A 52,838-nucleotide genomic window follows, 5' to 3' on the forward strand; every position below is an offset into this window, starting at 1 on the left:
AGCGAGAGGCCTATTATTTAGCTGCTGTAACGCCTCAAAAAGACATTCTTTCCACTTTTCAAGTCATTGTTACTCAATTTCTTCAATCTTTCTTTCAATAATCCATTCATTCTTTCTATTAGACCTGCTGCTTGTGGATAGTAAGGGATATGATAGATCCATTCTATGTTATGACATTTACAATAAGCATCAATCTCAGCCCCCTTAAAATAGGTTCCATTGTCACTTTGAATTTGCACTGGCACCCCATAATATAATGAAATTATATCCAATGTTTTACACGTATTTTTCTGTGTTGCTCTTTTGTAAGGGCAAGCTATTAATACACCAGAATATGTGTCCACACAAATGCAAGCGTATTGGCATCCTTGGCTCATTGGCATTGGTCCAATATAATCAATTTTGCCAAATTTGAGCAGACAACACTCCTTGAGCTATTTCTTCTTGAATTTTTTGAGGAATTGGCCTTTCTTTGTATTGCTGACAAATAACACAGGCATCATTAATATCTCTGAACATAGATATTGGTAAATTGATTCCTCGTGATAATGCCCACCTATGAGTAGCAGAAAGTCCCAAGTGACCTACAGTTGTATGGACCCATTTTCCTAAGGCATACTCATTGCCTGCATCCTCTTGTATTTTACTGGTGTTAATCTTGATTAACTCATCCACATAAGAATTGTACTCATATTCTGTAGAATCATTCTTCATATGAGCAGCTACATGAAAAACTGAAACATTAGTATGTTGGCACCATTCCCAAATGTCCTGCCATAATTCCTTTCCCCAAACTTCCTTTTGTCTGATTTTCCAATGATTTTCCTTCCATATTGGCATCCACACAGTTAAACCATTGGCAACAGCCCAAGAATCAGTAAATGTATGGCACTGTCTTCCTGATACATAGCTACTAATTCTGCCCACTGACTGCTTTTACCCTTACCTGTAGTTTCTAGTATCATTTTTGTTATAGGATTGTATGAAATAGCTTTTCAATATCTTTCCTGGCATAGGTATTTAGCAGAACCATCAGTAAACCATGTATGTTGTTTTTGAATTTCAGTTAATGAATCATACCCATTGTTCCATTTAACAGGGGACTGTTGTTTTGAGGGTATCAAAGATACAGTAGTCAATTCAGTATCTAACATAGTTGGTAATTCCATTACTTTTTCATGTAGCTAGAGATTCCATGTTTCCCTGTCTTAGCCCTATTCTGTATGAACCATTTCCATTTAATGATGGGTGCTCCTGAGCATGACCTATTTTATGTGATGCTGGGGTACCCATCACCCAGCTCATGATAGGAATTCCTGGCCTTAATATGACTCCATGATATATTGTTAGGTGCGCAGTTTCTACTAAGGCCCAATATACTACGGATAGTTGCTGTTCAAAAGGAGTATATTTTTTACCTGCCTCAGGTAACTTCCTAGATCAAAATCCCAATGGAACATTTTTACTGTCTTGTTTTTGCCATAGACACTATTCAGCGTATTGTTGTTGTACTGTTACCTATAATTCTATTGGACCTTCCTTTATTGGCCACTAATCCATTGCTGTTTGTATAGCAATTTTTGCTTCATTGAAGGCTGCTTGTTCTTTCTCTCTCCATTCAAATTCATATTTCTTATGAGTCACTTTGTATAATGGCTGTAAAATTTGTCCTAAATGGGGTATATGATTTCTCCAAAATCCAAATAATCCAATACATTTTTGTGCCTCCTTCTTTGTTCGAGGAGAAGTGAAGTGTAATATTTTTTGTTTGGCTTTGGGAACAATTTCCTTGTGTCCTTTATTCCAAATAATCCCTAAAATTTTTACTGACTGGGCTAGTCCTTGTATTTTATCTGGGTTAATTTCCCATCCTTTAGATTTCATATGAGACACAAGAATGCTCAATGAGTCTTCCACTATCTCCTGTCAATCCTTGTATGAGAATGTCATCAATATAATGTATTACATTGACATCTGGTAGTTGTATTTCATCTAAATGTTCTGCCACTATACAATGACATATAGTGGGACTATGAATACACCCTTGTGGGAGACATGTAAAAGTGTATTGTCTTCCCTTCCGTGAAAAAGCAAACTGATCCCAGAACTCAGGGTTTAAAGGTACTGTGAAAAATGCATTAGCCAAATCTATTACTGCATACCAGTCTCCTTTATTGATTGGAATGCTTTCTATCAATGTAATAGTGTCAGGTACAGCTGCATAGGGCAGAGGAGTTACTTTATTCAATTGCCTATAGTCCGCTGTCATTCTCCAAGACCCATCTGACTTTCTTACTGGCCAAATAGGATTATTCCATTGGCTAGTCGTGGGTATCAATACACCAGCTTGTACTTATTCTTCAATGATTTTAGATATCTCCTCCCACCCCCCGGTATCCTATATTGTTTCGTAGTTACTACCTGAGATGGTGTTGGAGCTGATATTGGCTCCATTTGTAACTTTCCCAGCAATACTGTTCTAATAGTAATTTTCCGGTATTGTGCTTCTGACAGTCAAATAGTCATTCCTCTTAGGATATCAATTCCAATTATATATTCTGGCATAGGGCCTATAACTACTGAGTGTTTTTTGGAAATTGTCCAATTTTAATATCTAAGTCTGTCTGTACTGCTTTTCCCTCATTCCCTTCTAGCCCTGAAATAGTAATTGGTGTCCCTTTCTTGAATTTAGTAGGATTTCCCCAGATCGAGGTGGCCTCCGCCCCAGGATCAATTAATGCATTAGCAGTAGTCATGGACCCATTTTTCCAATATAGAACAATTTTAATGTGGGGTCTAAAATCCTTATGTATTGCTTGGATACTAGGGACTTGGCCACTTCCCATTCTCCTTTTAAATGAGCCAGGGATGGATGGAGTGTGTTTTGGTCAGCAAGTGGTGCAGTAGGGAGAGGGGTAGCCGTGGTTAGGCTCCGATTTTGCATTCCCTGTCCTTTTTCTTGTATATCCCATACATTTCAGAGGTAGGTATCCCATCTATTTCATCCTTTCTAACCCCAGCCTTCAAGAGAGAGGTAAACAGTTCTTTTCTAGACATCTGATTTATGAAGTTAGTTCTTTGTTCTCCTTCCCCAAATCTATTCCCTCTCCCCTGTGAAGTTGGGAACTCTGCAAAGTCATTCACTTGTGAAAGTCTATCCATAATAGTACTCAAATGTTCATTAATGGCTCCTAACAATACAGTAACAATATTCTTATATGCAGGAGGAGCAGTTTTAATAAGAGTGGACCTCTGCATTGCCAAGACAGGGGTATCAGTCTAAGTATCTGCCTGGAAGTTTTCATTAGTTCCTCTTTTAACCTCCAAATCCCATCTTTCAAGGTATACCATGGTCTATGGCTAGGAGGCCGCATAGCTGAGTCCGGGTATCGTCTACTTAGGCCCTGTGCCACTAATTCAAGCAGGGATGAGTCAGTTTGGTCACCCATTGGGCTGGAAATTGTGGGAATGATCTCGTATTTCCTGCTGAACAAAGGGATTTGTGGTGAACAGTTATACATCTCATACACAACCCTTAGAGTCAAGCCACGCTCCTCCGGCACCCCCATCACTGAGTCTTACTATCCAAGTTACAAGTGGCCTTCTGGGCCTCTGTGAAAATCTCTCAAGCAAATCTGTGATCTCTTGTTGAGTAAAATCGTCAATCACATCCCTAATCTTTTTCTGTCCATTCTTAGTATCCTCCCAATTCTCATCATCATCATCAGTGTCATCCCATACATCTCCATCTCATACATCTGGGTCCCAATCTGCAGTAGCGGAGGCAATTACGGCATGGACTTTCTTTCTGTTGACTTTCCCTTTTCTTTTTTTTTATACTTATACTGAGCTTTTTCGGCCACGTTTGGATAATTACAAGCCTGATCCCCCGATGTAAAATTTTGACATTGCAACATAATTTGCTACTGAGCTCAGACAATACCTTTTCCATTTGTACCTTTTCTTGTATTAAATCATCATTCCGTTTACACATGATCCGATAGGCAGTCAAAAGTGCCCACCCCCTTCCATTTGCTTCTTTCCCCTTTTCCAGGGAATATTCTGCGAACGCTCAGTGACTTGTGGGGGGGTTCCCTGCCGGATTCTGCTCCCCCACTTCTCACAAGATCTTGTTCCTTTAGCCCATACCCGAGCTAGGGAGGAAAAAGGCAAATCCTCCCATCCTGGTAGCAAAAAATTCCCAGATCCTGTCTCAGTTTTCTTAAAGAATGGCATTATTTTGCGCAGCTTGTGACGCCAATTTATGTAGGATTAAGAATACTTCTGCATTTTGCACCCACAAGATGCTTGCTCACAGAGATGTTTAATAACAAAAATCAGAAACAAGGAATACGTTCTTAAATGCACAACAGAAACAGAAAAGCAATGCTAATATAATAAGTAAAATGATTAATATAACTATCAATATACTAGAAGATAAAGGAAACAGGAGGAGGAGGAGGGGGAGGGGGAGGAGGGGGAGGGGAGGAGGGGGAGGGGAGGAGGGCCCCCTCCCCCAACAAGCAGCACGTGGCGGGGCTCCCGCCTCCGGGCCGGGCCGCCTCACGTGGAGTCACCGGGACCAGCACCCGCCGGGCCCCAAGCGCGCCAATCACACGCAGGCGCCCAGAGCCCGCCCCCTCCCGGGGACCCAATGAGGCCCGGCGGAAGGGGCGGGGCCCGGGTTGCCGTAGAAGCCGCTCCCGCTCGCTCCGCGCCGGCGCCGCCTGGGCTCGCCCTCCTCCGTCCGGTAACGGCCGCTGCCCGGGCGGCGCATCCGCCGGCCCGCCCGCCCAGCCAGTGACGGTACGGTAGGCTCGAGCCGCCGCGACGTGCCGCGCTTGCGTCATCGCGCCGACGTGCGCCCCCCGCCCCGGGCCCCGGAGCCCGGTCCCGGAGTCCGGCCCCGCCGCAGGGCCGAGGCCCGAGCCGCGCCGCGGTGCCCCGGCAAGGCCCTGCCCGCCCGGTCCAGGCCGCGGCCCGGGGGGCAGAGGGGGGCGCCAGGCCTGACTCGGGGGGCTGGGACCTCCTAGGACACATGGGCCCCATGCCCAGAAAAGCGGTGGTTTAATGCCCCGGGCCAGAGCGCCCCGGGACCGGACAGGTTCAGTGCGCTGCCTGGGGCTCCCCGGTGAGGAACCCCCCCCTTGTCCTGAGCTAGCTACAGACCAAAAAGAAATTTTCACCAAGGAACCCTGCTTAATTTTTTTTTTTGAGGTTGTTTGATCCCGGTTCTTTTCTCCCTTTTTAAAGTCATCCAATCAAGCGTTCATGGAGTGCCAGGTAGCCCTAAACGCTTGAGATAGTCCCTGTGATCCATATTGCTGATCCTTAACGCCCTGGCAGCGTGCCGTGCCACACTTGAAACTCAGGAAAACGTGCCCGTGCCCGGTGGCTTACGTCATCCTTCGAGTAATTACTCTACAAGGGCCCCCGAGAGTGTAATTCCAGAAGCCAGGCCAAAGGGACAAGACTTAGGAAAGCTATTTGTCAAGTGCCATGGGAAGGCACTTTGTGCCTAGGCTGGTGAGCTGGACCTGAGGTTTAACAGGGCCCGTCAATAACGATGCAGTTTTCTACCATGAAAGACTGGCATAAATAATCCGCTTGAACCAGCCTTTAAAAGACAAGTGCTTTTCTTGCTACACTACATGATTCTCCATAGTATGAAAAAAGGAAAATCATGAAAATTAAATATATTATTTTCCAAGCAAGTTGACCATTTTCGCCTGGTTTGTACCCAACAATCTATATTCAGGACTTTGGAGAGGTCCAACAAAACCTGTTGCCAGGAGAAATGTTTTGAAGATATATACATACATCTATAATTACACAAATAACTTCTGTGTTTTGAAAAGTAGGGGTACTGTTTGGTTTCTTTAGAGAATGTTAAATCTGTAAAGGAATTTGAAAGTTCCTCATGTATTTCATTCTCAGGAGGAAAAGTATATGAGACACCGAGAACAATAGTATTCTTTTGCCCACCTGAATATCAATTTGTTTTTCCCTTAAGACTTGGGCTAAGGAAATAGGTATTTTAGGGCAGAACATATTTAACCAAGCTTTGAACAATGAAATTCTTAAGTTGAATCTGGGCATCATCTGATGGAAAATAGAATTTGCAGCAGCTTTTCTTGCCCCTTTTAATACTTGTAATTTAAACCCTAAAATATACTGAATTATAGTAATAAGTTGATGAAATAATAAACATTGAGATAAACTAGTTAAATATTCAGAAGTCATTTTTGTGAATAAAATTTAATATTTACTATTTAGAACATAAAGAGCAAAACAAGTGTATTTGCCTAGAAGAAACTAGAAACAATTTTAATAATGACTTTGGGAAAGTTCTGGACTTGTGATGTAATTGACAAAAGAAACTCTTGGAGAGAAAAACCCCATTTCTGATAAAAAGATAGGTAACTGTTCTTCAGCTTTTATTCTTATTGAATTGTCTGGGTCACTGGGATGTCAAGTAACTTGACCAGAGTCACACATCCATTATCAGTCTTTCTGATTCTCTAGCCAGCTCTCTATTAATGTCATATTCATCAGTAATGATTGAGTCCTTTAAAAAAATGGCCTTTTTTATGTTGATATTTTTCACTAGTAATGAACAAATAATACATTTAATGTTTTCATTTTTATACTATGGAGAATCATGTAGTGTAGCAAGAAAAGCACTAGTCTTTTAAACTAATAGTCCTGGATTTCTTGCCTTATGATTGGTTTAAGCCACTTAATCTCTTCTGAACCCATTTCCTTATTTTCAAGATAAAAATAAGACTTGTACTATTTAACACCATGGATTATTTCATGGGTTAGTGTCTCCGAGGTCGGAGGTTTCAAGATGGAAGGCCACCTTAGAGTTGATCAAGTCTCATCAACTTGAACAGATAAGCCTAACCCAGACTTGAACAACTGAAATGGTTTGCCTGAGGCTAGATCAGGATTCAATCCCAGGTCCCCTCTAGGACTCCCGAATTCTGTTCCTTTTCTACAGTATATGTTTCTTAAATCAAATGCCACATAAAGTTATTGTTATCAGCAAGCATAACTTATTTGGAGGAAATGTACCTGGCAACCTCGTCTATTGACTGTATTTAGAATCAGGAAGCCACCAATATGTGTCACAAATTCTAGAAGTAGAATATCTTCACCTTACACATTTTGCCCTCATGCCTCCCTTTTGGATTATTCTTACCTTAAAAAGAATCTCCTAATAAACTTCCTTTTGTAGTATTATTACTCACAGCCTATCTGAGGATTTCAGAGAGGAGGAATGGTCAGGAGAAGGTCTGGTTTGTTCCAGGCTCATTGATCATCCCGAAAAGTAACAGTTTGGCAGGAAGCAGTAGGCCAAGCAAGGGCCAGGTCCACTGAGCGTGTAGGCCAATAGGCTTCAGGCCTCATCAGTACCAAAGACCTACTTCATTTTTTTGTCCATAATAGCCCTTTAAAGCAAGGTATTATCCTCACTTTGTAGTTGAAGAATTGGACTCAGGAGCGTACTGGGCTTAACCTTAGTCACCAGGCTGGAACTAAACAAGCCATTTTAATGTTTACACTACATTGAGTTATTTCGGAGAGGTTGGATTAGGGAATATGTGTACTCTGCTTAAGGAGAGAGGAAAAGCTACAGTACATTTTAAAAATTTCTATCCAAGAGTGTGAAAAAAAGTCTTCAGTGGTTTTTTTTTTTTTAACATTCTCTGATTCCCCATCTAGACTTTTTATGATAGGTGCATACAACAGGAGTAAAGTTATTCAAATTTTCTGCAGGAGGAAGCTATTGGAATACCATTACCTCTCTTTCAACCTGACCAGGGTGAGCTATCTCCTTCCAAAAATCAAGGACAGGTTTCTCATCCTGATCCTTTGCATGTAAGTTTGTAAATTGTTTGGTGTTTTAAGAGGAAGGAAAGTACTGAGGATTTTACTAGAATTTGGGGAATTTTAAGAGTTGGAAGGGTTGTCAAAGACTCTCTAGCCTGGCATCCTCTTGTGTTGCAGAATTGTTACCTGCCACATTGTTCATTTATCAGTCCAAACAACAAATTTTTATTGGATGCTCACCCTATGTCCAAAAACTGCAATTGATTATCAAACATTTATTAAATGCTGTCTGTTTCCTAGGCCCTTTATGTTGTAGATAGTAGGGCGTAAACAAAATAATCTTTGCTCTTCAGAAATTTGATGTGGAGAAACAAGATAATTTAAATAGTTTAGCTGCTGTAATAACTATTCAACATCTTGGTTGTATTTTTCCAGTGATATTTGGAATCACTGATATCAAACACAGCTTTTCTGATTCTAGTGAGGAAGTATCCAAAGTGTCCATCTCTCCTTGGGGCCTAGCCCTATTTAATTTACTGTAGGAAATAGAGGGAAATCCCAGATAAAAAGAAAGAATTAATGGGTCATTTAGGGGTTAGTTATTTGTAACTTGTTTTACTTCATGTTTCCCAATAATATATCCCAGAGAAGGGTCAGGGAGCAGCTTAACAAAGCTAACTAGGACATTAACCAAGTCCAGCAAGGAGGGAAGGAGGTGCATTCTTCTAGTTTTTATTTAAAGCAAAACTTGGTCATAATAATTACACAGAGTTCAGTTTTGATTTCATTGTTTTTTTTTTAAATTTATATTGTTTTAGTCAGAGTTTGTTGTTTTCCTGCTTTTCTCAGTTTGCCCCAGGTCATGTCAGTCTTGTTTTGTTTCTCTGTATCTCATACTATAGAAGTATTTCAATGTGATTACTCTTAAAACTCAGTTTGCCAGGTTTTATTTTTTTAATATTCATTGATATAGCTTTTATCATAGTATTTCAAAACTACTTAAAGTTAATAAATATTGGACAGCAATAATAACTTATCCATGTATTGCTTTGAGGCTCATAAGATTCTTTATTCACAACTTATGAAAGAGGTATATGAGTGTCCTATTTACAGTTGAGTAAATTGAGGCATAGAGAAGATAAATGGCTTGCAGGGGCTTTTCTCAGCTTGTTAGGTGAATCTGCCACTCAGTGCTCTTCTTTTTTCACTGTCCCACCTTTTCATAAGGGCTTACTTAGCATAATAATTGCATTGGTCTAAGTAGGTTAGTGATAGAAGTCTATAATCCATTCTGAAATACTGAAGAAAGGTTAAAATTAAAAAAATAAACCATTTCCAAGTTTTTAGCTTGCCTGGAAAAGGAACTCCCAAAGCCAAATCCGGATTCTATTATTGGATTTATGGATAAACCAGAAAAACAGAAAAGTCATTCTGAAGAATTGTCATCACATCATCCAAGTAAACCACAAGAAAATAATCAGCCATGGAGCACAAGTGAAAATGAAATGAACTGGTATGCTAATAAGAGAAAATTTTAATTATCTTTAATTTGTATTTTGTAATACAAATTATAATATATATAAATAGAATTTATGTGGCTTGGATAAAATTTTCTCTTGTAATTGTTCTTTCTATGTTTCCAATAAAGCACTCAACTCTATTTTGACAATCATATATTCAAATCCTCAGAAAACATGTGTTTTCATTTGCCAGAAGTGGATTAGGCTTTATTAAAACAATAATAAAAATTCTTACATAAAATGTTTATATTGTAAAGGGTTTTAGAGTCAATAAAAATAAACCTGAGTACCATTTCAGATAAATGGAATCATAGTTCAAAAAGAATAATAAATGACTCCTTCCACTTAAGTCCTTTTCACATAATTCATTTTGGTAAGGAGATGAGTCTTGATTCTAAAAGGCTGGCACAGATTTTGCCTCCTCCTATCATGCTGAAATATCCTCAAGAATGGAATGTAATCTCAGGACCATCTTTACCAATTAAGACATACTTATCACCCAGAAACTGGATAGAACATAATAGAGTTTTTTAGCCACAAAAATTCAAAGGACCCTCTTAAGATTTGCAGCTCATTGTTTGAAGGAAAAATCATACCAATGAAATGACAGATCATGCAGTTATATAGAATTAATTGACATTTTAGAACGATGAATGCAAATGATAATTGAGATTCTGCACCAAAAAACCTATAATTGGGTGGTTTGGCCACAGTTAGCTTTTTGGGTAATTTATTTTAAATCACAGAATCTGAGTCAGAAGGAATTGCTGAGATGGAGGTGATGAAGTCCAGCCTAAGACTGTCCTCCACTAGACAACAACTGTCTCCCTGCCTGCCAAGGCAGCCTATTCCACTTTTCCAGGGCCTTAACGGCTAGACATTGTTTCCTCATAATAGCAAAAAATCTAAATCTGCTTTTCTGTCCTCCACCTCTTGCTCTTGGTTGTTTAAGACAAGCCTAATCCTTCTCCCAAATGAGAAACAGTAACTTATCTTGTCAAATCAAATTTGTGATGAATTTTTACATTTCACTTTGATTAGTAGCTATAAGCTCATTGTAGACAAATGTGAAAATCATTTTTATAATGACTTTCATTAATTGATGTGGTGAACAAAAATCTGCCAGTCTTCTGATGTGTTCCAGATTATAGGTTGGCCCTCAGATGATGGATATATCCCTTGTCTCTCACATGAAAACCTTTAATAACTTGGTAGCTAGCACCTTCTCTGCTGGCACTCATTCTCTCACATTCAGAGACAGTAGATCATGTTAGACCATGTTGACCTGTAATTATGGTCATCTTTAAAATATCAGTACTTTGAGGACAGATGATTCATTTATGACTGTTCCTTCTGGTGGACACCCAAAACCTATGGTGGAAATATAAGGAAAAATGTATTGCTTCAAGGCTTGCAGGACCCCTTTCTTTTTACCTTATGAGGACAGGGGGAAATGTCTTATTCTTATCTTCCTTTTCCATATGAACAAACAGGTTTAGAGAAAATAAGGGATTTGCCCCGGTTACACAAGCCATAGTTACCAAGGCAGGGTTGGAAAGCAGCCCTCTAAGAAATTCTTGGTAACCAGCCCTGCTGCCTCTTCTGGCTGCTGTGGTGAGCCTTTCAAGCTCCTCCTCTAGGTTGACTCTTAGCTATCAGAGACCAGGCTTATAAGGCTGTTCTCTTCTGGGTATTGTGTTTTGCTAGCAAAACCTTTTAGGATCCAAGCACCTTGTGACTCAAAATGATACTGGGGAGGGCTTTATTTGTGTCTATTGAAAACATAATGAGAAAAGTATTTAACTTCAGATCTTTAATTTTCTGTGTTTGTGTGTGTGTGTGTGTGTGTGTGTGTGTGTGTGTGTGTAGGCTGAAACAAGATACCCTGAATGAACAGACTGAACTGGAGAAAAAACTTCAGGAAACTGAGATTGCAGCTAATTCTGTAGTGTCACTGATACCCTTATTTAAAGACTTCCTTGCTGAGTTTAATAGAGAAAGTGTGAGTAATCTAAATTACATTTTCAAAAGTTCATATTCATGGGGAATATTAACCATTTTCTTAAAAATTAGAGTGAAAAGCCAATTTAGTAATTAGTTTGCAGTGCATAAAGACTGCCCTTTTTGATTATTTAAGTTGGTTGCTGAAAAGCAAAATGCAGTCATTACTGATGCTACATAAGAAGAAAATCTGGGCTCATAAATCCTCTAGATTTACAGCAAACATGAAAATTCCTTATTGATAGAAATGAAATAAAAAGCTAAAGTCAGGGCTCTTATATTTGATCTTAATCTTTGGCGCCTTGCTTGGCTAACAATTGATATGTAGCATTTAACAGTTTAAATTTTCTCTAGGGAAGAGCTTGACTTTCCAGAGAAATGACATTTATTCACAATTATATATATCCTCATATTTGCAGTATTTGCTAAAGCTTGAGTTGTGGGAGAGGATTTGTCATTTCAGTCTATTACCTTTATTCTCTGACTTAAGCATTTCAACTCTTATTGTGGGATTATTAAGGTTCAATTTTCCTTCCTGATTGTTCTTTGAATGACTTAGACCAAAAAAAAGGACTTTTTCTGGTAGAACTGCAACAAAATAATGATTGTGGAAGAAACCTACAATAAATGGGCCCAGATAGTAGTGTAGTATGTTTTGGTAAAAGCTATTATAGCTAACAACACATTTTTAAATTACTTTGTGGTATTCTCATTTGTCAGTTAATAACTTTTGTCACTTAGAGCCATGAGAAGTCCTAAACAGAAACCTATATAGAAACATGTAGAGCATTCTGAATGTGCAAAATGAGTTTTAGACAATCTATTTAGAAAGACTCAGTGTGATATGGAAATATATTTAACATACTTGTAGATGTATTATCTAAATCATATCACTGCCGTCAAGAGGAGGGAGAAAGAAGGGAGAAATATTTGGAACTCAAAAACTTAAAAAAAAATTGAATGCTGTAATTGGAAAAAAGAAATAAAAACAAAAACAAAAAATAAAAAAGGAAAGACTCAATGTAAACAAGTATATTAACTCAAAACATAGATGCCTAAATCAGTAGATAAGGAATAATATAGGGAATCTTTTTTGATATGGTTTGTTTTGTGTTTAAAGAATAATTTTCATTGTTTTCACTATGGGAAGATATTAATTTCAAATCGGAGCCTAGAAATTTTTAGAATTCAATTTGCTAGAACAAGTGAAATGAGTATTGACATGGCCATAGATATTTCAGTCAGAGTATATTAACCTTTTAAGCATCAAAGAATGGAAATAAAATGTGCTCCTGAATAGAAATGTTGTCCTGGTCAATTTCAAGTCAAAAGAAAATAAAGGAACTAGTTTATAAAATCTCAAAACCAGTAATCAGTGGTCATTGGGCACACTTTGAAATTATTTAATGTATTTTGGTGAGGCAATGATCACTTCCTGCAAAACTGACTAAAGGAACACCTCAGCGGTGAAAATCAACACTCATAATCTTTTGCCAATTAAACCATTCCAGTGCCTTAGACTTTTCATATCAGCTGAGTTTCTAGTTATAAATTTCAGAGGAGAAGGGCTAGTGACTGGTCTTGTGAGTTCATTTGTGAAGAGAATCCCCAGAGGAGTAAACTGCCTTTGGCAGTCAGGGCTACTGATAACCTTCTCTGCAACCTAGAGTTCCTTGAACCCAGCAAGCTTGGGGGCCTGGTCCAGAGTCGTGAGCCAGGTCATGACAAGAGGCAGAATTTGACCTTGTGTCTTCCAGGGATACATCCATATGCAAATGTGTATGTTTATGTACAGACATATCATTTGTGTGGACACATATTGATGTGGATGTATATTCTATATATATCCATATGAACACAAATTGATATATTTACCAGTCACATGTCTCATAGACTTAGATTTCATTGAAACATTTACATTAAAAATGTTAAATATGTAACATTTTTTAAGTAATAGGTTAATTTGGAAAGAGGAAATAGCTATTCAGTTAATTTAGGGAAAAATAGACTTGTTGATGAATAAACTTTAAGAGAAAACCAACCAAATAGTCCTAATAGGTTATATGATAATTTATCTAATTAATTGCTCAATTTTCCACTATTTGTGTATAATTTAATTTTATATTTATATTTACTTCTAATTGCCTTGAATTTGTAGGTGAGCAATTCACTTGACACATTGAAGACCAAGTTAGCTGATAATGAAAATGAAAATGATGTAAGTTCTTTCCTACTATCTTTGTCTCATTATTTATCTGCCTTGTGTATTATTTAACTTTGTAAATATATTATATATATGCCTACATATTTATAAAATATCACTTCATTTGTGATATTTCTGATTTTCTAATTTTACTTGCTTTAGACTCTTAGAAAGAAAGTTCTGGAAAAGGAAGACTATATCCAGAAGCTTTCTTCTTTTATTCAGAAAGAAAAAGTAAGTACATTTTTGGTGTAAAATTCCAGTAACTATATTTTTCTGGAAAAATTTTTTAAAAAAATTCTCCCTAATCTAATTTCCCTCTGTACATAAATTCTCAAAATAGTTGCAGAAGGGAAGGCACATATACTTTCAGCTCTGGGTATTTGGAAATTTTAAGCTCTTGTTTGTGCTAATTGCCATTGCCTCTATTTTAGATTTTATGTAAAAACAATTTTATGGTTTTCATATGAAGTGTTACAAATTATGATGTATACAATTTTTTCCACAAAATTGAAAGTTTATTTTAGTAACAAAATAATTTTATGGTTTGCCAGTTGCATGTTAACTTAGCCCAGGATTATATTCTAGAGTGAAGAAGAAAGTTGTGTACAGATAAGGTGGGAAGTATTTGAAGTCTGACTCTAGGATGCAAACAAGTTGAAATTCTAATAACATCACATATAGGGCACATTTAATAACTAGAAATAAAGATTATATAGTCTGACATTTTCATTATATTTAGAATTTATAGATTAATAGAAGCCATGGGGAAAATGTGTAAGTAACTTTTTGTTTCTTATCAAAGATTAATAAGCTTCATGTTTTTTTTTTCCATTCTCTTTCTTAGGCAAATACCTTAAAAACAAGCAAGCTTTCACACTCAGTGAAATCGGTACAATCTCACTTACAGCTCCAGATTCAAAAAAAAGAAGCTGAGAATGATCAGTTGAAATCATATATGAAGGTTAACATATGTATTTTTTTTTACTGTTGCATAAATGGTCAATAGAAATGAAAACATAACTATTCATATTAATTGTTTTTAAAGTCAGAGTATATTAAACTAAAATTAAATTTAATTAAACAAACTTTGAATGTTTTTAGTAAAAGCATTCTAAAATTTCTCAGGTGTATCCCAAGTTGGGGACTGTCTCCTCGAGTGCTTTCAGAGTCAGCATGCATTTCTGAAGTCCTTGGTGATTGAACAGGGTGATGTTACTGAGACCACCCAATCTCTAGCTCATTCCCTTTCTGTCATATTAAAGTGTTAAATAGAAGCTCAGGCAACATTTTGAGAGAAATTTGAGAAAGGAGATGTGGCATTAAGGCAGCAGAGGAACTGATTTTGTAGGAAGGGTGGGATGTGAGCAATAACAGAGAGAAGGGAGTTTTTTGAGACAGGATGAAGACGGGGGAGAAAACTGGACTGGAGCCAAGGAACAGTGAAGGCAGTGGGGGGCTCATCCTAATGGCCAACATTTAGAAAGCTCTGATTTCTTGAACCTCCTAGAGCAGAGACACTGCTGTGGGGGGTGCCACCTGTTTACATATATGGAGACCAAACTGGGTTCAGGCCAGAGAGGGGACTTCATGCCCTCTTCTCTAGCAGCTCATGGGCTCTGGCAACAAGAGGGGCTAAGATCCGAAACAGGGAGAGGTCTGACCACTAGTCCTCAGACCAGTCACTGGGCCAGGCCTCTCTGGGGGGGGGTGCAACATGGAGCCCCAAGAACCTAGCTGGGCTGGGCTTCTCCCAGGGGGTATCACAGGACCTCAAGAACCAAGCCAATCTGAGTAGCCCAGATCGTCTCCAGGCATACTGACCCATATCTGGTCACTGGACCCAAATGGCCCTAGAAGAAAAAGTGAGGCTGGGGACTTAGCAGAGCCCCCTTACCACCCCCCCCACTCATCAGTTCACTTGCTTGTTTTGACATCATCTCCCTGATGTCATGATTTTTGAGAACAAAGAACAAACAGCAATAATATATTCAGTTTCTGCCACTTAATAAGTGCTTAATTGTTGTTTGTGGATTAGTTATCAAACTGCTTATTTACCAAGACTTGGAATGAAACTTTTTTTTCTCAGCCTGATGTTTAAAGGAAGTATACTGATTCTTGATACAAAAATCATTAGTGTCAGAAAAAGTCCAGAGCATTAGGTACAAATTAGACAGTGTCAAATAAGTCTCTGTCCAGTGGAAGAGCATTAAAAAAGTAAACTTCTCTCACAAGAAAATGAAATATATCATAGATTTTTTAGAATTTGTTTTACTACTTTTTTTTCATGGAGTAGCACTGACATCCTGTGGTTTGTTAAAGGAATAACAGCTATATTTCCCATGGTTTCCCTATACAGGTCCAATGTTAAATTCATTCAAATGTATCAACATGTAATTATTTTCCTTATTTTTCTGATTTCAACCATGTAGATAGTTTGTAAATATTCTTTGTGAGACCCTTTTCCCAAATTTTTTGTAATTTTAGATATATTTGCATGTAAGCAGGTGTGACACCCAAGGCTCCCAATAATTTACTTATATCAGGGGTTTGCTTTGTAATGGAGTATTTATAAATTATTTAAAACTCCAATTCTAATTTAAATGAAAGGAACTACCTTATTAACATTGTAGTTTGATAGGAACCATGCATGTTTTATTAAACTCCTCTGAAAAGTTATTCTAAAATAATTATTTGAGAAATGTGAGATTATTTCATAAATATCCTGCTTCTATTTCAAGGGGAAAAAAAGGAAATGACAGTATGCGAGATCACATCTTGATTGTACATCATATGTAAATGTGGCTGCATGACAACGAAGTCCATTAGCCAGTCCTCGAACCCTTAGATGAGCTGGAGTGATGGTTGCACGGGAGGCAGGAAGCTGGTTTGGAAGAGGAGACCTCCAGCCCTTCAGTGCTTGTGGAGGTGGGGGAGGGAGGAGAGGAACCTTGCTCTACCCCACAGTCCTTTATTAGAAGATGGTCCCAGGTTCGAGGCTTCAAGGATCCCAGGAGGAAGGCTTTGCCATTCCTAGAGGGTGGTACAGATTGAAGCCTTGGGCCACAAGGGGCTCTGAGTCACCACCACTCTCCCCAGGACTCCAAGTGCGGTTGGAAGAGGAGTCTGGGGGCTTTATCTCAGCTTCAGAGCAGTTGCCCAGTTCTAAAAGCTAATTAAGTCTACTTAATTAATACATACCACATGACAGTCATAGGGAGAAGTAGACCCCTGCAGGCCTGACAGAGCAGCCTCTTGCTGGCACCTCCCCCCAAGTGGGTGAGTGGGGTTGGGAGAGGAGGAGCATGTGCTATGCGCCCCCTGCCAGAATATAAACTGCATGAAGGTGGGAACCACGTTAATTATCTTTGCACGTCCTCTACCACCTAACAGAGTGGGCTTTCCTCTTGGATTTGGTAGGTGGGAAATTAAAATGGTCAGAATCCATGGTGGGCATCCAGTCCTATGTTCTGGGTCTGCTGCAACCCTTAGGGACTTAGTGTAGGGTTGTTCCTCTAGATCTCCAGATCATCTAAACGGTGTCCTTTTGGGTTTGCTTAGACTTTTTTTGAAATAATCTTTTCAGCCTGTGTCATCTTGGGGAGTTTTACTTCTTGGTATATAAAACTAGTACTCCGTCTTTGTCCTAAGGTTACATTTTTCTGGTTAAAGAATCACTGTCTAACCTTATTAGACTGTGGTAGGCTGAAGAGCTCTTTTCAACTCGTGTTTGACCTTCAGGATTTTGTAAACTTCAGAACTTTCTACCTTCAGTCTTAATCCTTGCTTGATGTTGTGGAAAGCACAAAGGATTTAGAATCCCAATGGATTCAAATCCTGGCTCAGCCCCTTTTCCCTGTGAGCCTGGCCCAGGCCCATTCCTCCTCTGGGCTCCAGGGTCCTCAATTCTAGGGATAGAAGCAATCCCCTCATTTTGTGACCCTTCTCTGAGTGTGCATTTTTAAGTCTGAATTTCATAACAAATATTCCAATAGAAAAAAAGGAAAAATAGAGAACTAAACTCATCTTCCAACTTGTTTATGAGGTTTGTGACCCTTTATATCCAGGTCGGGCATCCACAGGGAGCCCATTCTGGTGCTGTGATGGTATACCACTGCTTTCTAGATTTACCAGTTGTCCAGCTGGCAGTTGTGTTTGTACATGTGTACCATCAGACTGGGTCCTTGGAGTCAGGGCCTCTTCCCTGCAGATCTGAGAGGTCTCAGTGTTAGAGATCAGCACTTATTATAATGCCCTCCCTCTATGATCAGTTGTCAGTTAGCTTTAATTACCTTTTAGAAATGGGTAATTATTGACTATTTTCTGAAAGGTATAGCTGATACAAAACAAGTCTGCCAGAGTCTGAGGGTGGCCCAGTGCAGAGGCCATGGGTAGAGGACTTTCAGATCTGGAGAACAGATGTGGCCGGGGCAGTTCCTTGGCTGGGAGAAGTCCTATGCTCCGCTTTGGTGCAGTCATGAAGCTCTGGAGGCCTTTCTCTTGCATGTTTAATTTGTCCTGGGCTCCCCCTGAAGACACCCTCTCCAATATTCTGGGGTGCTGCTCTGATGAGGGAGCAAGGCAAGGAGGCACAGGCTCTTGTCTTTCCCATTCCCATCCTTCTATCCATGAGTGGGCAGGACCAAGATTTTCTCAGTCATCTGGGCAGAGGCAGGTGAGGCGGCCTGGACCCCCCCACACACACACACCTGGCTTTGTCTTCATTGAGATTGGGTCCTCCCCTGACCTAGGCAAAGTGGAGTGGGGTGGTCGATGACCAGCCTCCTCTCTTGTGCTATTTTCTTCAGTTTCTGATTTTTTTTTAGGTTTTTTGGCAAGGCAAATGGGGTTAAGTGGCTTGCCCAAGGCCACACAGCTAGGTAATTATTAAGTTTCTGGGACCAGATTTGACCCAGGTAGTCGTGACTCCAGGGCCATGCTTTATTCACTACGCCACCTAGCCGCCCCAGTTTCTGATTTTTGTAACCTAATTTTTTCCATTCGTTCACTTTTCTTCATTTAACCAGTAACAAATACTAACAATTATTGTTGTAGATGATTACTTTTTACTAATAGGTGCTCTCTTTCCCACTTTGGTTTCCCATTAGTTTTCTTGAGAATCATGACATATTGTTCCTCCCAATTTTGTTGCTTTTTTTTTTTAGGTGTCCTTGTCTATCTTCCCACAGTAATGCTTTTTGATAGATTAATTGATATAGCAATGAATAAATAAGTAAGGTGGTATTGTTATTTAATTTAAAATTATAGTGGACTAGACTAACTAGGAACAATTATAGTTTTTCTCGGTTTTTTAGGTATAGTCTTTATTTCTGTACTAATCAGTTTGAGGTTGTTTTCAAAAAGTACCTTTATTTATCTTGGTAGCTGGGCTCCTACATATTTTATACATTTTATAATTATTTTAAATTTAATTTCTCTTTCTGTTTTTTGTTTTGGGTTTAATGGGTAATACATAGAAAGCTAGTGATTTGTGTGAGTTTATTTTAATCCTACAACTTTGCTGAAGTTGTGATTTCAGTTCATTTTTATTTGACTCTAGGGTTTTCTAGGTTGCAACTGCAGAAAGACATAATTTTGTTTTCACTTTGCTTTGTGCTCATTCTTTGGTATCTATCCTCTTGTTTTATTGCTCTAGCATGTGTTAAATAATAGTGGTGATATTGGCTATCCTTGCTTTTCACCTTACATTTTTAGAAATGCCTCTCTTAGGTATAATAGTGGTTCTTCAGTTTATCTAGTTATTGTTTATCATGTTAAAGAAAGTTCAGTTTATCTGTTGTTTTTAGCTTTGATATCAGAAATAAGAGCTGTGTCTCAAAAGCTTTTTCTGCATCTGTTGACATCATTTGATTTTTATTGGTTTTGCTGTTCATATGGTCTACGTTTGTCTTGGTTTAGAGCCTATCATGCATTCCTGGTATCTTCATAGCATCATGAGACTTAAAGTGGGGAAAAAAAATTTAGAGGTCATTGTAGTCTGGCCCCTCATTTTGCAGTAGGCTCCTCCAGGTACCAGTCAACCCTGGCCCCCACGGAGGACCCTGCCCTGGGCCTGGTGAGGGGCTCCTGTGAGGCAGCTGGGTCAGAACTGCGGCCTCAGCCACTTCTCAGGGTTGGCCCCAAATGCAGGGGGTGCAGCTCTGGTAGCCTCTTGTGAGAGAGGATCTGGAGGAGAGGGAGGGAAAGGTGCCCACTGGGGCACAGTGGTTGTTTGTGGACTGGTGTTGGGCACACCCAGGGATGATGAGCAATGGGGGCAGACTCAAGTGAGAGAATCTCAAGTTAGTGACCTCACCAAACTGTTAAAGGAATGCTCAAGGTGGCAAGATGGCACAAGGCTGGCATAGTAGAGACTCAGTGGGTAGAATAACACTGGCCCTTGAGTCAGGAAGGACCTAGTTTAAATGTGGTCTCTGACACTTGATAAGTACTAGATGTGTGACCTTGGGCAAGTTCCTTAACCCCATTGCCTTACATAAAAAAAAAAAGGGAAACGCTAACGGATTTGTCATCACTGATGTTTCATTGTTTTTCCCCCTTCAAGTTGAACCAACAAATACTTTTAGGTTGTTATAGTTTAGCTGGTTCTCTGCAACCTCATAAAATTTTCTCTGTTGCTAGTATTTATTTTTTGCATTTTAAATTTATATTTGATGTATTGGTTATCTGACCTGCCATTCCTCACTTGCCAATTAAACTATAAAAATAAAATAAAAACAAAACCTTCATGATAAATGTTCACAGTTCAGCAAAACATTCTCATATTGTCCATTTCTTAAAATGTATATACATCTCATTCTGCATTTTAAGCAGTAGTATTAATATTTTTCCATAAGGAATTAGCAGTTTATTATTTCTGTGATATTTAGGAATAATTTTGTTATAAAGTTATTGACATTGTTAATTATATTTTTTATATTTTAAGCTAATTCATAAAATTAGTGAAATTATATTTCTCCATTTAAAGTTGCAGGTAGTGAGACTTTTAAATTAAAATACGGACACACTTTTCCTCATACCTTGATTGCTCATTTGTTAAATATTGATAGTTTGTGAATCAGTTATTGATCAACCTTTTTGCAGAGCTTAAAGGCTAAAATAGCTGAGGGGAAGCTTCAGTTGAAGACATATGAGCAGCAAGTTGTGACCCTGAAACAAACCAATGAGAAAAAGAAAATAGCCCTGAAAAAAGCATCTAAAGTTTGCAAAGAAAGAGCTGACTCTTTTACAGCAAATATTGAAGATCTGACTTCTCAGATTACAGAGCGGGTGAGTGACAGTAATTTATAAAAACTCTGGTTCATTCTTTACTACTATACTGAAATTGCCCCATGGTGGTGACCCTTCATTTTTGATGAACTGGTTGGATTTAGTCATCATCAAACCTGAAAAATTTTGTTTATAGAAACACATACAATCATCTGACTTTTATTTCACCATCTCTTAATAATATGGTAAAAACCATACGACTGTATTTCAAAAACTACATGTAGGTAAATTAGTGTCTGACTCAACTTAATATTATGCAAACACTAAAAACACCATAATAAGAAAAGTTTCTGTGAAAAGATGGATGTGGAACTGAGTGACATTTTTTGTTGTTACGCTTGTTTAAACATTCATTTCATATTTGTAATTTTTCTTTAATATTACTAACATTTTGTGATATGCTCAATCCCTGTTTTCAGTGATTGGCATTCTAATCATATTTCATGAAAATGTGATGTGGTGAGAGAAGCCAACAGACCTGGGTGAGAATGTGATTCTGCTGTTCACTAACTGTGTGGTCTTGGGGAAGTCTTTTTACAAGCTCTTTGAGATTTCAGTTTTCTCATCTCTAAGATCTCTTCTATGTATGGTAGCTTAGTGTCATTCTTTAGATTGTGGCTTTGATTAAACCTAGGGATAAGCTGGAAGGATCCCTGGCTATACTCGACATTAGTTGTCTTTTAGTTGGTAGTTCCTGTTGTTGCCACTACAAAGCAGAAGGGAAATCTAGTGGCCGGGCGACTCACCAGCCCCTGAGAAATGCAGTCATGGAACTGCTCTGGGTGCAGTGGCAGGCAGATCAGATTAACCTACCACTCACTCCCACCACCTTTTTTTCCAGTAGTGGCAGCTTTGGTAGTTTTAAACCACCAGGCCAGGTGGACACAGGTGACCCTAGAGCAGTGGCGCTCTGCCAAGTCATCCCTGTGTCGTAGGAAGTGCCTGCTAATTAAGAAGGCCAGTCAGTTACCTATTATTTATTATCAAAGATAACAGATATATGAAGTTCTGTAAAGCATACCTACTTTATTCCTGTTGATCTTCAAAAGCTAATTATCTGTATTTTACAGATGAGGAGCCTAAAGCTGGGAAAGACCCACCAGGGCTACTTGCTTGTTAAGTGACTGGGATAGGATTCTAACACTTTTAAAAATGTGACTTATTATCACTATTAATATGTATTCTAAACATTGTGACTTTTTAAGTGATAGGTCTATACTTAGAGAAAAATCCCAAGGTAAATGAATGTATTGTGTTTCTGTCTAGATTGACTTTAAAATTTGTTTCCAAAGATGATGTTTACTGAAATGGATATTTTTTACATTCTAAAGTTTGATACTTCACAGAATGAATTGATTTTCTTAAATTATATTTCATTTGTGTTTAGGGACCTGAACAAAACACATAGTTCTTAAGTTACATAATGAGTACTTTGTGCATTTTTTTAGGAAGCCAAATTGTCTGAAGCACTTTCAGCTTTACTTGCCTGGAAAAGTCATTATGAGAAAGCTGTAGAAGAAAAGACAGATTTGGAGGTCCAGGTTGAGACTCTGAAAAAGTAAGAAAAATGTTCCCCTTAATAAGGTTCTTGTCCATTTTAAAGGATTTGTGACTGATTTTATGGGATTTCATAGGATAAAGTTTTTTTTTTAACTTCTTGCCCTAGAAAATGTTCACCTGAGAAGTCATCCCATGAATAACAGTGAATTAATTTTTTTTCATACTTTCAGTTCAAACAATATTTATACTTATTTTGTCCAATTTTTCCTCTCTATAACAATATCAGCATATCACAATCTAAAATTAATAAAGTGAATTCTCTTCATAAAAATATATTTTACAAGGCTGAATAAGGAAAATATGTGATGGATATTTTTATAATTTGGGAGCATAATTAAAATTAATAAACTAATAGAATTTAAAACTAAACATTGTTTCATTTAAATTTTTTTCTCAATGTCCTCATTTTGCCATATCACTGAAATCAAGACTCTATTGCTTTTATAGATTGTAGATCAGTTGCGATACCTTAATTTTACACATATAAATTTATCAAAGAGTGTTGGGGAGAAGAATCCAAAACTTTTACTGCATAACTATATGAAAGCCATTTAGACATTTTTATTAAATAGAAAAAGGAGTGTTGCAGATACTCATTTTGAAATCATAAAAGATTAGTACTTTTTAGTTCCTATTTTGGGTTTTTTTTTTTTGACAGGTTTATGATATCGGCAGGAGAGAAGGAAAATAGGGAAAGGAAAAAGAGAGGAAGTTGGGAAAAGATAGGAGTAAGAAAGAAAAGTAGAATTTGAATTTAATAAAAGAGGTACACTTGGTTGGATATAGCCAAATATTGCCAGATTTTCTTGTGTTTCTCCTTGACCCCTTTTGTCATCATTTTCTGTGTCTCCATTTAGTCCCTTCTGTTCTGGCTATCTGATACAGGGGATGGAGAACCACACAGTGAGAAAGGTAGTGGGGTGGTGGCTGGAGCATTGGGGAGTCAGGCCCTTCCTCTCAGTTGTTCAGGCTCTGTGACCCCATGTCGATCACTGCAGCTTTCAATGCCTCAGCCCACTCTTGATGACCATAAGCTTCAGAGCTGGTGTCAGCTAGTTTCTGTAGAGTTTCTATACTGAGAGCCCTCTACAACATTAAAACAACAGATCTGATTCAAAAAATAATTTCTCAGTGTTCACGACTGGTGCTACTGCTTCATTATCATTTTATATTTTCATCTTTTAAAAATGACAATTCATTGACTTGATTTTAATTAGCTAATTTGGGCTATTATAATCCACATGCCACTAATAATTTGTATAAAATTAATCATTTTTTAAAGGAAAATCACTAATCTTTTGGAAGAACAACAGAAGAAGGAAGATCCTGGAAGTGACTCAAATAAAGATTTTCTTAGAAAACTTCACTCCAGTGATTCAGATAATGAAAACATTATTCTTGAAAATGAAAAATTAAAGGTACAGTAACACCCAGAATGAGAGCTAGATTACATGTAGATGAATAAATACTTTCATCCCATTTTCCTTTGTGAGTGCATGTTGACAAAAGAACTGCTTAACAAGACTCCTTTCTTTTGATTAGGAAACCATGAACGTAGTTCATACACCCACAGGTATGAAAACAAAGAAAGGCACACCCTCATTGTAGGAGGTTGCTTCCCTGCACCGCTGTATCCTCATGTACAAAGTGGGGGTGATGAGATTCAAAGTGTCTCATGACTTAAGGAGGAGCAGACACACGAATGTGCCGTAGAGTGCAGTAGAGAGCAGTAGAGAGTACTGTTGGTCATCCCTCACATCCCTCAGCCTACCTGATTTTTTTTCATTGCTCTCTGGGCAATTTGCAGTTCAGAATCTTCTGAGAGCCCATTCCAGGATTTGTAATATTATAATGTCATTGAGAAAATTATCACAGTAAGAGCTAGCAAAAAAAAAAAATGCTAAGAGAAATATTCTACCGCAATATTTAAATCTGATTGGAAGGCAACTTTTTATGTTGAGAATAGGTTTCTTTTGACTAAGAAAACATTATTTTTTGTTGTTCTTAGAGAAAATAGTAATCCCTAACATTATTGTGAGACTCAAACAAGAAATATTTAAGCACTATTATTAATCAACTAGTAGTGCTAAGTTTGCACACTTTAATTTTTTTATGATTCATGTTCATTTTCCCCAAAATCTTTCCTCAGTGGCTCACAGTAATTATTATGATTTCATACTGTATATTAGCTTTATATTACATGTTATTATATTTGTTGATCAGTGATAGGCATTTTCAGTCATCTGCTGAGACAGTCAAAAAACATACTACTCCCTTTCACTTCTATTTTTCTATAACATTGACAACTTCTACTTTGACTTTTTATTTCAAACACCCCAAATCAGCAAGTGGAAAAGCAGTTCCCATGACCAGTGATATCTGAGATTCATTTTTAAAAATTTCATTTAATTTCATTATTGAGTTAATCCTTTTATTTGTATGTATTATTATATTAATATTACATTAATTACACATTTTATAAGTATCAAACTTTTTAGTCATTTATGAGATACATTTGTATATATCTATTCTTTGCTAGATCACACTTGCTAATTTGGAGGAAAAGGTTATTTCAGTTGAAAATGAACGCTTGGAATTACAAGAAGTGGAAAAAAAGCAGAAAGCTCTTGTTGAAGTATATAAATCTCAGGTGATTATGCATGTACTTTAATGTTTGTGGAAGTTATCTATCAAAATATATCAGTATACACTTAAATAGTCAGGTGTGTCATTAAGAAATGAAAAATACTGAGAATACTTGCATTCTTACCTATTTTTTAATTTATTTTTCTATTTCCTAACACACCAGGATCATCCTATACATTAATCTAACTATGACTCAGAGCCCCAGGAATCAGCAGATGGAATAGTATAGAGTTAGGAGTCATCAGCAGAGAAATGAGAGGGGTCTGCTAATTGGAGTTAGCCTAGGAGATGTGTTTCTGTTAGAGAGGCCCAAGGAAGATTATGATGGAAAGATGATTTGTCACTTGATTAAAATTAGAATTTATTATGATGATGATGATGATTCTGATAAATAATTATCAGATTTGAAGATTTGGAACAATTCTGGTGGCATAACTAATATAGTCTATCTTTAGGTACAAAAGTTACAAAAGGCAATCGAAGATGTGAAAAGCAGATACGAAAAACTAGTCTGTGAAAAAAAGATAATAACGCAAACCAAAAAGTCAACCTTGGAGGAGGTAAGCTGAGTGCACTTACATGTACAAGTAACACGTGTGGTGGCAACCTTTGTCTAGAAACGGTCTGTCACTGAAATTTGAAGGAGATGGTGCCCCGCGATGTTATCCTGTGGAGGCTGAAGCCGTACGGCCGGCAACGGTGGGTGTCATCTTCACCATGGCAGTTCTACCATAAATACGTTTGTCACCTGGTGACCCGCCTCTGCTTGAGCGGGTATCCGCAGGGTCGGACCCCAAAGCCAGGAGGGCAGGGGTGGCCCCGTCTAGCCCCCCTCGAGGGCTGCGCTTTTTTTTTGGCAAGGCAGAAGGACTTGCCCAAGGCCACACGGGGAGGGAAGTCAGCGTCAGGCTGCATTTGAACTTGGGTCCCCCCGACTCCAGGGCTCATGGAAGAGAACTTTCCAGATTGCCCTCCCCCTCCCGGACTCCGCATTTTAGGCCCTCAGTGGAGACCGGGTCCCTCCTCGCCTGCGCCCACCTCGGCCGGGCGGAGTGGAGGTGAAGGCCCGGGGCCCGGGGCGCCCCCTAGCGAGCGGCCCGGCCCGGCGCATGCGCGGCTGCTGCCCGCTGTAGGCGCTTGTGGAGCGCTGGGCGAGTCGGCCGTCACGTGGGCCCCGGCCAGCCTGGCCTCTGCCTTGACCTTGGCTCGGGCCCGCGGCCGCCATTGCTGCAGCCCGGCCTGGAGTGGGGCCCGGCCCCGGCCCGGCCCGGAGTGCGGCCCGGCCCCGGCCCGGCCCGGAGTGCAAAGTGCGGCCCGGCCCCGGCCCGGCCCGGAGTGCAAAGTGCGGCCCGGCCCCGGCCCGGCCCGGAGTGCAAAGTGCGGCCCGGCCCCGGCCCGGCCCGGAGTGCAAAGTGCGGCCCGGCCCCGGCCCGGCCCGGAGTGCAAAGTGCGGCCCGGCCCCGGCCCGGAGTGCGGCCCGGCCCCGGCCCGGCCCGGAGTGCGCCCCGGCCCCGGGCCCAGAGTGCGGCCCGGAGTGCGGCCAGGCCCCGGGCCCAGAGTGCGGCCCGGAATGCGGCCCGGCCCCGGGCCCGGAGTGCAAAGTGTGGCCCGGGCCCGGGGCCGGAGTGCGGCCCGGCCCGCGGAAAGAGCCCGGAACGGCTCCTCCGGCACACGGGCCCGGCCTGCGACGTGTCCCTGCAGACGCCCCTTGAGCCGCCGGGCCCGGCTCCGTCACCGCGGCCGCAGGCCCCGGGCAGAGTGACGGAGGTCCTGCCAGCCGGTCGGCGCGGGCCGGTGTTGCCGCACTGGCATCCGCTGGTCTGTTTTAGAATGAAGCCCGGGGCGGCTGGCACTGCCCGGCTGTGCGGCCCGGCCCGGAGAAGCGGAGAGGCCTCACGGCGGCCCGCCCTTCCCTGCCCAGGTGCGGGGCCAGGTGGCGGCGCAGTCCCCGGAGCGGGCCCCGGGCCCGGGCTGCTGGAGGGCGCCGGGCTGCGGCTGCAGGACTGCCAGGAGCGGCTCTCCTCCTGCCGGGGCAGCGCGGACCGGGACCAGGTGCGGAGGGCTGGGGGGCCCCTCGGCTCGGGCCGGCGGGTTGGGGAGCCCCGGGGGCCCCGGGGTAGCCCCTGGGTCCGGCCTCAGCGCTGCTCCGAGCCCCCGCCGGAGTGCGGGCCAGGACAGGGGGCCCGGGGGCCCGGGGCCCGCCCGCCTGCGCCCCCCGCCCGGTGCTGCCAGCCCTGCTTTGGATTTAAGCGCCAGAAGCACGTTGGCTCAGAGCCCAGTCCGGGTGCCCGAAGGGGAAGGAGCCGCGGCCGGGCCCCCCGTCCCGGTGCCCGGCGGAGTGACAGCCGCGGGCCGGGGGAGGCAGGAGCTTACCTGGCACTGCCCGGTCTGGCGCTTTATGGGGCGCTCTTGGAGGGCAGAGGTCGGCGGGGCCCCTGACCCGGGCCCGGCTCCGAGTGTGGCCTGGTGAGGCCGGCGGGGCCCCTGCTGCGGGCTGGGGGGCCCGGCCCCGCCGTTGTGGAGCAGAAGCCGGGGGGCCCCGAGCAAAGGCCGGTAACGCGCCCTCTTCGCAGGTGGAGGACAGGCAGAGCCCGCCGAGGGCCTTCTCCGCCGAGGCGCCGGGCGGCCCCGGGCCCGGGCACGAGGAGCTGCCACGGTGAGTGGGGTGCGGGGGCCCCGGGGGCCCGGGGGGTCCGGGCCCTCGGCGCCGCCGCCTCACCTTCTCGTGTTTCTAAACAAGGCGGCCCGCGGGGCCGGGGGAGCCGGAGGAGGCGGCGGAGGCGCAGCGTGGGCCCGGCCGGAGGGCGCCGAGCCCCGGGGAGCGCGGGGCCCTGGCCCGGAGGCTGGAGGCCGCCCTGGAGGAAGGGCAGAGGAAGGTAGGGGCGCCTGGGCCGAGCCTGGGGGGGCCCGGGCCCAGCTGCCAGGTGCTGGAGGGCCCTGAGGCCGCAGGTGAGCGACTCCTGCCCCCTCCACGCCTGGCTTCCCCCGCTGTGCGCCCACAAGCAGCTGCCAGGACCCAGCCTAAGTCCTTATTTACTTCAACTCTTGATTTTCAAGATGATTCTTTGCCCAAGGCCCCGTCTCCCTGACATCCCACAGGCGGGACTTAGCACCCCACAGACTTGGCACCCCCTCACCTGGCAGCCGAGTGGGGGTTCTCCCGGGAGGGCGGCACCACCCACACAACTCAAAATTATAAAAATTATCTTTGTAAAATTTTAATTTATAGATTACAAAAAATTGTAAGGAATCAGAAAATTAAAATTTGAACATACACTTCAGAATATGCAGGAAACAATTCAATCAATAGGAAGTCATATCAAAAGTTTAATTAGACTGATTTCATTATAATAGTTCATCTATTCCCCAGAAGTTTCAATTTTGTCAAAATGTATAATTAAACAAGTTTCCTTCCATAAGTGAAGTTTAAGATGTACTTAAAAATTTTAAACAAATATTTGTTAATGAGAAGTGCAATTTTATTTTGCGTCTGTTATTTATCTAGTTTTTGTTAAGTATTTTGAGGTATGAAAGTGACATGGTGTGGTCTCAACCCACAGGTAGCTTAAAATTTCATAACTCAAGGAAAATAATGTTGATCTGTCTGGTTATAGCTAATATTTTTTTATTCTTTTCCCCACCAAAAGAAATCTTTAAACTTCAACATAATGTTGAAATATAGCATATAACACAAAATCCTTTTAAAACAACAAAAGCTCTAAAATTGTTACTAAGTAAACATAATAAAGGAATATCTGATTATTTTCGTTTTTTCCCAAAATATCAGGTTTCAGAAGAAATAGAGAAAATGACATCCAGAGAGCGGGCTTTACAAACAAAAATATTTGACCTAGAAAGTGAGCTCAGGAAAACAAATGAAGCACAAGACCAACTTGTTTGCATATTGGATGCTGTGAGTATAGCTTGTTTCAATTTCTTATTGTAGAAAATTAATAAGCTTTTCAATTACCTTTGCACGATTTATTTGAACATCTAGCAGAATAATGTGTTTCTGAGTAATGAAAAAGAGAATGGACTAATAATATGTTAATTTAAAACAATTAACTCCTATAATAAATAGATGGATCTAGCTTAAATGACTATGCTGCATTTTCTCATATTCTGCTTTTTCAGTATTTTTTATATTTTTCACATGTTCATTCTGGACTTTACCCAGGATATTGTTTTTGTTTGTTTGTTCTTATGGTAGCCACTTCATGAGATTTATAGACTTAATATAATTAGTTCTGTATTATTAGTTTTTTAAAACAGTGCTGAGTTGAAGATGTTTAACTGTCATGTGAGCAAACTATCCCAATATATACCTTTAGTTTGTATGTTAAATTCTAGATCTTTTGACATATTTTTGTTTCAACCAGATAGCTAGATAATATGACACATAGTTTGCCTTTGCCGTGCCATGAAATGACATTATCACATTAACTTGTCCATTGAATCCTTTTTTCCTTTGAAATGATTTTGAAACAGTTTGTATGAAACCCTTTTATATTATACTTAGGATTGTATATACAAACCCTAGGATTACACACACAAACCCAAAGATTACACACACAAACCCTAGGATTGCACATGATTTAACTTCACTAAAAAAAAATGCTTTAGAGATGACGTAGAGAATGCTATTGCATTATTTTCTTCTAGGAACCCGAGAATCAATGAAATCATGGAATCACAGAATTTTAGAGGTGGAAAGTACCTCGGTGTCTCTCTAGTCCAGCCAGTACTCAAGGAATCCTCAATCCAAGTGCCTGACGAGTGGTTATTTAGCCTCTGCTTGAAGACTTCAGTCACTTTTGAATGGCTCTAATTGTTAGCTAGTTTTTTCTGACGTCAAGCCAAAATTACCTCTTTGCAAATCCTTCCCATTGAATCTTCTTTCTGAAACAAACTAAAAAAGGTTTACTCATAGTAACCCTTCAAATACTTGAAAACATCTGTTCTATTTCTCCTGTGACTGCCCCAGAGGGGAAGCATCCCATTTCCTTCAACGGAGCCTAATGGTAACCTTCACCATCATGACTGCTCTCTTCCAGGGACTCTCTAACTTCTTATTGTCCTTCCTACACTGATGCCTATGATGGAATGCTGTACGCCAGAGATGGTCTGACCACCAGATTACCAAAGGACCTTCTGCTTCTTTAATTTAGAGTATGCCTCTTAAAACAACCCAATTGTATTCTCTCCACTCATTGTCATATCATACTGTTACCTCATATTGATGCTGTGATCCTCTTTAACTACCAGATCTTTTTCAAATTACTCTATAACCATTTCTTCTAAATTTAAATATTCATTTTTTTGGAACCCAAATGTAAGATTATACATTTATTCTTATTTATTTGCATCTTATTCAATTCATATCAATGTTGTAGGTTTGCAAAATTTTGATTCTATCATCCAATCTTTCCTATGTCTGTATCATCGCAGAATTGCTTGGCATGTCCTCTATGTCTTTGTCCAAGTCATTGATAAATAATTGTTACATAGCATCAAACCATGAATAGATCTACACTTAGAGAGACCTTTTTCTAAGTCAACATGAAATCATGAATGAGTGTTCTGAGGTCTGGCCATTTAGCCAGCTCTGAATCCATCTACTTGTGTCATCACCTGGCCTACAACTTTACCATCTTTCCCACGAAGGTCTTTGCTGAGATCTAGGGAAATAATATCTACATAGTAGTCCCTTAACAAGTGTTTGATTTCCATGATCTTCCTGTTTTCAACCCTGTGCGAAAAGGAAGTAATGGTCTGTTTATGACCTATTCTTGAGGAAGAAATACTAGTTTGTATGAAAACCATTTCCTTGTCTCGTTGTTTACTAAACATTTATTGAATGATCTGTTCTCAAACTTTATAGGAATAAAATCAAATCTCATTGACTCACAGTTTACAGACTCTAGTGCCTTCTCCTTATTGAAATTTGAGACTTTCACCCTCCTCCCATCCTGTGGCACTCATCTCACTGACAGTGCTTCCTCACAATCATAGCTATGGATGTCGTCAATCTGGGCCACCCTTTCTGAGCCTTATCTTGAACAGCAATTCTTTGGTTTCCACTTTTGTTTGGTCATTTATTTCCCCAGGTCAGTCAAACACCAAATGACAATGGGGCTGCCCCCTCCTCCTTCCCATCTAACATCAACTTTAATTGTCCCTACAAGCCCTTTTTGTTATGGTCTTTGTCTTCTTTCTTATTCTAAATTGTTCCTAGTACTTGAAACATATTATTGCTCCTTCCCTTCCTCTTTCCTTCCAGTGTGAAAAGATCAAAATATAAATGATTTTCAGGATTTGCCATTAATTGAATCATCAATAAATATATTAACATTTTCATCATTACCAAGGTTTTAGCATTTCAGTCACTTGACCATTGCTCCCCTGAATTTTAAACTTATTTTTAAATTGCCATTAATTTGATTTCCTATGGACTGTATAAAATAAGGATTAGTTTTGTATAAGACTACTAAATAAAGCAGAAAATATACTGAGATGAACAGAATAATGTTTTCTATTTTTTCTAGGCTTTAAGTGACCATTTTATGCAAAAATATTTTGTATTTATTTCATCACTTGTTATGAATTAAATATCTAGATACATTTGAAAATTGTTAAAAAAAAAAAAAAAGATTCTCCATGCCTTATTGCTTGCTGTGGTGGGCCCAGAGCAGATACTCAGTAGTTGCTCACTTGACATTTTTATACATATCTCCTACTTCTGAATTCCTCATTCTTGTATTTGGTCATCTAGGATACGTATTGCTTGTGCCCAGTGCCTTATGTACAGCAAGTTGTTGGGTATTTATTGGTGCTTTGATCATTCAGTAATTAAATGCTGACCTTGTCAAGGTAATCTTCAACTGTTCTGCTGATAAACTGTCCCTGATGACACAGGAAGTTGAAGCCATTGGGTTCTTCCAAAGGTGCTGACAAGGACTTGAGCCTCCTTTCTTGGCCTCGAGGCCATCATGCCTCAGAACTGTCTTCACAGGAGTTCTCCAGGAGCCAAAGGAGATCAAGAGCATTGTCTCTCTAAGGGTCTGGGCATGGGGGGTGCCCTTTTTTCTTTATCTCTGTTTCTTAGACATGACTGGGCTCTTAGTTTTCTGAGATCCACCAGAAGATGTTGGCAATGACCATTCTTGTCCTTAGACCAATGACAATTGAGTCTTTGAGTGCCGACTGTGCAGTGCCAGAGGTAACTGGACCCTGGCTGGCTAAAAGACCTGGACATTTGCTGTTAGGGAACTGAGGTAGGGATGAAGCATTTGACCTCTGAGGAGTTATTTTAATGAATGGGAGATTACCTCATTCAACCATTAGAATTGTTATTCTTTAAGCTTCCTGTGGCTTGCATCTAGGCTGTGGAGAAACCACCTTACAAAGCACAAGGAAATGGAACTTGATTCCATAAACTTTGAATGGTCCCCTGATATGTTCTAGAAGCCGTGGGCTTTATGTCTCCATTGTCATAGTGAGCATTTATATAGATGCTCTTTCACCTTCATTTTACAGAAGAGGAAGCTGCAGCTAGGCATAAAGTGACTTGCCCAGGGTCACACAGCTAGTAAGCTGTTAAGTATCAAGGCAGAATTTGAATGTAGAAACTTAAGAGCTACCTCTTCCTGCAACTTGTTTTTGCTCCAAAGTACATTTATTAATCACACAGGTGGTAGGTAGCACAAAAAATAGTTCTCAGATCTGCTCAAGAATGAAAGACAACTTCTTTTTGAAATTTCATAAAGTGAAGAGACTAAAAAGTGTTAGTGTTAAGACTAGATAACAAAAATCTGTCATTTTACTTTACGCTAATTTACCCTTTTAGTAGAAAATGCAGTCTCTGAAAGAAGTGAATAGACTGGTTTTTGACAATGTGTAAATTATGTTAAATGTTAATAATGCAATGTCAAATATTCAAATATTTAGAATGCCATTGTCAGAGAAGAGAAATTAAACCTTAGCTCTTCACCAGCCAGGTGATATGTCAAATTTCATTTTGGCAATGTCACTTAGAACCCAAGCGTGAGTGAGTCTTTGTTTTAATACATTCTATTTCAGAAGTCCATTGTGTGGACTTCTACTGTGTGCCTGTGTGTGCAACTACAATGAATTTAATAGGAAATGTAAGTAACATGGCAGATTCGAAGGTCAGAATAGACCTCCTTGTTAACTCACCTCCCCTCTAAAAATGTTATATTTTATTCATGCAAACCTTGTTACCTTGTAGTTTTTGATATATTGATATCTTCTACTATAAATTTATCACTAATGCATCTTTTATTTTTTTATTTAGAAAGAACAGCACCAGGAAATATGTATGAAAGAAATACAATATAGCCTTGAAAAGACAGAGAATCAAAATGAGAGTATAATGAATTATGTACTGTTTCTTAAAAAGTCTTATGTAACCATGTTTGGATAAAATAATTTCTATCCTATTTTATTCCAGTATATTGATTTTTTCTATGGATATCAAAAAATGATTAGGCTAAAAAACTATCATTATACACCAGTAAGACCCAAATATTATGTAGTGAGACCATGCACATAATATTGGAGGATAATTGATGATTCAGGTAACATTGGATACAACAATAAAGCTGTTACATTTTTTGTGATTGGAGAGTACCTGTTGAAGTACTTTCGGACTTGAGACGTTTTAGTTATGATTAAAAAGAAACCGAAATCCTGTTATTTCAGGAGTATATAGCCAGTTTGTTGTTGTTGTTGTTGTTGTTGTTTGTTTTTAGTTGTAATGATTCCAGGTCGGTGTGTTTCAAGATATGCTGAAACCACATAAGTGCTATAAATTGTAATGCTGAATATATTGATAACAAAAAAGGAAATCTATTTTAATTTTTGGTGCTTGTAAGTATAATACAGATAATTTACAAATTCCAGAACCAGTTCAGTTTAATATTTTTTTCGTACGTGTACTAAAAATGTCATTATATTTTATATAAAAACTTCAAATTGTCATTAAATAGCACCCAGTAATAAGAGATGATACATTGTACTCTAGTCCATTTTTCCCTAATGAAGATTAGACATTAGGGCAGGCATTATCCTGCTTATTTTTAGGTGAGAAAGAAAACCTCTCCCCAAGACAGGTAAAAGGGACTTGCTGATATGTGGCTAAAGCAGAACTTGAACATAGGTTTTCTGTTTTGAAAACCCATATTCTTTCTGCCCTATTGTGCTGTCTCTCCCACCTAATTTATAACATCATTTCCTAGAATCTGTCTCCCATTAAGCAAGTTTCTATACTTCATTAGATTATACACTTGGACGTGTTTTTCCCATAATTAGTTTGATGCCTTTTACCCTGTAAACAATATTATACTCTCGATGCCAATTTTTTTAAAATGGGAGCGGTTCACTTGTTCATTTGGAGAATTAAGCCCAGAGCTGTCATTTGTCCTCTAGATAAGAGAAACCTGAATTCTTGAGTATGCAAGGAGGAATTAGGATGATGTAATTTAGACCTAATGGGGACAGTGGCTTCCAACCTATTTACTTACTTTGCCAAAACAATTCATGGTCCACCACAGAATTATGGAGTTGCTCCTAAATCTGTCTTTATTAATGACTATGAGACATGACTAAATGCTTTCTCCAAGTGACCTCCCCTGTGTTCTTACAAGATTTTTGGCCTGATTTTCTCTTATAGACCATGAACTCCTGAATCATGGAAAGACTTGTTGCCTCAAGAAAATTTGCTATTGAGCATCTTTTCAAAAGTAAAAAAGACACCATTAGTCCCAATCTTAGTTTCCCTTCATTGAGAAAACAAAAGATCTAAAAACTTTTGTATATAGGGGGGGGAAAGGTAATTCCTTACATGCTGGTTTCAAAGCATCAAAAAAAAAAACCCCATAAACCAGACGTTAATGAAAATCATTTCTTAGAAGAAAAAAAATTAACGAAAATTCCATGTGTCTATTTGGAATAAGAAATATTCTCCTTTTAGGCTACTCTTGCTGAGAAAGTAGAAATTTCTATCCAAAATGTAACTTAATATTTCAAGTTCATTATTCAGACGAGCTGTGTTGATTTCAAATGACAGTGCCAAAAAGAAAAAAAAAAGTTATTAAAAGCCTTGCATATTTTCCCCCTTGGATTTCAATGAAGATTTTATTTGTAACATTTGAAAACAAATTTGTTCTTGCTTTTGAGAATGCCACCATTTCTTCTTGCCTTGGTGTGAATTTAGTCCTAGTCCATGCCAACATCAATATGGTGGCGTTTATAAACCCTGGGTTTGGACTCCAAAGAGGTAATGGTTTGTATCTTGGTTCTGACATCTACTCTCTGTGTGAGTCATTCAACTCGTCTATTTTTACATATATGACAAAGATAATTGCATTTCTCATTCTGTATGTTCTCATAAGGAAAGTGTCTTGTGAATTTTAAAAGACAGTAATTGTGAGTTATTTGTATATGCTTCAACAGTTTTAAAAAACTGGACAATTCCTCTTAGAGTTTTCCAAGCAACAGAACAGTTGGATGAGCATTTATCAGGTATATTATGTTGTAGTGCAAATTATTGTTCTGGAACAGGTTGACCTTGCTCCTGCCCCAGCAGGACCCAGATCCTGGCATGGTGTGCTAGAGTCTATTCATGACATGTCTCCTTGCTCCAACCTCCATTACATAGCTGGCACTCCAACTTCCCTTCTAGAGCCTTGGACTCCCGGCTGGTGAGAAACCTTTCTCTACTGCTCTCTTGCCATCAGCACACCTTTCCCTCCGGCCTCTTTGTCTCCCCTCCCCATCCCAGCACCCTTTATACCAAAGAATATAAATATATGGGTACAAGATATCAAAATATCTGGGTGCAAGAGTCAAATCACCTCCCTGGCCCTCACTCCTCATATACATATATATATATATATATATATATATATATATATATATATATAGAGAGAGAGAGAGAGAGAGAGAGAGAGAGAGAGAGAGAGAGAGAGATACAAACATACATACATACATACATACACAGACAGACATTTTTTAGGATCCACATCACTAACATAGAGTTTTGTTTTTTTCATTCATTTTTGACCTTTAAGGAATTTAAGAACTCTGATTTTGTGGGCATCGAAACCCTAAACTCCACAAATTTCCTTTCCCCCCCTTTTTTCCCCATGGAATTTTCAACTTCATCAGAGAATAATCCTTTATCAATTATAGTTTAAAAGACAACTCAAGTAATAATCTGGTGCTCCCTAGACACTTTAACAAAAGGAAAGGAAAACATTAAAAGTAAATTCAAAAAGACAAAAGGCATGGCAGTATGTGTTGGTGTAAGGAAAAAGGCTTTCAAAAATAGCAATCTACCAAATTAGTTATAATCATTTACTCCAAATACTTCAATGGATCTGTGATCTCATAACTGTAATTTCTCTCCAATGTTGTTGATTACTGTCCATGTCTTTTAGCATTTTAGCACCCATCTATATCCTCCCATAAATATTGAGATCCTGTTAAAATTGTTCTCCTAAAATTGCATGTGATCCAGCTCTCCTTAGTAACATGATGACCCAAGACAAGTACAAAGGACTCACAAAAGAAAATGTCTGACAGATTGAAGCATTTTTTAAAATTTTATTCTTACTTGTGGCTTTTTTCTTTTGAATTGTTTATTCTTTCATAACAGACTAATATGGAAGTATGTTTTATATGATAGCACATGTATAAATTATATCAAACTACCTACCATTTGAAGAAGAGGAGAGAGGAGGAAAATATGGAGAAAAAATTGGAATTCACCTTTATAAAAATGAATGTCAAAAATTTTCTTGCAATATAATTAGGGAAAAAATAAAGTGCTATTTTAAAAAATTGCAGTTGCTCCTTTTGCTTCATGACCAGTTCACTTTTTTTCCTTTCAGTCCAACATCTCTTGTATTATTTGGTGCTATTATTTTAATGCCTGTTATAAAAGTTATAAAACACTAGCAAACTACAGCAAAGTTTTGCAGATCAAGGTAGAAGGGAAATTGAAATAAAAACCACTCCACTTCCCTGACCTTCTGAAACCCTGCTCCAAGATCCACATTGGTACTTAGTGAAATTGTGAATTTTGTGAGTCTGCGGGAATGACAGGGACTACTTCTGGGAGTTTATAATGAACTAAAACACTGGAAATGACTGGCTGTTAGACATATTCTGTAACAATGACAGAGACTGATATTCCTGTCCCAGTACCGGAAAACGTTCCTTCCAAAGTGGCTAAAATGACCAAGGCTCAGATCATGAAAATGGGGACACAGAGAAGTGCCCATGTCTAGGTTGAGGAGTCTGACAAAACTAGGTCAGGAATAACAGTAAATGCATAAGCTTAGCAAGAAGCACCCAGCAAGGGAAGAGGGAATGAGGCCTCCATGTTCCCTGCTGCACACCTGCTGCCTCTAGCATTCTTGCACATGCAGGTGAGCAGCTGTAAAACAAAACCAAAGCAGTCAACCCATGACACTGGTGCCCTTAGTTCTCACTTCTCTTCCTGATCCTGGGAGGGGAATCTATCTTTGTTTTTTTTCTTCAACTTGGCTGCTTCATATTCCGTAGGTCATCCAGATCTCCTGCCCAAGCCCCAATTTGTGTTATATTTCCTTGCCTTGGGAAATGATTAGAAACTCAAAACTCCGAAAGTCTCTGCAAGTCTAGGCCTCCCACCTATGAAGACAGAAGAATTTCCCCACCCCACCCCCAAAGTTATTACATAAATGTTTCCATTGCCCTTTGGGTCATTCACAGTTTTGTTCAGGGTAGTGTATTTTGTAGTGTAGTGTATAATGATATTAACTGAAATTTCATGATTCACAGTTATATATACTTCCATAGTTCCATCAGTTTTTCTATTTTTTCTCTTTCCAAACCCCCCCCCCAAAAAAAACTTGATGCTGTGATAAGTTGTTTGATTTTATCCTTACAAGTAGCTCTCTCCCAAAGAGGCAATTTTTCATGCTGTCTCTCCTGTCTATATATCAAACTGAACAGCTCTTTTCTGCCTCCCAAACATTTTAACAGAGGGACTTCCCTATTAACTGGAGGTTTTTTAACCAGGCCTCCTGACATTGCATGCAAGGTGTCTATTAACCACTTAGTTACATGATCAACCCATATTGGGTTTTCATCATACACCACACGTAATACATCATGGGCACTTGCAATCTTCTTTGTTAGTAATATAGTATGTTGAATTGTTCCGTTCTACACCTTTCTATAAATAAGAGCAACTTTAATTCTTCAGAGGAGATTATGTTCCATGGCATAGCCCTAATGTTTGAGATAATATTTATAAAGAGCTTGTATGTGTCTGGCTCATAATAGGCACTTCATAAATGCTTATTTCTTCTCATCCAATATCAGAAGAATTTTGATATATAAAAAAGTCTGTTTTAAGGTAAAATTTATATGTGACTTCTGGAAGATGATTCTTTTCTTAATGTCCTCAACCTCCTCATCCTCCCAGTAGAACTGTGGACTCTGTTAAGTAGATTTTGCCTTATCTTGCTGGGAAGCTTCCTTTTGCATCAATTCTTGACCATTTCCAAACCATACACCTGAGGCTCTCCAGGTGTGGTCAGAACTCCAAGAAGTTCTTAAAACCTTTTCAGGTGGGGACTTTTCTCTTGTACTTAATTAGGGCCCTGTGATGGGACAATTTGTATGGATATGTTCATAGGTGAGGTTTTGGACTCCGGGTCTTCCTGTCTTTGAGACCATTCTCCAAAAAAAAAAAAAAAAAAAAAAAAAACCTTGATAACCTCTAACATCAATCACATACAGAAGGAAAATTTAGGGTTATAAAATAATTGGTCCTAGCATAGATCTAAGTTTATAATTTCTAGTAAGAAGAGGACCTCAGAAGACAACAAAAGTATCATGAACCAAGGGGGGGCAGCTTTCTCAATCAAGAGACCCAGTCTTCGGGTCCTCCTCTTCAAGAGAGATCCTCAATAATTTTAAGTGTGTAAAGGGTTCATGAGTCCAAAAAGATGAGAATTGCCATTCATATGTACCCTTATCTCTGACAGCTGTAATAGCTCCACATACAAAATGAAAACACAAGGGTTATAAAACAATCCCATCACAAATTTAAGATTATCATCTCTAGACCAAGTAAGAAGAGGACTCCAGGATACAAAAACAAAAAAACATATCAAGGGGGCAGCTTTTCCAGGCAAGAAATATAGTATTTTGGGGAAGGATTCTCAATAGTTTTAAGTATGTACAGGATTCATGAGACCAAAAGCTCTTTGCCCTCTCTTAGTAATTTTCTTTATGTGTTGTAGAAGGTAGGGACTGTCCAGCTTTCTTGTATTTGTATAGCCAGAGGTTAGCATGGTGGTTAGCACATATGGGCTTTATCATTAATTTATACATTGTCTTTCTCAAATTAGATAAAATTATAGACTGGTTCTTTGGGTGTGCCACTCACATGGCATGCCATAACCCGGCTACAGTTTTCCCAAACTTTAAAGTGATTTTGAATCTCATTCAGGGGTCTCTGCAATATGCTGGGTGTGATATCAGCATAATCTCATTCACAAGTATAAAGGAAATCTCAATTTCATTTGTATTCCGGGTTAGAAGTCCTTCATGACTTTTGTTCTCCCTGTCTCCTTATTTCCTGCCTGTGTGAGATTGATAACCAGAGGTTATCTCTTTTGATAAATCTTTCATGGTATCTGATAATCATATTCACGGAAGAAACTTTATTGGAGGAAACCCTGTAAGACAGTTTTTGTCTTGCTGAATCAATAAATTTTTAATAAAAAGAATGGTGAGATCCCATATTCTCCCAAGTTTTTCAGTCAATTCTATGACCTTAAACATGTAGTCCCCTATTAAAAATTATCTGGGAAAGATCGAATGTTGCCTTTTCATATTTTCTTCTAGATACCATCTATATCATCTATATATCTATATCTATATTTCTATTTCTATATCTATATCTAATCTATATCCATATCCATATCCATATCTATATCTATCTATCTATCTATCTATATCTATCTATCTATCTATCTATCTATATATGTAGGACATTACTAGTAATTTTGTAGCAATGAAAAGTAGGTATATAGGTCAATAATTGATGTTCTTTTCAATGTCCTTTTTAGAAGTAATACTGCCCTTGATTTTTTCCCTGTATGTCCATCTCTTCCCTTCTTTCAGCTATCCTGAAAATCAATGCTTCAATACCCTCAAAAAATGTCACCTCTGGAAGAAATCTCCTCTGGGTGTGAGGCACAGCTGTTTCTCTTATCATATTTTTCTCAAGTGTTAGCTTCTACTTTCTCAAATGTTAGCATCAATTCTGCTTACTCCACTTCCATTGATTATGAAAACAATTTGTTGAAAATTCTGATGAATCCTTTCCATTTTTGTACTGATTGTTATCTTCCAAGGTCCTTAAACAACCTTAGAAACATCTATGAGTTTTCTGATCCTTAAGTTGCTGATTTATGAGGCAATGTTGCTAAGCTGAATCCCCCATCTTCTTCAATAAGTTTTGCAAAGTTTTTGGTTCTAATCTAGTTTCATTTATATCTGCTTCTCCATCTGTGAAGGAGATAAAGTGATAGTTGTTGCAGTTTGGGGGGTAAGCAGGGAGGGACATTGTGGCAAATCTGTTGTATCAAGTAAACTAAATTCCCTGAGGATGGGGCTGATTCATTTTTATGCATCTCAAGTTCCTAGCACAAGATTGACGAATATCAATTTCTGCTCATGATAAGAATAAGTCAAATTGGCCAACATTATAAAGCAGGATTTGATTTATTATTTTATTGATTGTCTAGACTTACATGAAAGTGATGAAGATGTCAGTAATTCAGAATAAAGTAGGTTCTGGATACATCTTTTATATTTTCGGAAGAAAACAGGGACTGTTAAACATTTACCCGCACTCCCCTCAGAATGGGTAAAGTTGAATGAGGGAGAGAAGCTAAGGCATCGGATTAGGACCTTAATAAGACATTTCAGTAGTTACAGCAGTAAAATGTGAGCATCATGTGTTCCTTAAGCTGTTTTTAGTTACTGCACTGAGGAACTTTTTATCTGACAGACATTTTAAGAAGAATTCAAAGAGTCTAATAGAAAGGAATTGAGTAAAATTAAAGAGGGAGCTGGTCTTTCCCATTGACATTTTGTGATACTGACATTTAATGGGAAGGAAAATTGGGGCTCATGTATCAAAAATAAGTTGGGATAGCTTCCCCTTAGTTCAGAATACTTTTGTAAGTCTTCTGAAATCCTTGTTTGGTCTAGGATGATAATCTTAGATCTATTCTAGGACCAATTATTTTAGAACCCTATATTTATTTCTGTATGTGTAGCTACAAAAGGCTGTCAGAGAGCAGATGTGCTTGTTGGAGAGAGAGCTGGCCTTAAAGTCAGAAGACCAGGGTTCAAAACCAAGCCTGTGAAACATACTGACTTTGTGAGCCTTGGGAGGGAATATCACATCACAGGGATCTAAATGAGTCACAAAGAAAGTCCTCACCTGCAAGATTCCTCGTCTGAGAATTTCCTGTTCTAATAAAATTATGCGAAACTAGCTATCAAACGTTACAAAATCACCCATTTATTCTGCTACTTACTCACTTTTAATTTCATGTTTTTATCTGCTTAATTTAAGAATTACACTGTCTTTACTATTCACTTTTTTCATTCACCCATTCATCCATTTGATTATTATTTCATATATTCATTCAGTTATTTTAGGAAGAGAGTTTCTCACACTTTGACTATTGTTTTACAAATAATGATGGATAGATACTGGGTAACAGAGGAAGTGTTTGAAGCTAATGTTAATCACAACATGATTATTCCCTTTGATTCGTGTAAAAATGTTCATATATCTGTATTTCTTCATTCCTTTTTTCATTTTTTTTAGTTTTTGTTTTTTTTGGAAGGCAATGGAGTTAAGTGGCTTGCCCAAGGCCACATGGCTAGGTGATTATTAAGTGTCTGAGGCTGGATTTGAACTCAGGTACTCCTGACTCCAAGGCCAGTGCTCTATCCACTGTACCATCTAGCCACCCCCCCCCTTTTTCAATTTTAAAGAATAAGGAACCCTATGTAAAGTTTTCTTTTCTCTCTAACAAATACTGCAAGTTTTGCCATTCATTAAAAATCTACATGATCAGTCTTGATGGACTCACTCATATTCCATCAGTGCAACAATCCAGGACAATTTGGGGCTGTCTGCAATGGAGAATACCATCTGTATCCAGAGAAAGAACTGTGGAGTTTATTACCCTTAATTTAGCAAAAAAGAACTGATATCGTTTTGTCTGATCTTGCTATCTCTTATACCTTATTTTTCTTCCTTCCTTAGGGATATGATTTCTCTCTCATCACATTCAGCTTAGATTAATGTATACCATGGAAACAATGTAAAGACTGACAAATTGCCTTCTGTGGGGGATGGGGGGAGGGAAGCAAGATTAGGGGGAAATTGTAAAACTCAAAATAAGTAAAATCTTTCTTAAAAAGAATTGACAATTTTCAAACGGAGAAATTAAAGCTTTATACAGTCATATAAAAAATCTACATGTCTTTTAAGGGGTTCAGTTATAACTAAAGAAAGTGAAGGTATAACTGTTAGGGGCATTTTAGATTTTTCATTTTCATTTTAATGCAACCCTTTTAAGGTCATACATTCCATCTAATTCTTAGAGTAGTTTTTATTCACGCAGCAACCAAGACCATACTGTTAATCATTTCCTCGCCAAAACTTCAATTATGCCAAGCACTTTTTAATTATCCTCCAACCCACAAGTCTATTCTTAGCAGAAAGTCTGACTTCAGGAAAGGCAGTATATTACATCTACTGTGGCAGAAATCGACTTACCACTTTGCAACCCCACCCACAAGGAGGCCTCTGTGAATTAAAAGCTACCAAATTCGATGTGTATTTTTAACTTCAATCATGTTTGGCATAAAAATGGAAGACATCTTTTTCTGAAGACCAAAAAAATGCTAGGTTGGGATTTCATGTTATTTTCAGAATTTAGTTTACTCTATGAATCTTCTTTTTTGAATTTCTGGGAAATCCATGGTACCTATCAGTTATTTTTGTTCTAAAGAAGAAATATTTAGTGAGCATTGCTTTCTTTTTTGTTTTCATTTGGTAATTTTTAAAGAATGTGCATTGTTAGTGATTTCCTACCACCCCCCCAAATTATTTTTATTTACTCTTGATCTAATTTGTAATTGTTTATCTGTGTACTTACTACTTCCAACTCCAATAGAATATAAAACTCCTTGAAAGCCAAAACTATTTTGTCTTTTATCCCCAAGAACTAACACTGTGCCTATAACATAATAGAATCTGCCTAAATAGTTGTTGAATTGAATTGAATTTGAAAGTAAATGTTTTGAAAAATAAAAAAGGGAAAAGGATAAGGACAAAAAAGCTACATAAGTAAAATGTGACTAAAACCAACCTCTTATCCAGGCAGAGACAGGAATGTAATTTCCTGCTTTGAGAGGAAAAAAAATAAACTTACAGGAACCACTTTGTAGTTTTATAAACTCTATTTACCAATGACTGATGGAGATAGAATATTAAGTGGTTTTAGGAAATGTTGAGTAAAATTTACTTCTAAAAACTAACAAAAAACCTTTGCACTCTAATGCAGAGTTCCTCCCCCCAATAGTATTGTAGCATCTAATTCAATTCAAGAAACATTTTGTCTATTTTCAAAGCCCTGGCTTTCTTTCAGGAGCTGACTTTCTTTCAAATTACAGAGCAATCAACATAAATTATTTCAGATTTAATGTGAGAAAAAAAAATCTCTGATCTTATTACCACCAAAAAAAGGCAATCAAGAAAGCATCAACAATCACCATCTATATGCTTGTCTACTCCCCCAACCATATTCAATTTTTATGGGAGACATCTTTCTATAAGTGGACAGTGTATCTCAATGAGGGTATTGGGGGAAACAAGAAGGTTCTCACAAGCAATAGTCTACAATGAACTACATCTTTACCATTTTACATAATAGAAGGTTACATTGTATTCATTTGTTGGAAAATAGAATATCACAATCCTTCTGACTATATGTGCTGTCAGAGACAGTCATGAAGACCTGAACTCAGATCCTTCCTCAGTCACAAACCTTCCAACTTTGGGAAACTCTCTTAACCAATTTAGACCTGAGTTTCCTATTCAGTAAAATGAAGAAGTTGCAAATTAGATCAATAGCTCAAAATATGGATCCTATAATCCTTGAGAAAGGGTCTAAATCAACAAAGATCCTAAGAGTTGTATATCTTTCTCTTTTGGAAGAGAGGAAGCTACTGGAGAATCAAAACTAGGGACAGAGTTTACCTCTATTGTGACAATTTTAAAAAATAGAACTTTAGTCATTTTTTTTTCATCACTTACATTTCCCCCCATATTCCTTTTTGCCCAGAGGAGTGGTCAGAGTTGACTTCTTTTATCTTATCTCTTGTTTGGGGCCACACTTCTTTATCAACCTTATTTGTAAATAAGGAAAACTCTATTTACTCTAACTTTAACTCACAGTTTTGATACCTAAAAAATTCTATCGAAATCAATGAATAATGGAGAAATCACTGGAATAATTAATTTATTTCAGTTTCATTGCTCCATGCAGTGACTGACATAAAAAAAACCCCCACCAAGTGTTTTGCTGCTATTTTAAATTTTGCTAACTGGTTATTTGGATTTCTTAAGTGATGGCTTACTAAATAAAGATAAGGTAATTTTGATTTTATATAAGGCTGAGGTTTTGACGATGGAAAGTATGGTGGTGGTAGAGGAAAACCTGTAGATGATAGATTATACCAAATTCAACTGGCTGGAAGGTCACCATTCTAGTTTAGAAATGAACAGATTATCTGGGGCCAGAGAGTATTTCCTGATTTTAATTTGCAATCTATAGTTTAAGCTTTCTAATATTGTTAAGGATGGAAGGCATATGGAACTGACGGTTCTGGACCAAGGGTTCTCAACTTTATTTTTTGTCATTTAGGACAGTTTATTAAAATAAATTACAGAGGATTATAAATTAAATGAATTCTATTGACATAGAATTATCCAAAAGCTTTTTAAAAATTCCACAGATCAGGTTAAGCTCTTCTGCCCCATACCAAAACTCTACCACCCTCTAGGTCAGAGTAGGGGAGGAAGAGTTGATACTTTAAGAGAAGTCTAGCCCTTAGATTATCCTAGTTAGTTCAGGCATGGCATTGCTTGCTATTCCTTCTTTCCTTACCAAAAGAGTGGGGTGAAAAGGGCAACTGCCCAACATAGCAACCTTTATAGAACATGAAGGGCAAAATGCCCTTTAAGACTCCTTTTCAACAAAATGTCACCCTTTGACAAAGTCATTCAAGATTTCTTGAAAGATGTAACAGCAGAAACAATTCTGCCCCACTTTTGCCAATGAACATCAGATGTGGTATAAAATAAGATGTATATGTATCAAAACCCAGCAACAACAAATGCATCTTTATTTTCTTAAGACATTTGTTACAGGCATGTGACAAGGTCTTGAGGTCTAGAGTCTATTATTTCCCTTCTGATACTAAAAGTTCTAGTTAATTCTTTACCCTAAAATCTTTCTCGGCTCTCTTAACACATCATTTAGACTTCAGATGGTTGTAAAGTCAGTTTATTTTTTTAAAAGCGTGATAACATCAAACAGCAAAAGGATAATATTCTGCCTTGGTCAAGTTTGCCATGGTTGAGGCAAGGACATCATTTAACTGCCTTCTTAAAACACTTCTGTGCTTTCATTTCCTCCCAATATGCCCAAGATATTTTCCCTATGACACAAACCCTACTCTCAACACCTTCCCCATTGGTTCCACTTGTTTTGGTTGGATTCCTCATTCTGTTCAATAAGACCAAACCAAACCAAATCTGTAATCTCTTTCTTCCTTCAACCCCAAATGGCGGAGGAGATTCATGTTCAAGTAAGAGGTTGAAGCCCTTTTCAATTCTGAAATTGGATGATTCTTTACAGCAGGAGCCAACCGAGATGTGCCATGTCAGCGAAACTAAAAGAAGAAAAAATAAACATAGAACTGAGTAGCGATTCATATAAAATGATTCAAAGATATCCAAGAGGATTGTAAGACAATTGAACTCAATCGTCAGAAGTCACTGGTGACTTTTGAGAAGATAGATATCATAGTAGAAGGAATAGGAGCCATATGGTGAGGGTTTGGGGAATGAGTAGTTAGAAAATAGCATAGTATTCAAGATTGGCAGTTAAAGAATGGAAAAATATGAGAGTAGCAGCAGAGCTAAGAGAATGTTTATTTTATATAGATTTTTTAATTTGCATTTTATTTTATATATATTTTTTGCTATAACAAATACTCCCCAACAAACATAGACTTATTTACAATATACATTATACAATCAACACCAAAGAGATTACTGATAATTAACAGAAAAGAGGGATATGTACTTTAAATCTGACAGTAGGTTTCCAATATTGATTTTATAATTGACCAAATTTTAGTCAATTTAAAAAGGTCTCTCAATAGTGAATTTATAGTTGCTCCCATTGCTTTTATTTTTTCTTTTCATTCTTTATTGCTTTATGCAAGTCTTTCCATATTTCTCTGAAATTCTTAATGTTTTTCATTCTTTAAGAAATGACATCAGTTAGTGTAGCTATCTGTTCATAGGCTTGGCAACAAAATTTCTGCTCTTTTTAGAATCCTTGATAACTAGATGAAAGTGAGATAATACCCTATGGTTGCTTTAATTTTCATTTCTTTGATTATTAGTGATTTTGAGCATCTTTAGGCAGTAACTGCTAATTTATATTTCTTCTTTGAAAAACTTTCTATGTCCTTTGACTTCTTAATATTCGGAGAATGTTTCATACAATGTGCATATATGTATAGAAAGATAATATATGGATAGATAGATACACATATATAATTCCCTATAGATTTTTATATTAGACTTTTATCAGATATTTAATATAAATCTTTTTTATCTTTCATATTTTTAATTGATTCTGACTTGGTTTTGTTTCGGCAAAAACTTTAAAATTTTGTATATTGAAAATTTAAAAGAGAAGATGCATAGAGCAAGATCTTGGAAGAGACAGAATAAGAGGGGAATAAGGACACAAGTGGAGATGTCAGGAAAAATAGCAAACCTTTATGCTGAAATAGGGGAGAAAGGAGAATGTGTGAAAAAAATCTATGTGCCATATCCTATATTAATATTTTAAAATTATTTTGTCAAATAATTAATGTGTTGTTCAGTCATTTCAGTCATATCTGACTCTTTGAGCTCCCATTTAGAATTTTCTTGGCAGAGATACTGGAGTGGTTTCCCCCTTCTCCAGTCAATTTTACAGATAAGGAAACTGAGGCAAATAGAGTTAAGTGCTCAGGTCACACAACCAGCAAGTATCTGAAGCCAGATTCAGACTGAGGAAGTTGGATTCATGGCACTATCTTCACTGTATCATCTAACTTCCCACAAGTTAGTCGTAGAAGACAGAACTTTAGAAATTAAAGGAGTTTATTCATACTAGAGTGGGCATTTCAAAGGGTACAGTGGAGGAAAATTTGACCTTGGAAGGGATAGTACTCAACTGAAAAGGGATGAGAATATAGAAATAAGTAACAGGCAGAGGGGACTTTTGCATATGACAATATCTCAGGGTTGACCATTGAATGAGCAAACCTTACTGAATTAATCAGCTGAAGCTTTCAATTAGAATATTGGCCAGTCAGAATGTTGGAGTCTGGGTCCTGACAAATATGAGGTTTTTTCTTTCCCTGTTGCCTACACTCCAACAAACTCGGACTTCTGTCAGATTAAGGGAATCCACTTCTCCGAACAGAAATCATGAGTTGGACTCACTTAGGAAGATGAGCTTAGTCTGTCCTTGGCTATTTAAAAGGACCTTGATATGTTTGTTGTTAATGAAGAGAAAAACAATCCTTGAATGTTGTTCAATAAAGACATTTTTCAACAACATTCACCATATGGGTCATATACTCAAGAAAAAATGGAGCATCCCATCCCAGCCACTTTGTCAGAGCCTATTTAAGCTAAAGTTTTGCCCAGTTGGAATTTCCTACCTGCCAGCCTCAATATGAGACTTAGTTTAAAAGGAATAGAAGATGAGAAGAGAAATGTTGCCTAAGGGAAACTTTGCATTTGATTTGAATCCACAGAATGCTGAAATCCTTCCTTTTGAGAATGGACTTAAGCAATTATTTTGGCTCTAGCCCATGGGAGGTAAGGGTCATTTTTGGATAGGGCTCCAATGTTCTTCTTTAGCCTTATTTCGCACTGCTTTCTTTTGCCTAGTCTATCTTCCAAACAATTCTAGACTACATGTTGATGTCTACTCTCAGCTTGTTTTCTCTTAACTGTATTTCTGCTGGTTATTATTCCCCATGCCTGTAATGCTCTCCCTTCTAACACCAACTTATTGTCATGCTCACCCATCAAGATTCAGTTTAGGTATAACATTTTCTGGGAAATGTTCCCCTATCCCTACAGCTTAAAGTGTTCCCCCTGCCGTAGATCTACAAACTACTTTTGTCTATATCTCTACCCACCCCACCCCCATTTTATCACCTTTTAGAAGAGGGGTGGGAAACCATTTTTCTGCCATTCTGGATATTTATAGCATCATTTGACTTTAAAATTAGTCTACTATATTGCTCCTAGATTTACTGGATTTCAAGTCCTGCCTGTGGTTCCCCTTCAACCACCCCTCTTCTGAACTTCTCTATTTCTGTAGAACTCTATCCTCTTAGTCATTTCGATTGATAACCTCTGTGTTACCATTGATTTTTCCCTCATCCTGTATTTTCAATCAGTTGCCAAATCTTTTTGTTTCTACTTTAATTAAAAGACTAACTCAGTTAGATATGGACCAACTTGCCAAAGTCCACTTCTGACTTCTCAGGATTTCTCATGTATATATATTCTGTCTCCATCCTTACGACCATCAACCTATTCCAAGCCCCTATTACTTCCTGAGTAGACTAGTATAGCAACCTTATTATCATTGGTGGAGAGAATTAGGATTCTTCTTAGGGGATGACATCCCAGATCTGGATATACATGGGTATCAAGTATCTACCACAGAGCCTTGCAAAGAGTAACTATTTACTGAAGTTTGCTAAATTGTGTTGGACTAGAATGAAATGAGACATATTATGGTTCATGAAAGAAAAGTAATTCTCATTGATTATTTATATTTTTCTATTATATTTTCTGTTCTTTGAGTTTTGAGTTTTTTAGATAATTCCTTTCCCATTATTAGCCTTCAATATTAATACATGAACACAAATGGTGAGAAATTCTGAAAAGAAGGCACAAGACCAGCTTATACAATTAAGATAACCTGAGTTTATATCCCTCTTTTGAATCTTTGTTTAGTTGTTTTAAGTCATGTACAACTCTTTATGACCCCATCTAGGGTTTTCTAAACAAAGACACTGAAATAGTTTGCCACCTTCGTTTTCAGCTCATTTTACAGAGGAAGAAACTGAGGCAATTAGGGATAATGACCTGCCCAGTGTCACACATCTAGTTAGAGTTGGAAGCTGAACTTCTTGTCTCCAGGCCCAATATCTAGCTGCCCAAGGACTGTGTAATCATGAGCAGATCACTCTTGGTGTCTTGAACACTTCTCTAAGATGTGCAGTTGTAGAATAGGTGCCATATGCATTAGCAGAGGTGTTTCTTCACCAGGTACTACCTACACAAATGAAATCACAGATCTGGTTAAATAAAAATAAAAAAAACTGACAAAGTTTTGACGATATTCTATGAATGTAAGGAATAGACTTTGCTCATAATTTCAACTAGACAGACTTAAATTAGCAACCTTCATGCAGGCAGTAGGAAAAAATAATTATATATGCAGATGAGTTCCACATAATGAAACCCTCTTTCATGTACAGGGCCTGTGACTAATAAAGTTTGATACCACATGTCCACTGTATTAAGTGAATCAAATCAGTAGTTATGCCAGTATCAACACATTTGTTACGTTTATGTGCCACAAAAACCACCAATATGAAAACACATTTTTACTAGTCTCCACCTTTAAAATTTCATGAACTGGAATTAATTTCAAAAGGAAGAAAGACATCTGGTTGAAATGTTTTAAAAATGGACAAACCACAAGCTGTTCTATGAAAAAGGTACTTTGATTGGAAACAGGGACAACCTGAGCTAAATCAAATGTACTTTAAATGTTTTACTCTTTTCTAAAGTTGAAAGGAAGAGGCAAGATGTGAACAGTGTAACGAAAAGAGTGTGGGATCTAGAATCAGGAGAGATATTGTCTTCAACTCTCTTCCTTTCCTCCATCCCACCCCAAAACAATCTTAATAGCTGTGTGACCATGAGCAAGTCACCTAACTGCTTTGAAGCATCTACTTCTTTATCTGCAAAATATGAATAGAAACTACAGTACCTCCCTGTCTGGTCCTATGTGCAAATGACATGCTTCCTGGCTTGAACCTGGAATACTGTGGAGTCTCTTAAATTAGATCTATAATTACCAAAAATAATTTAGACCTGCCAATTACATTTAAAAAATAGTGGTTAATAGTGGAATACATATTTTCCAAGCTGAGGTATGCAGTTCGATGACCAACTCATTAATGCATGTACTTTGGAGAGACACCGTAGGTAAACAATGAAAGGGGCCCAGAAATGAAGGGTAGAAAGATTGCATTTTTAAAATGGGACAGTGTTTTTAATGATCCCATATTTCTCTCTAAAACTAAGCTTATCTTTTAAACATAAGCTATGAAACTGAGTCATGGAATCCCATAATCTATGAAGTATTAGAGATAATTATCTTGAAGGGCAATGGAGGGGCTTTGATTAGCTGTGGCATATTACCAATAAAGTAAGCAGCAATAGCTAGAGAGAGAAATTCTATTTAAAATAATAATATAATATTCTTGGGAGTCCGCCTTCTAAGACAAACCCAAGGACTATATGAACAAAACTACAAAACACTAATTTACACAAATTGGGGAAAATATCAATTGCTCATGGGGAAGTCAGACCAATTTGTTAAGAATTACAGTTTTACCTAAATTAATTTACTTATTCAACTTTATACCAAACTACCAAAAATTTATTTAGTGTAATCAGAAAAAGAATAAAAAAATTCAACTGCAAGGAAATAAGAATAATGTCAAAGGAATCAATTAAAAAAAACCATGAAGAAGGCAACCTCGTAGCAAATTTTAAATTTGATCACAAAACTGTAATAATCAAAACAATCTGGTACTTGCTAAGAAATGGGGTGGTGCATCAGTGGAATAGATTAGATAGCCCAAACACTGTAGTAAATGACCATAATAATTTAATGTCTGATAAATCCAAAGATCCAAACTTTTGTAATAAGTACTCACTATTTGAAAAATTTGAAAACTGAAAAACAGTATGTCAAAAACCAGTTACACAATATACCTAGCTAGATAAGGCATGATTTAGATGTAAAAGGTGATACCATAAGCAAATGAGGGAAACACGGATTAGTTTGCCTGCTGTATCTGGATAGAGGAAGAATTTAAATCCAAACAAGAGATAGAGAACATTACTAGATGTAAAATGGATAACTTTTATTATATTTAAAAGGTTTTACTTAAACAATATAAATGCAGATTAGAAGAAAAGAAGAAAACTGGGGGAAAAAATTTTCACTAAGTGTCTCTGACAAAGATCTTGTTTCTCAAATATATAAACATATGAGTCATCCTACAACTGATAAATGACAAAAGGATACAATCAGGCAGAATCAGGAGAAGAAATCTATAATCATATGAAGAAATGCTCCAAATAACTTGATTAGAGAAATGCAAATTAAAATGGCTCTGAAGTACCACCTCACACCTCTCTCTGATAGGCTAACAGAAAATGAAAATGACATATTGGAGAGGATTTGAGAAAAATTGGGACACAGATGCACTTTAGATTTGTAAATTGATCCAACTATTCTGGAGATCAATTTGGAGCTATGCCCAATCCATAAACTGTGTATGTATACTCTTTAATCAGTTAATGCCACTACTAAGTCTGACTCCCAAAGAAATTTAAAAGAAAGGAAAAATATATTTATGCAAGCTGTTTATGGAAGCTTTTTTGTGATGAGAAAGAAATGGAAATTGAGGGGAATATCCATCAATTGGGGAATGACTGAACAAATTGTGGGATATGATTGTGATGGAGTACTATTGTGCTATAAAAAAGGGCAAGCAGGATGATTTCAGAAAGACCTGGAAAGACTTACATGAGCTGATGCAGAAAAAAAATGAGTAGAATACTACACAATAACAGCAATATTGTGCGATAAAGAACTGGAATAACTTAGTTAAGCCCACAATGCAATGATCCTAGACAATTCCAAAATACTTATGTGAAAAATACTATCTGATGCCAGAGAAATAACTGATGGAATCTGAATGCATATCACAACATTCCGTCTTTCTTCCTTCCCCACTCTCTTCCTTCCTCTCTTCCTCTCTTCCTTCCTCCTCCCTCCCTCCCTCCCTCCCTCCTCTCCTTCCTTCCTTCCTTCCTTCCTTCCTTCCTTCCTTCCTTCCTTCTTCCCTTCTTTCCTTCCTTCCTCTCTCTTTCCTGCCTTTCTTTCTTTCTTTTCTTTCTTTCTTTCTCTTTCTTTCTTTCTTTCTTTCTTTCTTTCTCTTTGTTTCTCTTTTCTCTCTTTCTCTTTTCTTTCTTTCTTTTCCCTTCT

The 52,838-nt window shown here is 38.3% G+C and overlaps 1 protein-coding gene across 8 annotated transcripts; it reads left to right on the forward strand.

Moving 5' to 3' along the window:
- Positions 1-4,674: 4,674 nt before the first annotated feature.
- ODF2L (outer dense fiber of sperm tails 2 like) lies at positions 4,675-33,695 on the forward strand. 8 transcript variants are annotated; one of them, XM_074221769.1, is made up of 16 exons: positions 4,675-4,806; positions 7,783-7,884; positions 9,177-9,349; positions 11,226-11,358; positions 13,516-13,575; positions 13,723-13,794; positions 14,408-14,524; positions 20,665-20,850; positions 22,299-22,408; positions 23,693-23,828; positions 24,950-25,060; positions 25,512-25,616; positions 27,630-27,712; positions 27,797-27,932; positions 28,844-28,969; positions 33,371-33,695. In XM_074221769.1, the coding sequence occupies exons 3-16, from the start codon at positions 9,237-9,239 to the stop codon at positions 33,497-33,499; spliced, it is 1,617 nt and encodes a 538-aa protein (XP_074077870.1). In that variant the 5' UTR covers positions 4,675-4,806; positions 7,783-7,884; positions 9,177-9,236; the 3' UTR covers positions 33,500-33,695. The 8 variants fall into 8 exon arrangements, with proteins under 8 accessions (XP_074077870.1, XP_074077865.1, XP_074077867.1 ...); XM_074221764.1 differs by having other exon boundaries at positions 4,790-4,806; positions 7,783-7,828; XM_074221762.1 differs by lacking the exon at positions 4,675-4,806 and adding an exon at positions 4,888-5,131.
- Positions 33,696-52,838: the final 19,143 nt, after the last annotated feature.

The sequence above is a fragment of the Macrotis lagotis genome, chromosome 2, assembly GCF_037893015.1.
Source record: "Macrotis lagotis isolate mMagLag1 chromosome 2, bilby.v1.9.chrom.fasta, whole genome shotgun sequence".
NCBI lineage: Eukaryota > Metazoa > Chordata > Mammalia > Peramelemorphia > Peramelidae > Macrotis > Macrotis lagotis.

Bases quoted from the DNA above. Each gene is read 5' to 3' on its own strand.
- ODF2L (XM_074221769.1), top strand. From the start codon at position 9,237: ATGGATAAACCAGAAAAACAGAAAAGTCATTCTGAAGAATTGTCATCA. The intron at 14,525-20,664 runs GTTAACATATGT...ACCTTTTTGCAG, and splicing joins AGTTGAAATCATATATGAAG to AGCTTAAAGGCTAAAATAGC. The intron at 25,061-25,511 runs GTGATTATGCAT...GTCTATCTTTAG, and splicing joins TTGAAGTATATAAATCTCAG to GTACAAAAGTTACAAAAGGC.